Raw genomic sequence first — 72,089 nt, forward strand, 5'->3', positions numbered from 1 at the left:
ATTTGACCTATTGGCAAATTATAATGTATAAACATCAATAAAACGGAACTGTCACATGTATATTTTAAATTTGAAATGTGCCTTAAACGATGTAAGTTTTAGCTTTAATCTAACTTACTTTTGGCGATTTAATGTAGAAATTAACATAAAATTTATCGTTACTATGATAATGAATTAGTGAAAGTATAAGAATTTGAAATTTTTATTGTTGATTTTCTATCACAAATAGAAGTGTAGTGCAATGCAAGATTTTTGAGTATGAAAATGAAATATGAATAAAAATTTTCAGGAATATGAAGAACTGTAGGGATTTGAATTCTATTGCTGATAGATGCTTTAGTTTCAGATTTGTTTTTGTTTCATTGGATCCGATAATCAAATTTTAATTTTTTCTTAAAAGTTTGTAAAATAAATACTGACGAAGACATGGAACAGCGATAAAATCAAAGTTAAATGTAAAAAATAAAAGAAATGAAGCAAGGCATAAGCAGTTGCTTGAGCTAAACAGGAAATATTACATACTTGCAGTGTCTTAAATTGATATTTCTTTTTGGAAATTTAATTGGCAGTGTTCGTTTTAGAATAAGGATAAATTAAATATTCTTGATCAGATTTACTCCAAATTACTATAAGGCTTTATCGAATAGCTTGAAAATTTCACTCACTAAGTTACAAGTTTACTACTACGAATCAAATATTAATAGCTATGGTTTCTCTTCTTTGTTTGCTACTGTACTTTCTCACAAAATAACGAAGTTACGGTATTGTAGGTTTGTAACGATTGTACTCATCACAACCACTTCTTTTCTTGCACGATAGTGTTAACTACTGATAGCATCTGTAATGAAAAGATAATCGAAGTGTGCGCGAGTTACCGTAATCGATTAATGTCCATAAATTTTGCATAATTTTTGATGGAAAATTCTTTTAGTGGACTTGCTAACTTGTGTCATACAATATTACATATTGACTTCAGTCATCAATTATTTATGTTAAACTGATATATATATTAAAGATAGGAAATATAGAATTTATTATTTGCTCTGAAATACGCAACTTTTTATTGAATAATTATTGACAGAGTAAATGAATCACTGTGACTTCTCAATATTATTAAATTAAATGGAAGGTGGGTGGAGGGAAAAAATTTTAAAAAAACTAGCCGTTTTAAAAGTGTCTTTTTATGCAATTTTTTCTTTTTTTTTTTTTTTTTTTTGCTCGATATGCATTTTCTTTATCATCAACTGTTTTCCTTATTGCTAAAAGAAAAATTTTCGTGTATCGTTTGGATCCGCCTTACGCAACAAATAAATATCAAACAAATATATAGAGCCTTTTTGGCATTAGAGTGACCGATTGGAATGAAACTGTCTGTTTGTGAATGTTTGTTAAAAATTATCCATTTCATCTTCTTTTTTCTGTCCTATTTATTATTTGATTTGTTATGCTTTTCTTTGTAGTTGAATGATTGATACATACACTGTTGCATAAAATATTCACGCTTTTAAGAGATTCAGAGACTAATTTTTCCATTTCAATTTATAATCATTCTATTCCACGATTTTTTTCAAAAATTATGTGCAGTTTATTTTGTTATTCTTTTTCGTTTTTTATCTCTTTCTCAACTGTGTGTTAGCAGTGCAGCTTAATAGTCGTCATCGTCACAAGAAGTTTTAATATAATTGAGTTTGGTTTTGCAAATTAATTTTGTAAAATTCTGCAGATTTTCATTAGCGGAATTCTTCAAATTATTTGACTTGTTTTAAAGATCATGTTCTTTCTAATGCATATAGTGATGCATTTTATTGGGTGAAGTCCAGGTCATTTTATTGTAACATGTTATAAACATTTAGGAAACATATCAAAACACTCAAAATTTTCACATGAGGTTTTAAAATATTCGTTTTGTTTTTTTGTGCGAAATAAATTTTTTTCTTAAAAAAAAAAGGAAAACATTTCAAAATTTGATAAAATTGTTGACTTTAGCATCAATTTCATTCATTCCGTTCTGAAAAGTTATCATATTATTAATAAAATCGAAAACTGGATATTTTTCCTTTTTTCTCTTGCCTACTTTCTTCTATCAAGACTTATGTGACAATTTTGTTTTCTCTTGGTGTTTTTTCTTTTTTATTTTTAATTTTCTTCCCATCCATGAATTTCAACAAGTTTTCCCAGAAAAAGGAGCGATGTTTTGAGATTAACACGGATACAACAATTATTTGGTGAAGAGAGGAGAAGACGAGAGTGTTTTTTCGAACAGTATTTCAAAGAAAAAATAACCGAAATGCACCCCGTAGGGCAAGGAAAAACCAAATTAAGGATTAACGGATGACGGGAGTAGGGCATAAGAAATAGAAAAATAGAAACGAATGAAATTTCAGTTAAGAAGACCCAATTAATCGGCAAATTCGAATTTCTTAAACGAAAAAAAAAAACAACACTTTTTTCCCGTATTGTTTTTATATAAATATATTTCTTTTTTCTTTTTCTTTCTTTTTTCTCTTTTTTATTTCCGTTTGCTGTCGGAAATGTCTTCTAATCTGAAAAAAGTTAAGGTTGAAATGAACTTTCACTTCTTTTCTACTTTTACAAAAAACGCTATAAATTAAAAGGGATATGAAATGAATTTTATGATTTGCAGAGCCTTTTCTTTTATTATTATAAATTAATTTTCATTCAGTAATACTCATATGTTTCTTCTGTCTAATCTTTTATATTGATGAAATACTTTATCGTTTAATGTTTTGTTAACCACATTTTTTTGATAAAAAGCAGTAATTTTAATTTTCGTATATATATTAATTTCGACTAAATTTTTATGAATTACTACTTAAAAAATTAAACTTCCTTTGATCATGAAGATAAATTCTTAAAATTGATCTCCTTGTAAAATTTTATCACTTGAAATCTATGAGGAATAAAAATTATGAGCTATCACCAGAAAAGAGAGTGAATTGCAAATTTGAATAAAGAGAAAGATAGGTTTTTTCTTAAAATTTCAAAAAAATAATATAAAATTATTAAAAGGTACGATAAGTATTTAGGTATTATTGAACTAAAAACGATTATTTTCTAAGTAATTGCATAACAATTAATGTATACTTTTTCGCGAATTTTTTCGATGTTGAGTTTTTTGAAAATGACAGTTCATAATTTCAACTCTGCAATCTTTTGCTTAAAATTTAAATCCTTGATCTGTAGTTTAAATTTTTAATTTTTCCAAAATACAATTCTTTTAGTTTACAATTTCAATTTTACATTTATTTTAAAAAATGATTTCTCGTTTTTTATGCATAAATTTTAGACATGAATTTTTGTCAAAAAAGGAAAAAGAAAATACTTTTTATTCTAGAAGATAATTTTTTAAGCGTATGTTTCAAATTTTCTAAATTTTTCCTTTTTATTCAAAAAAGTATACAAACGGAAAAAGATCATTTTTCATTCATGGTCATGACCACGAATATCATCACCGTTATATTACTATCGGTCATGTCAGTCAGCTTCAAACAATATGGGCGATTAACGGTTACTTTTCCCACTGGGTTTGGTAAAACTGGTTTACAGGATACATACAAAAAATTAAAAGCAGGATAAAGAGAAAAATGGATGTCTTCTACCTCTGTGTAATTTCATCGCAACAAATAAAATGACGAACAATAAATAGAAAAAACGAAAATAAAAAAAAGAAAACAAGACAAACCGATTTTCCCTTTTCATTTTTTTTTTGCATTTATTTTTTGCAAAAACCCTAATTTGGCATCGTCCATTTTATTATTCCTTTTTTCTTTCATTAAAAAATGAAAAAAAAAAAGTGTTATCAATCTATAGTTCTTGAAAAAAAGAAAAAGAAGTAACCTCTTCTTTCCACTTTTTCCACCTTCTATTATTATTTCTTTTCCGATATGAAAACTTGTTCCATTAAAATGTTCGAAATCTTTCTTTTTTTTTGTCACCACGTTGTATACTGCTGTTTTGTCGAAATGTTGTTTTGTTGAAAATACCTTTTTTCTAACCCATCTCAAACATGAAGGACAGTAGTTTTTTTGGTCTAATTCTGATGATTACTGTCCATCTAACATCGTCGATAATAAATAACAATAACAACGGCACTATATACTGTCATCCACCTACACCTGCCACTACCATCATCATTATCACTGTCGTCATGTAATTGTTACAATGTTTGCTATTGCCATCCATTTCCCGCTATTATTGGTAATAATAAAACAAACAAACAAGCGAATAAGCAAAAAATTGAAAACAAAATCTGCTTTTCATTATAGTTCCATAAAAATTACCAAAGCATACAATTTATTTTTTCATTTATTTATTTAATTTGATTAATTAATTTATTTATACATATCACAAAGTAGCTCAAACGAAGTTTAATTTTACATCATGTAATATTTCATTATAATTACCATTATATTATTATATTATATATTTTAATGTTGTATACTATAATTACTGTTGTATGTTATATATTATATCATATCACATTATATATTATATTAATATTATATTATACTATTATTATATTATCGTAGTTTTTATATTATATATATATATTGTATATGCGATATATATAATTAAACAATAAACGCCTTTTATTTCGATTTTTCCATTCGAAATAAGTAGAAAGAAAAAACATGAAATTTCAGTCATTTAATATATATCTATATATATATATATATATATATATATAGATATCTTTCAGATTCTTTTTTTGCATATATCCAATCTTTTCATCCATTTATTTAGTCATTCATTCACATTTATCTATCCGTGCATTCTTTCATTCAAATCCAATCTCATTCAGTCATTTATTTTTCCCATTAATGGAATTGCTGAAATTATTATTAATTATTGCAAAATTTTTCTATTCATTTTTTCCCATTTGTAATTCTTTTATTACAAATATATTATCACCACTATCGGTGTTATTGCACATATTAAATACATTTGCAGTTTTAAACCAGAAATATTTTAAGTTTAATTCATTTTTTCTAATTCAGTTCAGTTTGGTCTTATTCAATTTGTTCAAATCTGTCCATTTTTGGAAAAAGGAATAAAGATATTTATTTCATTTTCATTGATAAACGTGATGTTTTTTGTTTGGAAAAAGGGGTTGCACCAACAAGTTAAGTTTCTCATCCTTTTCCTTTCTTTTTTTTTCTGTGTCGCTGAGCAAGTGGACATAACAGTGAAATCAGTGGCCACGACGACGACAACAACAGTAACAACAAACCAATAATAATTTTCATTTCTTATCTTCCTGTCTCTTTTTTGCCATTCCGTACTCATCAACTCTTCATCCTTTTAATCGTGTCACTGTCATCTGAAAATCTTCTCACTTTCATCTTTACTTTTCCCCCACCCTCAAAATACATTTTTACCCTTCTCAACTACATACGCCCATCTATCCGTCCATCCCTTCTCCGTTCATCATCAGCCCATCATCCATATTCATCCTTCCGTTCATTTACTTCAAACCTGTACTCTTTTTTAACTTTCCCCTTGATTACACCCTTATCACCACTTATTTCTACAGCCTCTATTGCAACTTCGCTAATATTCACTGCTAATTATCACTGTCATTAATATTGTCATTACAACCAATTTCAAAAATTTCATCGAAACCACAGTCTGTTACAAATTCTTTCGTTTTAAAAAATTTTCAATTTAAAGTTTCATTTCAATTCTATTGATTCTCACGCAAATGGTAATTTCTACCTTGGAACCTTTCACTATTTTTGTCTATTACGTTAACAAAACTGTTTCCCTTTGAGGTTATACAATAAATCATTTTCGGTTGGATGCGAAACGAGGCAACTTATAATTTCTATACGATTGGAACAACGCAAGTTATTACTTCATTTACCAATTCCCATGTTACAAAATGCAAAAAGTAGTAATAGCGTCAGGAACAGCGGCAGTAATAAAATCAGTGAGGGTGAAGATGATGGTACTGATGATAGTAATACTGATACTGGTAGTGGTAGCGGGGCTTTTCAACCAGTTAAACCTCGATCTATGGGAAATTTATCACCTGTGGCATCAACGACAAAAATGGATGAATCGTTGGTTGTGGCAGGACTTCATACTGACGAAATGGCCGTAGATTCGTCCACTCCAACTACTACCACAATTGAAAGACGCAAAAAGAAACCATACAAAGAATTAACTCTAGAAGAAAAAGTTCAGTTGATTCGATTAGCGGAAGAAAATGCTGGAATGAGTCAAGCTAATATTGCGGAACGTTATTCAATTGCTAAAAGTAATGTTTGCCGAATTTTGCAACGGAAACACGAATATCTTCGAGCATATGAATGGGCCGGTTTTGCTGGATCTCGAAAGCGTAAACTTCGTGGTGATCCACAGCAGCATCATCATCATCATCATCATCATCAACAACATCAACAATCACGTGGAAGTGCCAAAAATTTTAATAATTTTCAAACTTTAAAAATGACAAATGCGACAAATTGTACTGTATCCCGTAATCATCCAACAAATTATGTGGAATTGACAACATCAAATGGTAAGGAACGGGCAACTAACGATAATCGTCTTGTTGTACCACAACGTCCTGCAACGATTATACAACGGGGTAATATCATTTGTATTTACTTCGATATTTTCCTTAGATAAATTTTTGCAATTAAATGCGGACTAAATTATAGGATTCCAAATATTTCGCTCTTTCATCGTCTTCTTTCTCTCTTTTTAAACAATTAAAAGAATCCAACAGTTCTTTCCTGTAAATATACTAATAAATAAAACTATCAGTTACTTTTCAATGTCCATTATTGGTCATTTTTCTAACTCTTTTATTGATACCGTTATTTTTTTATGGAATCCGTTATTTTTTAAATTTAACTGTGGGGCATCTTATAGGCTGCTATATCGATTTATTATAATCACATTTTCTTCCATTTTGAAATTTGTATTTTCACTTTAAATAATTCAACTTATAATTTAATTGAATTCACGCCTACTTTACTATTTATTAATTATCACTTTTAATTCAGAAACAAATGAAGGTATAGACTTCAGATTAATTGATGAATTTACTTTAGAGTTATCACTGCTAATTTAATTAATGTACTTTCAAAAAACTATAGCTTTCTTAATTTCTTTTACCAACTTTTATTCTCGAAACTAATTGTTTTTATTAAAGATGAAAAGTTTTAATTACAGTCATTTGAAAGCCATTTCTTTTTGAAAACTATTTCCATTTTTTTCTTTTTGAAAACTATTTCCATTTTTTTTTCACTTAAATTTTGATTATTTAAGAATATTCTTTTTATATACTTTTTTGAAAATAAGCTGATTGGATCTTTTTTTTTATATTACTTCTTTGGATTATATTGAATCTTTATTTTTCTCTTAAAAATTCTTTATTTTGAGATCTTTCTATTTAAAGAAGCATGATTTATTTTAAGCTTTTTTTACTCTCTTAGCTTTCTTAGATAACACTTTTGCTTAGCTATATAGCAGTTTTCATCCAAAATATCATCCATTTTTTTTAGGAATAGATAGGGTCTTAGTAATTAAAATTCTTTCCCTTTCTTACACTAATTATTTTAATATCGATGAATAATTCAACTGATATGATGAAATAATAGAATACAAAAAATGAAGTTAAAATCAAGTTTGAGTATGAAGTTTCGGTGCTGTATTTCAGTTATTTATTAGTTTCTATAAAGTAAGTTGTTATTCTAGTTCATTTTTTTTTCTTGGAAAATTTGACTTTTTTTAGTATTGAGTTCTCATAAGTTATAAAATCCGCACAAAGCATTTTATAATCGTCTATTATATTGCAGCACACAACAATAACACCCTTTCATTATAGCACTAAGTGGTGAGATACCCCAATTCACTGTTCTTTAAATCAGCTTTGTATCAATTGGTATACAACCTGATCTTGTAGTAGGAGATTTAGATAGCATAAATCTGAAAACACGGTATATCTGTCTGGTCAAAATTATTGTGACTTTTCTAAAGCTCACTTAAAACTCACTCAAAAAAAAACTTTTTAATTTCAAAATAATTCTGAAGTATTACACAGCAATCCATCATTTATACTAATTGGTTTAAGGACATTTTCTTTTGCTTCATAAATGTGATAGCTTTAGGGATATGAGTTAATTACCATTTTTCTCAAATATTAACTTCTTTGCGAAATTGAAACATTTTTTTTTTAAATTTTAGGGTACATTTTTTAATATTGTTTTGAATGAATAATTTCTGTAATGCGTTATGAGAAGCAATAATTAAACTTGACTGATTAATTGATTAATTCTTATCTGATCGAAATGTAGCAGCAGCAATTGTCATCATCATCCAGCTGCATAATAATTGTTCACTATTAAAAGAATAGAAGAATGAGCAACAAAGAACCAAAAATTAAAAAATAGAAAAAAAAGGAGATGAATAATGAATTTTAGACTAGACGTACTTTTATATGAATTATAGTATTTAATTTGAAATGACAGAAATACGGGAACTGTCCGTGCTGCTTCATTCCCCACTCTTCCTTGAATAACCGAATAATCCTGAGAACAAGAATAAGTACAAATAAATTGATGGATGGATGAATTCGGTTTTCTTTGTCTTCTTGAAGAAAAAGTAAAATACAGATTCAAAAAACGAAGAGAAAGAGAATTGGAATCTATTAATGATGTGCTACTTTTCATAAAGAAGATAAGTTATGATGAATAGTTTCCAATTCAGTTTTCTTTTTGATAAAGTAGAATTATCTTTCTTTTCAGATTTTATTCTCTTATTTTTTCTACTTTTTTCTATATTTTCATTATGATTGTTAACAAACAAAAAAAAAAAAGCATATGCAGTCAAACTCCAAAATAATAAACCAAGTGCAAGACCAGATCGAAATTAACAAATTGTTGCTACTCATTAATTATAAAGGAAATTGTAAGATTTATATTATTTAGCTTCAAAATAATAAGCGTCGAAAAATGCTTTAATGTTTCTCTATCACCGAAAGAATTAATTACTTTGTTGTCATCCTATTAGGAGAAAATATTGTTCTAAACATATCATATTCATCTTTACTGAGAGAAAAAAGGAAGAGGAAGAAAAGAAAAATGTATCGAAGAGTTTGGCACTTCCATCAAATAGCTTTTTTTTTGAGTTTCTAATTTATTTAAAATTCTTGAAAATATATATGTGTGTGTCATTATCACAACAATAACTGATAATTGACATTCATTCACTGCTTTAATATTTTCATTAATCAATTTGATAAATAGTATCGAATGGAAAGAGAAAAGGAATGGAAGGTATGTATGTAAGATAAGTTTTTTTTAATTATAGTTGAAATTGTACCTACTTTTCTCTTTTTCATAAAAAAACTTCCTTTAAATTCTTTCGATTTTTTTAATATTCAAAAATAATTATTCAATGAAATTTAAATGCTCTTATTATATTTGTGGATAATTTATAGGCAATGAAACACTTCGAGCGCATATGTACAAACAGCATCAAATTTCACGTATGTTTATGTGCCGTTGCTGTAATTGGGCTTTCCCGGATAAAACAAGTTTACATATGCATATGCAGGTACTTTTCTTATTTGTTCATTTTCAAAACTTTTTGCAGAATTGAAACGAAAAAAAAAAATCAAAACGTTTATATAAGTATAATCAAAGCGCTTGTAAATATTTGAAAAAAAAAAAAAAAAATAGAGTTTAATTTTGTTATGATGTGGTAAGTATTACGACAAAAGCAGAAAGAACTGTTACTAATAAAGTTGATGTAATGTATAATTCATTAATATGATAAAGAAAGATGCAATAATAAAATGAAAGGAATTTAAGTAAAAATTGGAAGTAAACAACGACTATGTTAGATTTGATAACTCATATTTAACAAGCTTTAGATGTTTTTAAGATTAAATGGACATTTTTAAACATTCCAATTTTGAGGCAAAAGAAGAAGGTAAAACGATTTCGGTTCCGGTGATCGGTAAAGGTAATCCACCTACTACGCATCAGCATCAACAGGAACAACAACAACAACAACAGCAAAATGAAAATCTAACTGGTCAGACTGGATTGACGGAAAAAGGTCGTCGTTCACCGCAGCTGTCAACGCTTCATGTTCCACAGCCACGAGTTCCTGCAACAAATCCGTTTGCTCCATTGCAGCTCCATTCATTAGTTGGCCTTGCACCACAACAAGCAGTCAGTCTTACCGAACAAAGCTGTAAGTCTTAGAAAGCCAACGGAATCAAAACTTAATATCAATATTTCTTCAATACTTAACAATTATTCTTGCAGCATTGCAAGCAGCAGCAGCAACATTATTCTCGCCAATGGCTCTTCTTCGAGATACATCCGGAAGTGGAACACATGTGGATGATTTAATGTCAAAATTACGTGAACGTCTGATGCTGAATAATTTGGTTGCTCAATCCAGCTTTGGCCTTGCCGCATGGCTTTCAGCTTATCCAAAAATGGATCAGTCAAGTAAAAAACTTTTCTTCTTAATTATTCATGTGCTTATGAAAGCAGAGCGAATATTTCAGACGTTTAAGGATTTAATAGTTTTATTTCCATATATTTTTTCTTTTTTCTTAATTATTGTATGGAAAATTGATTAAATTTATCGTTTTATCATAGATGCAAATGGTGGAAATCCTTTGGATATGTGTTCATCAAAAGATTCTGATGTCAATTTAGCTGCTGAAGAGGACGAGATTAATGTTGACAAAGAATATGACGATGATATGATAACAGACAGGAACAGTACAGAACAACATCAGTCACATATTGTATCATCTTATTTACACTTCTTTTTTGCTTTATTAAAGGAATTAAATATCACTATGACATCAGAATGAAAAGGAGGTTTGCTAGTATCAGTTAGGTATTATATCGAATTGATTGTCCTGCGAAGTTTTAATAATCATTATTAAGATATGAGTGATGAAATTATAATTATAACGATAGAATGAGTATGAGAAGGGAAATATTATACATGAAAGTATCGTCCTTATAGCAGAGAGTGGTAATTTCATTTTTTTTTTTTTTTTCTTATTAGACGAGAAAAAAAAAGTTACGTTTTATGCAGTTATTAAAGTTAATATTTTTAGCAGCCCATTTTAGCATCATGTCCATCATTAATAACTTTTTTGAGATGGAATTAAACGGAAAGACAAAAGTCGAAACATCAGTGAATCTTGAAGAGAACAACAACAATAATACTAACAGTAATATCGAACGACCTAAAAGCGCGAATGTGGTTGCAGATGATAAAAAGTGTGGCTTAAATTCTATTCTAAATTCTTGTAGGAATTTCTTTATCTTGTTTGTCACAAATATTTATAAATCTTTGTTTATATATATGCATATGTGTTAATAAAAAATGCTTTTAGAATACTACACGAATCTTTGTTGAGACCAGCTTCTAATGCTGCTATTGGAAATGTTTCATCTAAAACGATGCCAAATTTACGTTCAGCAATAAATAGCTCCCCAAAGAATGGTAACCTAATATTGAAAAACAATGAATGTAAAGTCCTTTTGAATGGTGTTTCGGTAAGTGTGATAATAATTCATTGTTATTAACAGTACATAGAATGAATTTTAAATAGTTCCAATATTTCACGACATAATTAGGATTTGGATTGTATTAGGATGATGCTCTAGAATGTACTACCTTTCAAAAGCTGGAGAAAATAATTCTTATTCGGAAGTAGCAACACTTAGTGGAGTTTTTAAAAATTCAGTATATTATTGTTTTAGTTTATTTGTAACCTTCCTAACAGAATGTTTCTCTTTCTTTAAAAAAAAAAAAAACTAAAGTCATTCTTATTTCTCATAAGTAACTAAAACAGATATATTTTAAAGAACTGGTATATTTCTCTTGTTTTATGATCTATTTGCAGAATAGTAGCATTGAAAGTATTATTACCAACAACAATAATAATAATACCAATAAAGGAAAGCATACAATAAGTGAATCATCTGATCCTATTGAAAGTCATATATCACCATCTGAAACACACAGTAGTACAAGTAATGGCACGTCACCGCCTGCATCTCGAGAATGCTATGAATGTGCTATCTACAGAGGAAAGTTAGCAATGGCTGAAAATAGGTGTCGTTATTTGGAAGGAAAAACTGCAACTCTTCAAGTAAAATTTGTTGATACAAACTATTTCTAAATGATTTTCGAGATCTGTAAAATTTCTAACATTTTAAAACTTATCTTCAGTTTTTTTTTCGCACTCGGTGTAATTTTGTACTCTTGGTGTAAAAGTTTGGAAACATACACATTTGCTAGGAATAATTTCAAATATTTGCTTCATTAATTAATTAATTAATTCTTATCCGTTTTTTTATTTCGATGTCATTATATTGTTTATTAGTAATTATTCATATAGAATTATATTTTAGTCAGATGCGATTCGCTTTAGTACTCGTGTGACAGCATCCGAAAATTCAGCTCGACAATATGAGCAAGAAGGCCGCTTTCTAAGAGAACAAAACGAAATTTTGCAACGAAAAATATTGGAATGTCAGGAGAAAACATTGGCATTTATGCAAGCTGATCAAGCAACTAATGCGCAAGCTGTAGCCCTTTATTTAAACGATATCTTAAAGACGACTTTTCTCCGATAATTCAATTTTTTGCGTCCTGCCCTACTTTTTATTTATTTTGTTCCAACTCTGCTCATCATTGCCTTTTTCTTGCATTTTCAAAAAGTTTATATCCTCTTTTTTCACCTGAATTAAAAGTTGGTAACTTTTTTTTTTTTAATATTTTACTGCCTTAGCTTTTACCTGTTCATTTCACTTCACTTATTTTGGTTCATTTGCTAATTTGTTTACCTCGCAATACGAGGCATCATGCTTCACTTTCACTTTTCATTAGAATGGAAATATGCTAGCGCCCACTTCATTTCAGTGTTAAACATTTCAGAAGCTAGTAAAAAAATTCCAGGAGGAAGAAATGAGTTAACGATTTAAGATAGTATTTGAAATGGATTTGAGTTGTATGTTAAATTATAAAATCTTCAAGAATATAAGCCAAAGCAGTGACACCTATAAAAAAAATATGAGAACAGATAAAACGAATAAGGAATTAAATTTTTCTCATTTTTAATGCAAAGATATAAATATGAATTCTTTACCTCAATTTGAAAGAAGTTGTGAAGAATGACAAAATATAAAAAAAAGATATGCATTGTAAAACAAGAAATATCTACACGCGCTTCAAGAATGTAATCCTTAAATGAAATTTTCAAATTATATTTTAAGCCAAGGGTTCCTTTAGAACACATGCATTTCATTTTAGTAACTGATTTTTTGTACACCCAAGGATGCATATTTCTGTTTTTTGATTTAATAATTTGATTTGTAGTATACGTCGATGCTTGTTTTCATTCATTTTCTTTACTAAAACTTTCCTTCGTATTGTTCTTTCTTCTTTTCTAGTGCAATATATATTTGTGCAGTAATAATTTTGATTTTTATTAGTAGTAGTAAAATTGCCTTTACTAATATGAAAGGCTTAGTGGTGCACTTTAAAACTGCTTTTAGTTGCTTATGTATTTCATTCAATATTTTTGTTAACAATTATTGATTTTGTTTTTGTTATAATAAAATAAAATCAGGAATTCAAATTTATTTAATAAAAAATTAAATTAATGGAAATGATTTTTAACGAAATGATATACATTATTAGCTCAACGCTATAGGTATTTTAAGAATGGTAATGATGATAAAATGATATTTCTCTATTTTTGAAGCGCTTAATTTATAGCTCCAAATTTATCCATCTATTTAACATGGGAAATTTAATTTTTGCCTTTCAATTTGAATTTCACTTATCCTTCACTTACCCCAATGTGCATTACTTGATATGTTTCATAAGTTTGCAGTCTGTGATTCTCTTTGATATCCAATTGTCTTTCGGTTTTTTTATGTGAAATTTTTTTCTAAAAGTTCCAAATTCAAATAGATTGATGTCATATATATTCTCTTTGAAAAGTGTTAAGCGCAATTATGCAAGCATACTGTCTTATAGTTATGATAGCAAAAGTTCTTTTTTCGAAATTATTATTTTAATTTAACAGTGAAGATGTTCGAATTTTTCATACTTCACTATTTGTATTATTATTACTGTTATTATTATTATTATTATTATTATTATTATTATTATTACTACTATGATAATAATTACAAATACTTTTTCACTATTATTATCATTATTATTACTATCATTGTTACTATTATTATTTTATTAATTATTGTTATTTTATTATATGATTTCATTATTATATTATTGACACTACTATTACTAATTATTATTATTAATATTATATTATTATCAGTGACATTATTATTGATATTATTATTTTTATTTTTATTCGAACACCTAATTCTGTTGGAATAAACAGTGGAGATTTTTAAAATAAATGTTTATGCAATGAAATTCGAATACGTTGAATATTCTAAAACTTTTGGTGAAGATCTAATGGGTGGAACAAATACGTGTTAAAACATATATGTAAATTGTGTTTTTGAACAGACTATAATTTAAATTTAACAATGAAAGGTTATTCGACTTTTTCATATTGTATTTAAAGGTACATATTTAAAAAAAAAAAAAAAAAAAAAAAAAAAAAAAAAAAAAACAGAAAGGGAAAATATTTGCGTCAAAGTAATCTTTTTTCCTTTTATTTAAAATGTGGTATTCTTATGCATAATTATCAAACTTTTGTGGCATTTTTCAAAATTTCTTTTAGATACAAATTAGCAATTTACAAAAATATTAAAAAAGATATAACGTTTTATTGTATTTGTTAAAAATAATTTTAGCTGTATCAAATGTTATTATGAAGTGATAAGAAGAAATCAAAAATTTTCTATTAAAAATCTTAAGGCAGTAGTGTTTTTTTAGAAACAAAAAAAAAAGAAGAAAATGAAGTTAAATTTTTAAATTTCATTTCCTTATTGCTACCAATAAATAACACAACATTTGCTGCTTGCTATTATTTTTCTACGAAATTTGAAAAAAAAAAAGAAACGAATTTAAAAGATATATGAATTAACTAATTAACTGATAGTTACAGTTGACATAAACTTTTCATCGTTACATCAAATATTTTAGAATAATTCAATTTTACTCTCATTCATTTCAAAATTAAAACATTTTTATGATGGTTATTTGCTAGATCATGTCTGTTTAATTTTCTTTCTTTTCTTCATTAATTATTCCATCAAAAATTGTTCTTTCTATAAATTTTACGATGATTGTGGCAAATTCACTCAAAAAAAAAAAAGAGAAGAAAATGAAAAAAAAAAAAAAATTGGTGGAACAATTTTCCTTTCCATTTCATTTCTATTCTTCGGCTATGAACTAATTTTAACATTTTAATAAATCATACAGTGTTTTAAAAGTAATTGAAGAAGACAGCCAATTTGTTAAACTAATAAGCATTCTCTACCTACACAATCTATTCTTAGACCCACTCCTCAACCCACCCTTCCACCCACTCCTCAACCCGACCTTTAACCCATTCCTCAACCCACTCTTCAACCTACTCCTCAATCTGATCTTTAACCCACTCTTGAACCCGCCTTCCACCCACTTCTCAACCCGCCCTCTAACGCACTCTTCAACCCGCTCTCCAATCCACTCCTTAACCTGATCTTCAACTCACCCCTGAACCCGCCCTTCAATCCACTTCTCAGCCCGCCCTTCTACCCACTTCTCAACCCGCCCTTCCGCTCACTTCCTAACCCGTTATTCCACCCATCCTTACCCGCACTTCCCCAACCACTTGCAATCACTCATTCTACCAGCCACCTTTTCCTTATACCATTTTGCTTAATAATTATTCATATTTTTAATTTCTTTAATTTAGTTTTCCTTGCTCCTTCTTCTTATTCCTTTTACTCTTCCTAAGCCTAAACCTCCGATTCTTTTCCCCGTATTTAATATTGTTATAAACGAGTAAATAAGTATTTCGATTCAATGAATATAATTTATATATCAAAAAGTTCATTATTGTTTCAGTTATAAACGTCATTTGACGAACTGTTTTTGTTCCACTTAATAACAATGAAATAGAAATACTTTCGTGTCATTCATATGGTGAATAATTGACTTCAATTTTGTTTCAATTATTTCATTTTATAATTTTAAATCGATTAATAAAATGATTTATTATATGTGAAACATACATTTAATTGTTAAATAGAAAAGGAAAAAAAGATATGCTTTTATTATTTCTTTAAGCATGATCATAAACATTTTAAAATTTTAAGTGCATAACTTTTCTTTTTAATTTGAACTATGACTAAACATTAGTAATACTTGATATTACTACATAAAATATTATATATAAAAAAAAAGTATATATATAAAAGATGATTTTGCAAGCATTTAATATTGTCATAAACGAATAATTAAGTAAAACTGTTATGATTGATCTTCAATTGGACGATTATCAATTAATGTAATATAAATATTTAAAATTTTTCAAGTTTTTAACTGTTCATATGATTTGTTTACTGTTTATTTGCAATTATGTAACAAAGAAACAATTCAATACTTCAATAATAGATCAGCTAATTAAGTAATCAAGCATATAGTATAATTAATATAGCAATGTGCAAGTATTTGTAAATATTTAATATTTTCATAAATAAGTAAATTAAATAAAATTGTTATCAATGACCTATCAATTATTTCTTACGAAAAGAGTGGATTTTAAGCTTTGATCAAATATTTTTTAAATTATATATAATAAATAACTAACTAATGTTAATTGCAATTTTATCTTTATTTTGATTTATTTTTGCATAAAATACTTTTTTTTTTCTGTTCTAAATTGGATCGATTATTTTAAACGATTGTTTTCATTCCTTTTTTTTTTCGTTTCTTTTCAATTTCATTTCCTAATTTTCAGGAATTACGCTTATTTATTCCATTTCCTTCATCATTTTCATTTCCTATTTTATCTTTTCTTTTCATTTCTTAATAATAACAGTAATTTTTGCAAAAGAAAAAATAATTTGTACAATTTTTTTTTTGTTTATAAAAAAGTGCTTTCTTCTTATTATTTAATTCTATCTGAATTTGAGTATTATACAGTTTTTTATCAAAGAAGTAAACAAAAAAGCTGCTGTTATAAATAATTATATTAACACTTATATGCTAAGATATACTCAAATACTCATTACTAATTAATAATAAATATGTTGCAAAAGTTAATCAAGCAATGATCACTTCTAATATTTTAAAATTTTTTTAAAATGTCATTTATTTCATATACCTTAAGTTAATTATAGTAAGTTCTTGAAATAATATTATTAGAAATGACTATAAAAAACTACATTTTCTTAATGTTAAATTTAATTTAGTAGTTAGTGAATTTTTTTTTGCTATCTAAACACTTATTTTATTTGAAATTTTATTTTTAAAGCTAACAATTTTTAATTCAAAATAAGAAAATATATAAATGCAACATTACAATTAAATGATAAATTGCAATTTTGAGGCTTTTTTTTTTCTTTTTTGGCAAAATATTTCCATTTTTATGAATCATTTTTTTTTGCTTTTAAACAAACAAAAAAAAAAAAGTATTCGGTTTCCTTCCTTTTAAATTAATCATTTATATCATAATGCAACTTTCAATCATTTTTTCTTAATTTGCCATTTCTTTTACCTCTTATTTCCTTTTTGCTTTAAATAATTTTTTTTTTTTTTTTTAAACTCAAATTTTCATTTGACTTTATTTTTCTACAAAAGTTCCACTTTAATAATAAATTTGCAATAAAAAGTATTGCATTAATTGCATCTGACAGCATTTATTAGTTTTTATAATTTTCTTTTTTTTTATCAGTTGGTTTGAGTACTTCTAAAAATGCAAGTTGTTAGTTAAAACTATAAAACCAAAAAAAAATCTCAGCTTTTCAGCTTCTACTTGTTTCCAACAAAAATTTTGATAATTTTATTATTTTTTTTTTTTTTTTGAATACATTATTAAAAAAAAAAAATATTTTAGTAAAAAGTATAAAAATAAAATAAACATACAAATGTAAAAAAAAAAAAAAAAACAAACAAACTTGTTTTATTATCAATTTTCTTTTTATCAGCTTTTTATTAATTATTAGATTATTAATTTCTCAAGTTTTTCTCAACTTCAAATTTTTTGCCATAACAAAATATTAGCATTTTTTAAATTTTAAAGATAGCATCATTTTATTACTTAATTTTTTGCTATCGATTTATCATTTTCAATTTCACTAATAATTTTTTTCTTCTTTTTCCATTTCTATATTACTTACCGGTTTACATTTTTTTTTTTTTTTTTGATTTAAGAAAATAAAAATATCCTAAAAGTACACTACCAGATTGGTTCCAGAAAAACGGAACTAAAACCGGTTCATTTTGGTACTTCGTCCATGAATAATAGCAATTTTGACAGTACACCAGTAGCATCCGTCTGTTCCATTAAAGTAAACATTTCATTTTCGGCACAATCTTTCATCAGCAATACAACTAAAGACAAAATCTTAAATTTTAGCAAATTTTCGGTTGCATATTTATTTTTATTTAATTCATATTAAAAAATTAATACTAACATTCAGTACTTAATATTTCGATCATAATTTATTAGTTACGCTCAAATTTAATAATTTCAGTAAATAACAGTATAATTATACGTTACTTTTTTTTTTTTTTTAAATTATTATTTGATTAATTCAAATTTTCAACTTTCCAATTATATTTAATTGCACAACTAATGATTAAATTATTTCTCATATGTTTATATCACTGATCAGTTAGTCGATTAATGTTCAAGAATTAATGATTACAATTTTTTGTAAAATTGTTATTTCTTTTGCTTTTTTTTTTTTTTTTTTGATTTGATATTATTTGCTTTTTTACGTTTAACTCTTCTTATCAATTCTATTTGTTAATAAAAATTTTTTTTTAATAATTTTTGACAATATTTTTTTTTTTTTTAAATTAATGATCATTTTTGTTTCTTCGAATTTTTTATCTTTCTAGTAAATGCAATTAATTAAAATGAACAATTAATATTGTCATATTCCTAATATGTTGTAAAATGTAAGAAAAAAAAAATGAAAAAAATGAGAAATGAAATTAAGGAATGATTTTCATGCATTTCCAAGTTATTATTTTAGTCATGGAGAAAGGATGTAACCATAAACGATTAACTAATCCTTTAGGAAAAATAATGAAATTAAAATGGCAGTAAAAGATGAAAAAAAAATATTTTAAAAGTAAAACAATTATTGTTATTCATGAAAAGAGGAAAATGACCATTTTTTTAACTTTAAATGATTATGTATAATGCATTTAGAGAAAAAATGTTAATATGAAGATGAATAATTTTCGAAATGAATTTCATTTCTTGCTGAACTATTGTTGTTATTCATGGTGAAAAAAAAAAAGATCAAAGATAGTTGATCAACTGATAAAATTATTTGACACGAAAAAAGTAATTATGTATAATAAATACTTTTTAAAAAATAATAAATATTATAGGAAATGAATATTACAGTGCTTTTGTAACATTCTTAGCAAATATACTTAAAAATTACAATTTTAAAAGTTTTGTTGCTACTAAAACAACAACTATTTCTCTAATATTTTATAAGAATTAATTAGTAAAAATACTGTAATCTAACTTATATTCAAAAAATTTTGCCAATCAAAATTTTTTCTCTCTCTCTTTCTCTTTCTTCCTCTCTCTCTCTCCATCTCGAACAAGAAAAAAGATAAATACCAATTAATCATTTCCTTTATTTTCTCTCTTTCTTCTTCCTCTTGTTATTAACAAAAAATTAAATAGAGTGTTTTTTTTTTTTTTTAAATTCATTTATCACAATTTTTTATTCATTCTTTCTATTTCAAATTATTATTTCAGGTATATGAAGTAATTAATTCATTCAATTAGCAAAATGATTTAATAATAATATTAGTTTCAGTCAATAATTATCTCTTCTACATCGCTATTTTCTTTACTATACATTATTTTTTTTTTCCTTTTTGGTTTTGATTTCTTAAAAAGATAAGAATTTACTCTTATTTAATATTTTTACTTTTTTTTATAGGATGAAAAAGATGGGAGAATAATGTATGCTAAATATATTGGATAGAAGAAGATTATCGATAATTTAGTTAATCAATCATATTTGGCTGCGATAAATGTTTGATCAATTATTGATCACTTCATTAGCTAATTGTAATTAATACTTTTTGAATTGTTGTTTACCCAGTAATAACCAATCAATATGGGTAAAACAAAAAAAAAGAAATGTTGTTTAACCAAAGGGATAGTACCAAACTTGAGCAAATGATATAATAATAACATCTTAACAGTGATAATAATACCAATAAGTGAGATTTATATTTTTGATAATATTTGAAATATTATATCCAACAATGATTGTTTTATGAATAACTACCATATGTCAACAATAAATTAATTAATTATCAAACATTTCGTTTTTTTTAAATGAATATAACAGAGAGAAAGCGAATTAGTTTTGTTATATCTGATAATAGCATTTAATCAAATTAATGACTTTTACTTATATTATTTTTACTTCACACAATCACGTTGTAAACATTAACATTTCTCGTATTACGCTTACTTATAATCGACAAGTATTAACGTCACGTCAAATGATTATTTGCGATTATTTTTTTGCTAAGTTTTGATCATATGCAATTCATATTGATATTTGGTTAGTTAAATTAGCTAGAGTAATGAAATTATCAGATGTTATTGAAGTGAAAAATGCTATCAAATTTTTTTCTATATTATCATAAGTTATAAAAAAGAAAAAAAAAAGAAATAAAACCTAAGTCAAGTTAATAATAAATAATTGCACTGATTTGTTTAATAAAAACTAATAATTACTCAAATATTACTGATAAAAAGAGCATTAATCACTATCATCACTATTATTAGCATTTGAATCATCAATGCATACATAGAAAATTCAAATATAATTCGAAAATGTCTAAATATGGTATCACTTTTTTAAATTATATTTTAATTAAGATATTTATTTTTCCATTTCATTTCAATCTTGTTTTCTTTTTTTTTAAAACAGGTTGGAAATTAAATTTTTTATTTTTTTTTCAAGACATCAGAAATTAAAAATAAATAGTTATGGTAAAAATTAGCAAATAATGTAATTATATGATTTAATTTCCCAAATTAACCAATTTTTATTTCATTCCGATCAAGTTAATAATTGATAAAATGCAAAAACTTGCACTGCATTTTAATACTATTTATCATTTAAGCAAAAATTCTACTTGCAAAATAAAAAAAAAAAAACACTTGAAAATATGAAAAAGGAAAGAAAAATTGAAAATTAAAATTGATTTAAAGAATGAGAAAAGTTTACTGAAAATAAGATGACATAATTTACAGATTGCTGAGAGAGAGAGAGAACAAAGATTTATTTATATTAGCAAGGAGAAAAATAAATTAATAACAATGAAGTAAAATGATTGAAGTGCAAGATGACAGCTATTTTGAATTCATCCAGCTTACCGTATTGTATTGCTATATATATCAAATCTCTGCTAATAGTCAACTACTGTAATACCGTACTGCCATGACTATACGATAGTCAAACAAGCAATTACGGTATCGCATTTTTGTGACTGAAAGCAATTTAAATTAACAGAATGAATGTTTTATGAGGGTAATGTAAACAATTGCATTTACTGAAATATTAAAAGATAAATATAAATAACAGTTTGATTATTAGCATCTTCAAATCAAATATCAAAATACAACAATAAAAAAAAAATACTAATTTATGAATAACAGACTGATAATACAGTCATAAAAATTAGTGATTTCAAGCATTTTAAAAAATAGTGAAAAAAAAATTTGCATATAATGACTGAGTAATAATATAAAAGCAATTTAAATTGACAGAAACAAATTTTAAGTATATATGTAAGAATTTTATGTTTCTTTTTGCTGATAAATTAGTCACTAATTATCATATATATTCATTTGCTTTTTGTTTGAAAAATTTTAATTAATTTTGATTATTATTTTTAGTGAGACAGAAAAAAAAAAAGAAATAGACTAAAAGAAATTGCTTTATTAAATAAACCGAAACGAACTACTGTTTCCCCATTTATTTTATCAAATAATTCATACATTATCATGTTATTCTAAATTTTATTTCCACTACAAAATTTTAAATTCATTGCAATGAAATAAATGAATATTTTTTATTTTTTACTTCATTATTCTATTTTAAAATACAAAATTTAAAAAGAAATTAAAGAATGAATGTGAAAATGAGATGGAAAAATAGAGAAATGAAAAATATATGCATGTCAACAATTAGATTAAAAGAATATTAATTAGATTTTATCGTTTCATAGCATACACTTATGCTTGCCAACATTTCACTACTAATTCTTTAAATTTTTCATTAAATTTTGCATAATTTCTTTAAATATTGCTAAATATTTATATTTTTTTGATTTATTTCTACTACAAATTTGACCTAGATTATCGTTTTATTTCGTTTATTAGATTTATTCAAATTAATTCACATATTACAATATTATTCAACCGTTTTTTTTTCTTTTTTTTTCTTTGCCATCTTTAAAAATTACATTTTACATTCAGTCATCCATCAATAATGAGTGGAAAAAAATAAGGATAGATAATGCCAAAAATTATTGAAATTGTCAATTGTCGCAATGAAATAACGTTGAGAGAGCAATTAAATTTTGTTCCTTTTTCTCAAATCATTTTTTGATTTTGTCAACAAAAAATAATTTTTTAAATAATAGTACTTAAATGCTGACATAAAATCATCAATTTTCATATGAACTCAGTCAATTTATGTTTGATTATTTTCTAAAATTAAATTTTAGTTTAAAATTTTGTCGAATATCTACGAGTCATACATTATTAATAATTTCTAATTTTTTATTTCCTTTTACTAATAGTTTAATAAATAATACCAATAATAAGTAAACAATAGTAATAATAACAATAAAATCATAATAAAATAATAATGACAATAATAACAGCAATAGTAATAATAAAATCTGACCTATTTTATTAAGAATGAAATAACTGAATTTTAAATTCGTTTATAAACATATTTGAGCGAATAAAATATTTCAAATATCAAGTTATTTTTTTTTTTATATTAAGTGATTTGTGAATGTTTTAATTCATTTATTCCAGTATGTATAATTTCTTTTTTTTTTAAAAAAAAAAAACAATTATATAAGGAAGTCAATCTTTACTAAATTATCTTTTCATCATTTTAGAGATTAAACAAATTGAACTCATTCATTTTTTGTATGCCATTTATTTTAACTTTTTTTCTGTTTGAATTAAAGTGACAGTATTTGAAATTAAAAACTGTTATGCATATATCATTAAAAAGGCAATTCTTCTAACCTATTTAATCATTTCACATTTCATTAATAATATTTAATTAATTAAGTATTACTATTAATCATAACAAAAAATGAGACGAGTGGGAGAAAAAAAAAGTAAAATGAACTGAAATGAACACAAAAAATGAACAAAAATGTAAAATTTTATTCACTCTTATCATATTGTTTACTTTATGAACTTTTCTCTTCCTTTAGTTCATATTATTCCCCTTATCATTTATCATTTCTTGTCAATTTTTTCTTCATCATCTTCGGGTTCTTTCTTTTACTCATTCCCGGAATTTAACAATGATGCTTTTCTTCTTTCATTTTCAAATCAAGTTTTGCTTTCTCTCTTTTACTTTTTTTTTTTCCATTTTTTTCATTCTGTTTGTTAATAAAACCAGAAATCAGAAGTTTAAAAATTTTGTTAATGTGGTTTTAAAGGATAAAATTTTTCAAAAATTCATTGTTTTCTCGAAATGATGACGAATGAATCGTTCATAATTGCATGCTACATGCGCAAATCGAATTATTATTACTGCTATTACTCATCAATATTCAATAATGAATAATTAAACTTTTTTGCATAAAATTTTTTTTTTTTTACATTTTCCAATTAAAAAATTTCTAATTAGCTTATCAATAAGATAAAGTAGTGCAGTGATAATATTTCGAACTTATCATTCACTTCATGGATATCATTTCATTCTAATATTTATGATTATTATAACAAATTAGTGATTATATACACATATTCTCACACAACGATATAAAAATAAAGTATAAATATGATTAACTTATACAAATAAGAATTAAATACTTAAAATGATAGTATTTTATCGTTTCATTGATGATTCTTAATAAACAAATGCTAGCAAATTTTTAAAGTATTCATTTGATAAAGTATTCAACAAAGTTAAGATTCCTCTTCAACTAGTGGAATGCGCTTTATTCGACCCTTCTAATGCTGATACATACTCTAGTGATAACACATTGATATGATTATCATTTGTTGTATTATGTTATCACTATTTCAGATATGTTAAAATTCTTGAAATTAACAAAAAGATTCATTCACATACAATGACCACAGCAGAAATGATGAATGTTGTGTTACTATCTTGCGGTCACAATAAACGATGGAAACGACATAGTATCGCGGTATTTAATCGTGGTAATAACTTAATAAATATAAATGATGGTTAGTTTATATTTTTATTCTTTTAACTAATTAATAAATTGACACTTAAATTTATAATTAAATTTTAATTATATCAAAAATACAAAATTTAATTATAAAAAACAAGTTTTAAATTTTTTTATAAATTACTAAAGACAATTATAATCATTTAAATGGTAATATTCATTTGTGGTATTTAAATATTACATTTGCATTTCCGTATTTTGGAGCATTGTAAAATTTATCCCTTACTCAAGTACTTAATAATTTGATAAATTTTTTATCAGTGATTAGCAATAGAAAGAAAGCAATTAAATATGCTAAAAAATTTGTAAGCTTCTCAAAAAATAAACTTGTCATCTTTCTAAACCTTATTGTTAGTTACATTTTAAACAAAAAAAAACCCCCCAAGGGAATACTTTTTTCTTTTTTTTCCTTCTTTCTTCTCAATTCCACTTCTCTTCTTCGGCATTTTTAATGTTTTAACTTTTATTGAAAAAGTAAGAAAAAGTAAAAAAAAAAAAAAGATTGACACTTGCTAAATTTCATCAATATGTTGCAAAGTAAAATATGAAATTTTACAAATTTCACGTGGCTTAGCTTAGTTTTTTTTTTTTTTTTTTTTTTTTTTTTTTACTGGTAGTTATAATTATCAGTAATATTTTCATTATTAACATGATAAATATATGTTAGTAACATATAATTCATTGCTTTAAAATATAATTAATTGTCTTTAAAAAAAAAAGAAAAAATCATTTAACATACACACATTAAGAAGAAAATAAACTGACTCATTTTCTAAAAAATTTATTAAAATAAAACTAAGAAAATGGTAATTGCCCGCTGATTTCATTTTCATCCGTCAAAACTAACAAACAAACAGTAAAAGTTGTTGTTTTTTTTCGAAAGAGTTCATTAAATATATTTTTAAACGCATACACAGATTCTTTCTTTCATTTTTGTTTTATCACTTTGACTATGGTCTCTATTCCTCTATTTTGTTATAATTAATTTGTCTATAAATATAACTTTTAAGAAAAGAATTATTGAATCATATAATGGAAAATTCTGCATTTAAATTTTCACAAATGAATTTTAGACGTAATTTTTTTTTAAAAAAAAAAAGTAACTTTACCATTATTTTGCATTTTTTCCATTGTATTCATAGTGCTCTTTCCGTAACTTTCTAACCCATCAATCAATCAGTCAATCAATAAATCGATCAATCAGTCAATCCAATCAGTCAGTCATAATATTTTTTTTTTAATGAGAAAATATATCACTTTACAAAATTTTTATAAGCACATTTTAATCCATTTTGCCACAGAAAATATTAAATCTTTTAAATCTTTTTCGCTACTTTTTCCATTTCTCTTTTCCTAAATTTAATGATTTTTCAATAATAATTAAATGAAATTTTATTTTACTATTGTAAGTAACAAAAAAATAAAAATTTGTTAAAATAAGAAATTTTTCTCGTTTTTTTTTTTTTTGTATTTGTTCAAAGATCATTTCAATTCATGTTATTTACATTTATTTTATACTATACAGCAAATTAACTTTTGATGTATGTATGTAATGCATGAAATTTTTCATCTACAAACTTGTTCGTTTTTTTTTTTTCTTTTTTCTTTTTTAAATCGATTTTCTTTGCTCTAAATATTTAGATCATTTATATCGATTCGATGGATCAAAGTAGTACTGAAGAATTACGGATGAATTATTTCCCTTGTTTCTCTTTTTTTTTTTTTTTTGATTCAAAAACAAATCTCTCATTTATCAAATATTTTTTCATTTTTGAATATTGAAATTTTCCTTTTTTTTATCGAAATTTTCCTCTCGGTGATTGTCATTTTTAACTTTTGACATTATTTTAGATATGAAATTTTTTTCAATTAATTTTGTTATTTTTCATTCGAAGCTTTCTTTTTTTTTTCCTATTTTTAAAATTAGTCGTTACAATATCAATGATAGAATTAGAAATGAATAAAAAGTCGTCGAGAAAAATTTTTATAAAAATGAAATGAAAAATGGAAATAATGATAATATGACATTCATTTATTCTTTGTTGTGATTTTATTTTCAATTTATGATTCATTATAGTTTCAAAAAAGGAAATATTCAACAATGCTTCATAGCATATAAATTATGATCTTAGTTTTAATTTTTTTATTTAACAAAGTTTTATCATAGAAATTAAATGAAAATATCATCTGATATGTTAAAATTAATAAATCTAATATTCTCATTCATGCTTTAGTCAGTGTTCATCTTTGAATAATCAAATTTAATAATTAATTCTAAATCACATTTTTACTCTAAATCAATTATTTTTACTTTTAAATAAATTTTTTGATTATATTTTAATTTTTAAATTTTATATAAAATAAAAATTTATCTGTTTTAATTTGTTTTTTTTTTTCTTTTTGCTAAAAAGCATATTTTATATTAATAACACATATGTATGATAATTTCAGTCTTATAAGCTTCCATTGTACTTTTATTTATTTAATTTTTCTCATTTCACATTGTCTGATTTTAAATTATTTCTAGAAATTAGAAGCAACTGTCATATGAAAAGTTAATATTATTAGTTCTGTTTTTGCTTCTTTTTTTTGAATCTTTTTTATTTAGCTTAGTTCAATTTTTAATTTATTATTTCACTAACTTTGTTTGCAAAAAAAAAAAAAATTAATTGGCATTTAAATCCTATCATATCACATAATTGTAGAAATTTAATTTTTTAAATTCATATCTAATATATCTGCAAAGAAAAAAAAAAGGAAGCATATTTCTTATTTAAATACTTTGTAACTAATAGCAAAATAATTTAAAACTAAAAGAAATCAATAAATAATATGAATATGAATTGAATTTTTTTTAAAAAAAAATATTTTTTAAATTAAAATTTAGGAAAAATAAAAAGAAATAAATTATTTTGCAGTTGAAGGAAATAATTCATCGCATTCATTAATGCTACAATCATTGCATCAAAAAGATGTCAACGAACGACGATTACCAGAGAATTGCCGTGATCGTTATGTGATTAGACGATTGGCCAAATCATCCGATGGGTATTTTAATTAATTAATTAATTAAATTATTCAGTGATAGATTCTTTCTTTTTTTTCTTTTAAATATTTAATCAAAATATATTCTTTCTTAGAAAACTTTTTTTTTTTCTTCGCATATTTTAATTAAATCATTTTAATTGTCAAATTTTCTTTCTTTTTCATTTATCTAATCAAATCATTCAATCTTCTAATCAATTAATCATTTGCTCAAACAATATTTTATTGTTTTAGCATAACAATAACAGATTTGGAATTATTACGAAAAACATTTATGGAACGATTCAATAATTGTAAGAAGCATTCAGAAAGAATTTATGAATTAAAAAGTGCAATTTGTGCTACAAATGAAATTCAAATTTGTTCGTTCTTTTTTTTTTTTTTTTTCTTTATTTTCTCCCATAATGTGTTTTTTTTTTTTTAAATGTTTTATTGATTTGTTCACACATAAATGGAACAACAACAATTAGCATTGTTAACTATCATTTAAATTATCTAAATATTATTTGTGAAATATTTATGTTTGGGTAATTTTTTTTAGAAATTAATTTTAAAAAATTTTCTCTTTTCAATGCATACATAAAATGTGTAAAATAAGTACTTTATTTCAAATACATATATATTTCATAAATTCACAATAAAATTTTTATATCTTCACTGGTATATTTATTGTTTGTTGTTTATATGAAGAATGAATTTTTCGAAATGATCAAATTTCAAAATTTTAGGCTCACGTAATCCTCAGTGGTTAACTCAATATCAATATATTTTAAATTGGTGTTATTGTCAAATGAGATTTATTAGCAATCCTGCAGAAAGACTTCGATTATTTCTTGAAGTTAAGGTATTCAAAAATAATATTTCTCTTTTAAAAATTTTTTTTTTTTTTACATCACTGTTTACTAACTTGTTTTTGTTTGTTTGTTTGTTTATTTTGTATTAATCTCTTGTCTGCTTGTTTTTTTGTTTACTTTTTTGTTCATACAATTTTTTGCTGTTAACTTAAATCATATGAAACCATAACATTCAGCTTGATCAATCAATCAATCAGTCAATCAATCAATCAATGAAACGATGAAATAGTCGATTTTACAATAAACTGTGTAAATTTAAGGAAAAATACCGGAAGATGTTCGAGATTCTAAGAGATGTTGATGATGCTAATAAATTATCATCTTATCTTCATTGGTCACAACTATGCTATCAGTACGCTGAACTTGTTGATCGAGAATCCTTATCATGGTGTATCGAAGCAGTTATCAATGCAAAAAATGCATTATTTAGTAATTTCTTGTTACTCCTTTTATCTTTTATTATATGCTATAAATCTGTAGAATGCTAATTATTTCAGTATCATCATCATCACGATCGTCAACGATATCCGGAAAAACGGATTGTAGTAGATCAAATCGATCATCAACCAGTAATAGTATAAGTAGTAATGAACAAATGGAAAGTATAGGATCAGAGAATCAACGACGAGTTAAAATAGCTACTATTGGATTAATTCAAAGTAATGTATTAAAAGCTGAAAATGTTTATGCGTGTTGTTTAAAAAATCGATTAAAGATAGTTTTGTAATGCGTATCAAACATTTTACGTTTCCACGTTTCACGTTTTGAACGTTTCAAGTTTATATCACTTCGTTCATTTACAAATGTTTATCGTACATTGAAAAAAATAAAGTTTAATTAAATAAAACAAAATTAATTATTAAGTATATTTGACAGTTTTTTTTTCTTTTTTATCATAATAATTATTATTATTATTATTCAAAGAGATAATAGTTTTTTCACTTTTTTTGAAAAAAATCAAATTAATTTGAAGTTTTATTTGTAAAGAGAAAAATTTTAAATTTAAACAAACATTTTGTTTTTCATTATCACACTATCTCTACCTCCACCTCCATCTCTCCTTTTTTTTTTTTTTTTTTTTGAAATGTTCATTTTAAAAAAAGTAGCAACACATGGCATAAATATTATGCGATATTTTTAATCAAAAAACAAAAATGAAATAATACATTAATTGTGGGAATCATTTTTTTTTTTTTTGATCTAAATTTCCGGCATAAAATTTATTTCATTTGCAAGATTGTTTGTTGAATAAATGAGGAAAAAGAATACAAGCTGAATTGATTAATAATTAATTAATGCCTATTTTAACAAAAAAAAACTGATAAAAAAGTGAATTGTAAATTATTAAATAAAGACCAAAATGAGAAAAAAAAATTTTACTATATTAAATTTTTAAAATTAATTTTCTTTGATAACAATCATTTAATAAATGTTGAAATTTCAAAAATACTATAAGATTTGAAGTGCTCAAAATGATTCGAATCAAAAATTAAATAACAATTTGTATAATAATGAATAAACGAATATGTAAATTATATAAATTACTTCAAAATTATTCTATAAAATCATCCAATGATGCAAATATAAGTCAAAATAGAACAGTTGTTAAGAATTTATTGAAATGAAATTTCAGCCTCTTGTCTGTCTGTCTGTCAGTATGTGTGTGTGTAGGTGTATGTATGTGTGAGTATATGTATATATATATATGTGTGTGTGTATGTGTGTATGTGGTGTGTACCAGAGTGTGCACATCCATTCCTATGCAAGATATATTATAGTGATATTTGATGAGTTTGCAATCATTTTACCCGCACATTTATCTAATTTACCCTTCCCTCTCATTTATTTGTAAATTTTGTTTAATTTCATCTAAACAACAATTACTAATATATTTTTCATATTATTTATTTGATAATTATATTTTATTACATTATAATAAATTTAAATTTGTTAAATTAAATTATAGCTAATAATTACTATTTTTTTCTTCTTTTATTTGCATTTGTCTTATCAAAAATTCGAAATAAAAATTTTACTACCATTAATATAAGTTATTTTGGGAATAGAAAAAATTTGTAAATTATTGAAATCTTTTTTTTATCGAAAATTAAATTATTATAGTTTTTTGTAACTTATTTATTTTTTTTTGAGTTACACATATTAATAAGTTTGTTTACTTAAAATATATAAAGGAATTATTATTTGAATAATTCTTATTCATTTCAAATTATTCGTTATATCAAAATGTGAAATTCCAATTACGTTGAATTATTCCCATTGTCATATTTGAAATGATTAATTCTTATTCATTTCAAATTATTCGTTATATCAAAATGTGAAATTCCAATTACGTTGAATTATTCCCATTGTCATATTTGAAAAGCCTTATTATAGCTCTTTTTAAAGACTCTTTTCATGATAATTGACATTTGATTGCATTGTTTTGCTCTCTGTACTCTGAACTTTCATCAAATATATGTCACATAAATAATGCTAATTTAAATCCAATACTAAAATATAAAAAATAAAAATTTGATTTTTATCCTCAAATGTCTCATTTATTCTTATATAATTTTCATATGCATCAAAAGTAATAATTAATTTTAAATTTCCCATTTACTATTTTAACTTTTATTATACTTCAATAAACTAAATTAATTTTTTGACAAAATTATACAAATTGATGCACTGTCGTTGCATAATACATTTAATAATAAAAGTGCGTACATTTATAATATATTTAATTTTTAAAAAAAAAATTTTTTTTCACTATCATATTTTGTTCTATTTTAATTAATTTAATTGATTTTGCTCTATTTTAATTAATTAATTAATTAATCCTATCATACATTCCCTTATATTATAATTTAAATATGTATTTCAATCATTTTTCTTTTCTAATTTGCATATTAACGAAACATTCATTCAATGTTTTCAGTGAAACGTTTGCATCTTAAATCAAATTTTCAATTTTTAAGAATTGACTTTAGGCATAGTTTTATAAACATAACTTGTTTATGACTACTAACATAAGCCGAAATAGTGATGGATGAAAGATAAGTTAGATTATAATAGATGAGTCCTATCCATCCAACTCTCGAATCATTTATTCATTGATTTGCTTTTTTTCCTATGAAAAACTTTTCTCCAAGTGCGCCATTTTGGTCATTGATATATTTATCTATTATATCGTTTATTTTTACTAAATTTTATTGTTTAAAATAAATTAATAAAAAATTTTTTCTGTCTTTTTTGTTTTCTTTTATTTAATTTAGCTGATATTTAATTATAAACGAAAAATTTTACTGTTCAAAGAAAGCAATGTTAAGAGAATAAAAAATTTTCTTTTTTTTTTTTTTTTTCTAATGAATAAAAATAAAATAATTGATCTGATTTTATGCTATCATTGATAATATTCTTTTTTTATTTTGAAAAAAATTTTTTTTTTTTTTTTTTTTATTTTGAGTGATTAATTGTTTAATAGGTGGTAATTAACGCCGAGCAATTCATTAATGTTCTCTGACAGAAAATAATCTTTGCAATATTATTATTAATTTTTTGATCGATTAAAAAAAAGTAAACAAATAGTTTTAATTTTAATTCAATGGCAATTGTGTTATTCTATTCAAAATAGCAAATATAAGTGATTAATGATGTTAAATAAAGCTAATTTACTTTATTCCATTGCAAAATATTTCAACTAACTGACAGATAATTTAATTTGATTTTAGGCTTATAGCCTGAACAATATCAGTAATTATTATTAGCCTAAAGTATGTTTGTCTGCTTTTTATGCCCTAGCAATTTGTTACTTTTTGCATAGCAAATAAACAATAGTTGCTTGCTTACATTGAAAATGATTTGAAAAATGATTTGAAAAAATGAACTTTTATAAGTTACCATAATTTTAACTAAATTTAATATATATTATTTTCCATAATTAATATTAGCTACTTCCATTCATAATTTTGTTAATTTATAATTCAAATTATTTATTAGTTATACTTCTATGATCTTTCCTTGTTGTCAATGATAATGATAATAATAATAATTTACTTTGTTAAATTTTCGAAAAAGCTATACCAAAATAAAGTGATTTAAGAAGATGGAAAAAAAGAATGTTTGTCATAATATTGATGAATAAGAGAGAAATAGAAATTTTGAGTTCCAAAAAAATAAAAAAAAGCATTCAAATTTATTCAAAAAAAAAAAAGGAAACCACAGAGGATTTACTTTCAAAAAGACAATTTTGTTTTACAAAGAAATGTTAGAATTGAAATGAGCGATAAGATTTTTGAAGAAATTAAAAGAGAAACTTTATCCTTCTCTAGTCTTTTTTTTTTTCTTGGCTCATTTTTTCAAGTGTATATGTACTCTTTTAAAATCTTTTGAAGATTTTAAAAACACTGATTAAAATGATTGACATTGGATATAAATGATTAAATTGCATAGCTTTCTTTTCTTTTACCAATTTAAAAATTTATTTATGCAAAAAAAAAAAAAGTAAAACTTAGCCAGTTGAAATTTCAATTTTGACAATAACATGATCATACATTATTAAAAAAAAATGAAAAATTTGAAGAGAAAATTTTTTGTGAATAAAAATTTTCAAATTATTGTTATTTAGTAGCTTAATGTTTCGAAATTGATAAAATTTCCAAAAATATTGCAAATTATGCTTGCAAAAAATAAAGCAGTTTTCGTCGCTTGGCATCATTATTATTTTAAATCAAAAAATAATTTATGGACAATTTTTCAGATTTTCAAAATATCTAAATGATAATTTTTGGATTGATAAAAATAAAATTGGAGCTAAATGTTAAACATTTAATTATTCCATTTAATATTTTTAAAATGCTTTCTTAAAAAATCAATATTTTCAAATAAATTATAAACAAATATTAAATAACTTCTAGCTCGTCACATTTTTTTTTTCTTTTTCAATCAATAATTGCAATGAAAATCTCAACAATTAATTGAATTAAAAGTAATATAAATCAACGAAATAAGCAATTCATGTTAGTGATTAATAATTTTTAACTCGTTTACTTAATTTATTTATTACTAACTCATCAAATGCTAATAAACAATATGATGTAAGAGAAATGAATTATTGCTATTTGTTATTGAACCTTTATAATAAAAAATTTCCTCTTTCTTTTTCTTCATATTTTGTATCACTCAAAAGTTATTCAAAAGTTTTTTCAGCATTTTGAAAATTTATAGCAAATGCCTAAAATTGAACCATTTATATTTGAAATTTACTATGACAAAAATTGATTTTAAAAATTTGCGGGAAAAATTTGCAAACTATTGAATTAATTTATTTTTAACTTGTTTACTAAATTAACTAAGCTGTTTTATTTATCAAAAAAAAAAAAAATACATCGCTCTTTTTTATGTTATTAGTATTAGCAAATGATGAATGATTAGTTAAATGATAATTGATAATTAATTAGAAATATAAGTTAATAAATATGATTGATTGATTGTTGCTTAGTGAATTTGAAGCATATGTTTTAGAAGATGGACATACTCCCACTACACTTGACGAATTATCATTTGTTTCAATTCATTCCATCACATTCTCAACATTCAAAAGTCATTTCAATCACCTTTAATTTAAAAATTCATTACTTAAATTCCAATTCTAAAATTATTAGTCAAATTCTATTTTTAAAGTCTATTACTTGAATTTTAACTCTTTAAAATTAAGATATATTAGAATTAAAATTCTTGATTCAATATTATTACATAAATTTTAATCCTAAAATTGTTACCTGAACTATAATTCTGAGGTCATTATTCGAATTTTACTCCTAAAATTATGCTCCTTAAAAGGTAAACCAGTTATAAATTAACTTAGATGAATTTAACTACAATTTCATTGCACTTTTTCTTTCTTTATAACCTAAGAGATTATAATATTTCTTTATTTAATTGACAAATTTCATTTTTAAATCAGTTATTATTTTTAAATAACTATTGGTTATTCTTCAACAAACGCTTTTTATTTCTAAAAGAATAGGCACTATTTTTAAATTTTTAAGTTGTAAAATGTATTCTGTGTTCTATAAAATTTATTTGCTTTAAATTTTTTAAACATTTGTTTTTTTTTTTTTTTATTTTTATGCAATTTCTTCATTAATGATGAAATAAAATGAAAAAGAATGAACAGAACTGATTTTAGAAAGAAACTATGAAATTAAAAAAAATAGAATAATAAAAATTGATTTAATATCGTTTTCTTTTATTTTTTGCAATGCAAATCAACTTTGTCCGTAAATAATTAATTCCTAAGTAATATTTTCGTTTTTTTTTTTCCTTTTCATTTTTGTTAAGTTCAAATGATTTATACTGTTTGTTAAAATTTTTATTGAATATTTGATACTTTTCATTCAAAAGTTACTTTCACTAATTGCAAAACTTTCATAGATTAATTTCTGGAATCGCCTTGAAACTAACAAATTTCGTTAAAGTGTAGATTGAAATTTCAAAAATATTGAATGCATCTGAATCAATCACATGTTGTTTGAATTAAAATAAATGGGGTTTAATTGCAAATGATATTAAAAAATTTTTATTAGCAAAAAATGATTTTTTCTAAAAATTGTTTTTTTTTCTCTTTTTCTTTCTCTGTCTTCGATAAAAATTTTACATAAATAAATCTTACATAAATAAAATTACATTAATAAATCGGAAAATAATTACATATAATTGTATATATGATTGTACATCAAATGAATACATTGATAGCAGCAATTTTTCTTTATAAAATTAATTAATTAATCTTCTAATAAATCAACAATTAAGTAAGTCCTAGTTAAAAGACGACATTTTAAAAACATTTCTATTAATATGCAAATAAGATAGTTCTAACTGCTTTATTAGCAATTCATTTCTTGCTAATCTGATAAACTACATATTTTTGAATCTGTCAAAGGATTACTCTAAATTCATATTACTTGTTACAAACTTGATTGTATTCGAATAAAATAAAAGTAGATAGGAAAAAATGCAAATTTCATTAGCTAAGTATACTATTTAGAAAGGAACATACCTAATAATGTATTTAATAAATATTTGTAAACTCTTTTCTTTACTGAGATATATTTTAGTCTTAGTCTTATATATATTGTTATGCTAAGTAAAACAAGTGAGTGGTAATTATCAAATCAATATTGAAATTATTTGTTAATTTTTAAATTATCTATTAGCTTATCATTGTCAAGCATACAACATTAATTTATTTCACGGAGTTTGAAGTAGACAAGCTAATACTTTGTTTCATAAAATTGTGATTATACAAGTTATAAAATGGATAATATGAAAAAGAGAAGCTAACTAGCATTTCATAAAAGGATTTTTATCTGAATTAAATATACAACCGTACTATTTGAGATACGATATTTATAACTACGGTACTTAAGGACAGCATTAATAAGTATGATGTTTAAGTGACTGTAGTTATAAATAGAATATTCAGGGTTGGTATTCATAGTCGTAACATTTAAAGTAGTATTTCAGAAATAGTAATAAATACATAATAGTTAAAAGATTGGACATAAATAGAGTATTTAAAGACAATATTCAAAAAATAACATTTAAGTTATTCTTTTGAAAAAAAAAAATCATTTATGCAAATTGTAATTAATATGTCACAGTTCTAAATTCTGATCAAAGTTTTGAATAGAAACATTTTCGATCAAAATTATTAACAAATAGTCATTAAATAATTAGAAATGCAGTATTTGAAGGCCGTATTCATAAATATAACATTTAAAAGTCTGTATTAGAAATACAGTAGCTAAGGACAGTATCCACAAGCATTTAAAAACTGTGTTATAAATACGCTTACTGTAAATACAGTACTAGCAAAATACAGTACTTTATAAACATAGCAATTTCAATATTCATAAATGTTGCATTTGTGGGTCTGTAAGGATAATATTCAAAAAATAAAGCGTTTAGGAATCTGTTAATATATACTTTATTTATAAGTAGTACTTATAAACAATATTTAAACGGTAAAACATTTAAGAGATTACATTTATAAACATAGTATTACGATATTCATAATGATGACATTTAAGGAATTGTATTTAATAAGGAGAAAATTAAAGAATGAATTGAATCGAAGGCATAGTATAAAATTATTTGTCAAATTCAAAGTCATACAATAAATGATGATGCATGGATGAGGAACAACTGTTGTATTTGTTGAAATCATTTATTTTATCATCGCTCATCATTGCAAAAAAAGTTGGAAAAAGCAATAAATGTATTATTTGTTACTTCATTTGCTGTTATTATTCGCTTACTTTAGTTTAAATAAATATCTCGAAAAATTTTTTCCAATTTTTATGACTATTTTCGTTTTTTTTCTCTTCTTTTTTCAAAAAAAAAAAAAAGAATTCGAAACATTACAATGGACAAAAATTTGTGTTATGTGAAAATAGTGAATGGATAAAAGTAAGCTCAAAAGAAAAAATCGATTAGTTTAGAGTGATGATTTTTGCTTTAAACGATAACAATATCATCGTTTCAAATTAAATGTATGCCTGATGTATTGAAATTATATATTTTCATATTGTTTATTCGAGAATTTTTTCAAATTTTCATTTCTTGACAATTGACAAATTTATTTTATTAAATTCAAGCCAATATGTGATATTGAAATAATATTTTGCTATTCAAAAAAAGGTATTATCAAACAATGAGGAAATTCAGTAAGTTTTATCATTTTCTTTCTTTTTTTTTTTTTTAATAGAAATAATTTTTGTCATATTTTTATCATTCTCTTCTTTTTTTTTTCGTAAAGATAATTTTATTTATTTGTTTACAAAATGAAAGAAAAAAAAAATAATCTGTTGCTTTCCGTTACGTCAAATGTGTTAAAACTAAAGTATCATAAGTTTGTTACACTATGATACTATTATTTGTGACAAACATTCAAACATTTAATTGATATTGTATAAATCAGTACTTTATGCTACTGTTATCATTAGTTGATAATTTTCTATGCTTTAATTGATATCTTTAGTTTCATAAACTTTTAAATTTGGTTAAAATTTTGTTTTGGTTTTCAATTTCTAATTTAATTTCTTCACTTTCTCATTAAATTTCAGTTTGAAAATAAAATTGTATGATATTTTAGCACAAGATGCTGGTTTATATGAGAAACAATTTCTATTGTCAGCTGAACGAGGTGATCTTGAAAGTGTTCGGAAGTTACTAGAAATTTATAAATCCACCAGAGCATTTAATATTAATTGTTTAGATCCGCTAAGAAGGTTGCTTTAAAAAAATTTCTTGAAAAAAAAAAAAAAAAAAACAAAAAGCAAATCAATAAGAAATTTCGTTTTTTTTTTACCGGAATTAAATTTATTAAATATACTCCTTTAGTAGTAAAATTATTTTGTAAAATAATTGTAATTTAATTTTTTTTTTTTTTTTTGATATGATTGTAGTAAATATTTTGCAAAGAATGACAAATAATTCTAGGAAAAAAAAAAGAAAACGACAAGTCAATAAGAATTTTTTTACCAAAATTAAATTAATTTATAGTGAAATTTATTTTGTCTGAAAATTAAAACAATGATTTAAATTTTTTGCTATGAATTTGAATTTTATTTTCATAATTTGATTATTTATAGATCAGCACTTCATATAGCTATCGAAAATGGCAATATTGAATTGATCGAATTGCTATTAGATTATAATATTAATACTGGCGATACTATCCTACATGCTATCATAAATGAAAATATTGAAGCAGTTGAAATACTCTTGGAGCATTTAGAAAAAATTGGAAAATTCACGCCTGAAGTTAGTAGCTAATAAATTTGTTAGCTTAAATTTATTGCATTTATTGCACTGTAAGCTAATTAATGCTTTCATTTAATTTAGCAAATTTCATTTAATTTAATTGCTTAATTAAATAAAAGTTTTATTTGATGCTCCATTATTATTATTTGTAGTAAAATGAAATTCAAATTTTTGTTTATTTCAGAAAAAGAAAAAAAAAAAAAGAACTTCAAGTTATACTTTAATTTTATCAATTATTTTAGACTCAAGGTGTTGAAATTACTGCACATTCAGTATTTACATCTGATATGACACCAATTATTCTTGCTGCACATAAGAATAATTATGAATGTATAAAATTACTACTCGATAAGAAAGCTACCATACTTCATCCACATGATATACGATGTTTATGCAAAGAATGTGTGCAAGTAAACAAAACTTTTCTATTTATTGTTTTTTTTTTTTTTTTTTTTTATAAAATAGTAAAATGTGTTTTAAAATGAAAAAAGCTTTTTTGAAAATATTTTCTTACAATTAATGCAATCAATTTATAAATTTTGAATTTCCCAAAAATATTTGATAAGTTTTTTAAGAAAATTATTTTGAAAGAAGTTAATTTTAACAGAATGAGTTTTTTTTTTTTTAAATTTTAATTTTAATATTTACAGGCTAAAGCAGAAGATTCATTATGTTTCTCACGATCACGTATTAACACGTATCAAGCGTTAACAAGTCCATCACTTATTTGCTTATCATCAAAAGATCCAATATTGTATGCATTTGAGCTTAGCTATGAGCTTCGACGATTATCAAATGTTGAAAATGAATTTCGAAATGAGTATCAAGTGAGTTTATTCAACGAAATAGTTTTAAAAAAGTTTTTTTTTTTCTTCTTATTTCTTAATTGATCAAAAGCTAAATTAAACTAATGTAATGCTATAATTTCTAAAGTTTAATTAAAGATGAAATTTGTTCAAAAAATTGAAACATTCAAAAAAAAAAAAAAAAAAATTGGGAATGAAAATTGTGAATTCATAGAAAAAATATTTACTAATTTTGCTTGACAATACAACTTTTACAAATTCAAGTATTTCGTTTAGTTTTAAAAAATTTTTTTTGGTGAACATTTTGCACTTTTTCTTTCCATTTTTTTTTTTTTTGAAATATTAAATTAATTAAAACGTTTGATTTATTTCTGCCAATAATTAAGTTTGTTTTTTTTTTTTGAAAAGAGGCGGAAAAAAATTTATAAATTATTCATATTGTTTGAGTTTGTTTTTATAAATTAGTCATATGTGTTTTTAAATACTTTAACTATAAAATGTTCAACAAATGGTTTGAATGATCAATATTTGAATATTGCTAATATTAAATGAAAAAATTTATTTTAATAATGAAAGGTTATCAAATCAGACAAATGATAACAATCGCTATTTTTAGTTGTTCAAATGATATCTGAGATATTTACAGGAACTAAGTCGAAAATGTCAATCATTTAGTGTAAATATGTTAGAACAAGTACGTGGATCTAAGGAATTAGAAATTGTCCTCAATCATACGACAAATGCATGGGAAGAAGTAACCGAAAGAAAGAGTGCTAATTTTTATCAGAATTTAGCAAGGCTAAAGCTTGCTATTAAACTTAGACAAAAAATTGTAAGTTATTTATCAAAAATTTTGAATTGGAAGTAATTCAAAAGAAAAAGAAAGATTGAAAGTTGAGGAAAAAAAATGATAATAACTGAAATAAGCAATCATTTCATATGCAAATGCTAATTCTAATCATTATTCCAATTTTTGATTATTCAAAAAAAAAACTGAATTTAAACAATGAAATTAATTCTAACATTAATATTTATTAATTAGTTGCATTGATGAATTCTTTCAATTAATTATGTTTATTGAAATAACTGATGATAATGTTTTTGATTAAATTATTGATAATATCTGATAACTATTAGTGGTGATATTTCAGTTCGTTGCACATCCAAATTGTCAACAATTATTATCAGCAATATTTTATGATGGACTTCCCGGTTTTCGTGATCGTCGAATTATCACAAAAGTTGTCATTTGTTGATTGCACTTGGAATGATCGCTTAGTAATATGAAAATATTTTCAAATCTCTAAAATATCTCACAATTTTTCTTTAAAATTATAAACAAAACATACATAATCGAAAAAATTCAAAATTTTTCAAATGTTTGTTATTTGATTGCGACATTTCATTCTCATTCTGTCATATTTCTACATTATACTCTTTATATCATTAATTTGAACTTAACTATGCTTATTAAATAGAAATTCATTAAGCATTATGGAATAATTAACGAAAAAGAGATTTTTAATAATTGAATTAATAATTGAAATTAATAATTGTATAATTGAATTAATAATGATTGTAAATAAATAATTAAATTAATAATTGTATCTTATTAATAAATGAATTAGAAAGAAAATTTGCTGACATTTGAAAAGAAGATTCACTTTTTTTTTCTATTTTACTAGGAAAATATATTTTTTTTTTTTTTTTTAAAGTAAAGTCTAACTTTTAAAGGTTGAAATTTTCTATTAGTTTAAAAAAAAAAAAAAAATTTCAGATGTTAATCATTTTGGGTGTATCAATAGCTTCGCCATTATTAGCTATAATTTATCTTATTGCGCCCAAATCATCGTTTGGTGAATTTGCCCGACGACCGTTTATCAAATTTTTATGCCATTCAGCTTCATATTGTTTTTTTCTTTGTTAGCTATACTTTTCCTTTTTTTTTCTTCAAACTCAAAATATTTACCAAAAAAAAAAAGGAAAAAGGAAAAAGGAAAATTATTTGTTAATATAAGAAAAAAATTGAAATAAACTTTCAAAAAAAAAAAAAATTGTTGTTAAATTTTTAAAATTTGTTAATATAATATAGCAAAGAAATTAATTAATTGCCATTTAATAAATTAAATATTTTTAGTTTTACTTATTCTTGCTAATCAACGAATCAATTATGATTTAATTTTTGGTACAAAATCAGTATCAACCATCCATAAAAATGATTATGATGATGATATAGATCGTAAAGAAGTACGTGGACCACCACCAACACTCGTTGAATTAGCTATTCTAACATGGGTTTTTGGTTAGTTATAATTAATTTTCATTTTCGCTTTTTTTTTTTTAATTTATAGCTCAATCAATTTTATCTATTTGATATGAGTAATAACTTAGTAACAAATTAATTTTTTGTTATTTAAATAAATTGAATAATTATCATTAATTTTGTGCATGTTTTCAATGATAAAAAAATAAAAAATAATTAGCAATAATTTATTGAAAATAAAAATTTACGCACAAAAATTATTTTTTAGGTTTGGTATGGGTTGAAATTAAGCAATTATGGAATGAAGGCCTTTGTGATTATTGTTCAGATTTGTGGAATATTCTTGACTTCATAACTAATGCATTGTATTTATGTACCGTTGCACTTCGAATTGTTGCTTATTTGCAGGTTTTAAATTATTTTTTTTTTTTTTTAAATTTTATCATAAAATTTATTGCATTTTAATTTTCTTTTAATTTATTTCTTATAGCAATTAAAAAAAAAAGAATGTAAGAAGAATTTAAAAAGTTTCAAAAAAAAAAAAAAAGTTTTTTTTTTTAGGTTGAAGCTGAAATTCGCAATCCACAAATGCGACATTTGGGACGTCGCATTTTACGACGCGATTGGGATGAATGGGAACCAACGCTTATCTCAGAATGCGCTTTTGCAACGGCTAACATTTTCTCATCTTTAAAAATGATTCATATCTTTACTGTTAATCCACATCTTGGGCCACTTAGGATATCACTTGGTTATTGCTAGGCTTTTTTTTTTTTGACAGTTGATAAATTCAGATATTATAATTGATCATTTATTGTAATAAAAAAAAAGAAAAAAGGAAAAAAAAAATTTACAAACAAAATAAAAATTATGGCTTTTAATTTTTTTTTTTTTAAATTTGTAAAATTTATATTTTTTGATAAATTTCAGGTCGTATGGTTTTGGACATTGTCAAATTTCTTCTCATTTATTTTCTTGTTTTATTTTCGTTTGCATGTGGCTTAAATCAATTGTTGTGGTACTATGCAGCAATGCGTCAGCAGGTATTTTCACTTCAATCATTATAAACAATCATAGATCATATCATATCATATCATATCACAATGTTAGCTGTTCGATGAGTTAAAGAGAGCGTCAAGGATTTATATATTTGTAAAGTTCTACTAGTCAATTTTTAGTTCAGATTAATTAATTTTTCAATAAATTATGTTTAAATTTGTATACTTTTAATCAAAACAAATAACATATATAAAACTTCTAATTTTCTAAAATTTTTCCATTATTTAAAAACATTTCACATGTAAAATTTACACTTTTATAAACAAAAATCTTCAAACTTTGTAAAATTTAAATATTTTTTGTGCATTTACAAATTTTGCAAAAATTTTGAATACTATTATTATTACCAAATTTTTGACAATATTTGATAGATGGTAAAAAATAATTTCATTTTTTTTTTTTTTTTTTAAAGGAATGTGAAAAGTATCAATCAATGATTAATAGCTCAACGCAGAATATTCCAATAAAAGAACTAATTCGAATGGAGGAATCATGTGATCCAAAATATCGCTCTTGCGAAAGGTTTAGTAATTAAAACAATTCCCATTTCAATTAATTTTATTCATTTGTAAAAATATCTATAATGAAATCTTTTCCTTTTCTATTCGTTTTGTTTTATATATTAAACATTGAAAGAAAAAAAAAAAAAAACGAAACAAAAATATGAAAAATAATGAAGTGAATTCTCTCATTTATAATACTTTAAAGCTAAATGATTTAATATTAAGATAATAATATATAATATTATACATAATATTAATAATACTAAAATAATAATAATAATAAAATATACTCCACAAAATAATTAATTATAAGATAATTTTATAATCTCTAAGAGTAATTAACAACGAACAATGGGAAAACGAAAGAAAGTGAAATTGAAATATGAATGAAATTCATGTTCATAATTTAATGGAAATAATTAATAATTTAATAACAATAGTAGTGATAATGGTAATAATAATAATAATAATAATAATAATAATAATAATAATAATAATAATAATAAATGAACAAATATAGCAATAATAGTAGATAAATCAATAGTAAATAACAATAATAAATAATGACAATAATGATAATAATAATAAATAGTAATGACAACATTATTATTGTTCCAATATTATTAGTTATTATTAGTACATTACTATATGATAATATATTATAATAGTAATACATTAATAATGTTGTAACAATATTTACTAATATTATTATTTTAATAATTATTAATATTTAATAATAATTACTATAATAGCAGTAATATTATTATAACATTGCTAATATAATACTTATTATAATTACATTTAGCTTATACAATTCGATGGAAACCTTGTTCTGGTCATCATTTGGAATAATCATTCTGGAACAGTTGGATATCGTCGAGTCACACGGACCTACCAAGTGGACAGGTCGAACTATCCTTGGCTGTTATTGTTGTTGTTCAGTGATTGTTCTCCTCAATATGCTTATCGCTATGATGAGCAATTCATATCAGGATATCTTTGTAAACAAATAAATTCTTTATTTGTTCCTTTCTTTAATGTAAAGAAATTGACTACAAAATTTTTACGTTTTTATTGAAGTAATCATTATTTGCCTTATTAATTCTCCTTTTTTTTTTCTGTTTATAATTATTTAAATTCTTTTTTTTTTTTTTTTTGATATATCCTTTTTTTCATGTTGAAAAAGTTAAATTTCATCAAAGATTTCTTTTATCTTTCATGTAGATTGTTTTGTTTTTGTTTTTGTTTTTTGTTTTCTTTAGAATCAAGCAGATGTTGAATGGAAATTTGCTCGAAGTAAACTTTGGATTGAATATTTTGATGATACAGCAACACTTCCACCACCATTCAATATGATTCCAAGTCCAAAAAGTTTATTTTATTGTGTTCAGTGGTGTTTAGAAAGTATTTATCAATCGAATCGAACTATTGGTTTTAATTTTCGTAGTACACGGGTTAGTTGACGGAAATATTTCTCTCTTCCTTTTTGTCTTTTAATTTATTTTATTTTTCCATTTTCTTTTTGAATGCAAAAAAAAAAAAAAAATGAGAATACGATTTATCTTGAATTATAAATAAAATGTTATAATTATTGAACTATAAAAAAAAAAAACGTTAACATTAGTGTTTTAAACAGCAAAAATTTCGGTTTAATTAAAATTCTGATAATTTCAAATTTTTTAAATAAATGCTTCTTTAACAATAAATATTGCATGATATTAGTGCTTGATAATTCATTTGTTAATTTATAAAGTAAGAATTATTTTTCAGAATCAAAAAATTCTCAAAACAATCAATAAACGAGAAAACAATTATCGAGTAAGTTATTAAATGATTATATAATGCTAGCACAGATATCATAATGAAATAAAAATATGAAACAATTAATAATTGATATTAAATTACTCTTAAAAAGTCTTAAATTCTTATTCAAAGTTTTTTTTTTTTTTTTTTTTTTTACTGAAATTTTAGTTTGTAATGCGAAATTTGGTAAAACGATACATTTCTCATTTGCAACGTAGTAAACAACAAACTGAAGGTATTACTGAAGATGATATAGCAGAAATTAAACAGGTACTTTTATTTTGGATTATTTATTTTGAATTTAGTTTGAGTATTTCAACTGTTTATTTAATATTTGATTCAAATGTTTTAATTTTTTTCTAAGCAATTGTATACATTAAGAATTTTCAATTTATTTGGATTAAATAAAAAGATTATTATCAAAATTTATAAAACATGTAGTAAGAGTTGGATCAATTATCAAATCTAATTGCTTTATTAGTTTTATTATTTCCCTTATTAATTTAATTTTAATATGAAAAAAAAAAATAGTGGCATAAATTAATATAAAAAAAAAAAAAATGGTTAAAATATTATAATGAAATAAGTTCAATTTTTTCTTAGATACAATACAACTGTAATGATTTTAGGATATTAGTGCTTTTCGATATGAGCTACTTGGTATACTTCGAAATGCTGGTTTCGATACTGGTCATGCTGATCTCAGACAAGAAACAATTTGTTTGTTTACAAAGAATATTATCTTTTCGTTTTGTTTTGTCTTTTAAAATTTTCTTTGAAAAAATTTAAATTTGCTTATTTCTTGTCAGTTTATAATATCTATTTGCTATTTTATAACAAAAACCAACGAACATCCAATCAATATCTCCAAAATAAAATATTAAAAAAAAAAAAAAATGAATTTTATCATGTATGAATTTGCTTTTCTTTCTTTCCTTGTTTATTTATTTATTTATTTATCTCTTTATTTATTCATTTATTTATTTCATTTATTCATGAAAGTAAGTATTTTCACACCATATTATAAATTCGAAAATTTATATTTTGCAACTTTTCATACATAATCACTCATAGTGATTTGCAGCTCGAAGTAAGAAACGGAGTTTAATGGCGGAACGTCGATTACTAAGCGGTGTAACGGAATCGATGAGTATTCCGATGCCGGAACGGTTACTAAATGGTACCAGCGATGATGATGAAACAGATGAACCATACGAGGTTGATCGAAAAGAACGCAGGTTTCTTTAATCAATTTCTTTGTTTATTAATATTAATTAATTGTTTATGACTAATAAATTCCTTAATCTTTTGCATTTAATAATTTCTTTCTTTTCATTTTTATTTTTTGAAAAGCATTGTCAATTTTTGATTTACCAAAATTTTATAAAATTTTTAATGTTAACTAACCAGGTACACGTGAAACTTGTCATTGATTATAATATTTATTAACTTATTATTTATTATATATATTTTCATATGTATTCATGTTTGTGTCTACTAATATAATTATTATAATTGTAATACTAATAACGATAATAATAATAATAATAGTAATGAACAATAATAACAATAATAATAATAGTAATCACTATTACTATAAAATCATATTTTTTGTTTTCATGTATATCGATATAAGTATATATTATCATAAAACTTATTTTTATAATGTATACAAATATAATTTGTGCTAATTCATTGTTTAGATAGCTTTTGCCAATATCACTTATAGTAATTGTGCTGAAATAAATGTTTTGCTGAATGAAGGACTAATAATTGCTTACTATAAAATTTTTAAAGGAAAAAAGTTAAACTTTAAGTAATTTAATTATATTAATAGATATGTGTGTGACTAATATTTCGTTCATTCCTATCAATTCTTTTTTACACACTTAGTTCTCTTTTATCAAACACATATTAATTTCATGATAAGACAAAATAGAAGTTTTCAGAGAAGAATCATCTAATTAAAAAAGAAAGAAACTTTAAAATTTTAATGAAAGAAGAAAATGAAAAAATGGGAAGAGTAATGTTTTGTTGCTATATGTTGTCACTAATTTTTCTTCTTGAGAAAAAAAGGAGAAAAAAAAAAGAGAAAACAAAAAGCATCATCTATATTTTTAATTACATTTCACTTATATCAAAATTTCCAGAGGTTTACCCGTTCCGATGCCAGCAGTGAAATTTGCAAGCAGACTTAAGAAGGTATATTTAGGTCATCAGTCATTCATCTCTTTTATTATGTACTTCTTTCTACACTTTATTTAAGTACCATTTGCAACGTAAATAATAGGTAATAAAAAATGAAAAAAATATATGTATGTATATAAATGGTACACATTGTTAGGTATTACCATATGCAAAAACGAGAGATGCTGTAATTAAGCCACGTTTTGTGAGGAATGCACCAACTTCATGGCCGTTTATTTCGCGTGGTTTGGAAAGAAATCTTAACGCTTTGATTGATGTTTACTCTCTACCTGCTGATATGAAGCCATCAAAGTAATTTTTCATTCAATATTTTCCTTCAAATATGCTAAAAATTGCATTTCCCTTCCAATTTTTTTAAAATATTAAAAATGACGGCGAGATTACGTTTTTCACTCCAACCGCACTTGGAGTAGCGTAACGAGTCGACGGACTAACAATCCAAAACATGGCCTGATTGGCGAATCAATAATCCGCGACACGGCCTTAGCTAAATTTGTTCAGTAACATTGATTGCAGTGAATTCAATGGTTTATTAGGTGATGTTACGATGATTTGGTCATTGTGAACGTTTGCATCCCATTTTCATTTGAAATAAAATGACACCATTGCATGGAGCAGTATTGATTTCAGCAATTATTTTTTAAATTAGTTTTTGTAATTTAGTACTTCCCTACCTAAATGATAAGAATGATACTTGTTTATTTTCATATTATCTATTTTTTTAATTGTATATTTCTTGTTTTATTATATTTTTTGTTTTGAGAGTGGCACGATCAACGGTTAATTCTCATGCTATTCAAAGCACGGGTGAAGATGATGACGATCTGGAGCTAGTTGTTGATAGTGATGAGGGTGATAGCGTTGATAATGATAGAAAAGATGATGTCATGAGTCAGAGCAGGTTTGGTTTAAATACTTATAATAATATTGAGATTCTTTTTTTTTTTGCTTAAAATTTAACCTTTCATTTTTGCAGTGATAAAGTGAATCAAAGACTGGGTGGCATTTCGAAGAAAAAACATCATTATAATACACAGAGTATTTCTTTGGAAATGGATTATCAAGAAGATCCACCATTTAAGTTATAATACAAAGAAAGTGATTTCTTTTTTTTTTTGCTCTTTTTTCCATTTTTTTTTCTTTTTTTGTTAAGAAAATATAAAAATTTTTGTTATTGCATGAATACATATATTGAAATAATGAAAGATTGAAAAGATAACATGAAAATGAAAAATGAAATATGAATGTTGGAGGAATTGTTGTGTTAAGAATTTGTTAGAAAATATACAAGAAAAAAGGGAAAGAAGCTGAATAAATTATTCATAAAATGTGATAAATAATTGCTGGATTTATTCACATAAAAATTATGATTATAAATTATATACAGTTCATATTATATCTTCTGAAACATTCAATTCCATTGTCATAGTATAATTATTAATTAAGAGAAAAAAATTAAAAGTTAACAAAGCAAAGTGAAGAAAAGAAAGATGCGTGATGAATTTTTCAAATTGTTCACTAATCCATCAAGTAATAGAATGGTTCAGGTGAATTAGTTTCTGGAATTATATACTGTGATTATAATAATAAATGAATAGGTTAGTGAATGGATCAAAGATTATTATATTTAGTTGATTTTATTTATTGATAATTTGCTTATTTATATTTATCACTTTTTTATTTTTATTCCTTTTGATCTTCATATTTAGTAACTTTATTATGTAATTAAACATCGAAATTTTGGCCTAAAAAATTTCTTAAAAAAAGCACGGCTTAGAATTAACCAATTGGAGTAATTCAATTATTTTGATGCAATAAAAATGAAACTATGAAACTTACACTTAAAATTTGAGACAAGAAAAAGCGCTCCGAGGAGAAGCATTTTATCTCTTGCAGTGATATTTCGTGGGACTGAAATTTTTTTTTTTTTTTTTTCATATTATAATTTTGATATGCAATATATGCAGAATTCGTCATACACAGGTAGCTCATTTTTGTGCTTTTCGTCAAGAACTTCAAATAAATTAAGAGAAATAATTGAACTCAGCTAACATGAAATATTGAAATTGTCAACAGTTGTAATTTTATCACTTGTTTTCGCCCATTCCTTTGTGATAATACCAATAAGAATGTTTTTATTTGCTGATATCACCTAATATTAGCATAATAATCGTAAAATTTACAATACAATATCAAAAACAATATTTACTTTTTATCATTTTTTTGTTATAATTTTACTTACAGTTAAACTGCAAATCAAATTAAATTCCTTGTTTATTAAATCTTTCATTAGTATTTCTTCCTATAAAACTATTCCCTAGATTACCAAATATATTATATCATATCATACTATATCAATAATCAATAGTCAGTTCTGTTATCAGTAATGAAAAGAATGAAAAAAATATACTTCATACTGTATGTCACAGCAACGACAAGCAAAACAACTAAAGCTACTAGTTGAACCAATAATGAAATATTTCGGATTCCCTCTTGCATCCTTCACTTGATAATATGGTCTGATAAGACTAATTTGCTGGACAACTGCGCCTATAACTTCTCCAATAATCGTCAGTCATGTACCCAATTCATAATAAAGTTAATTAACTACAGTAATTTTAGATTTTATTCAACAAATAATGACATAGTAACAAGTATTGTTAATTGATAATTTAGCTGGTTTTCTTGGTTGAAAAAATCATTATGTATTCAAAATTATCTTATATGTTTAATTTCAATGTATGCAATTTAAAATTTCATTTCACCAATAGGATGCCCTGGTGGTGATTCAATTGTTATCTGAAATGATTTATTGGTTGAAAATATGCAACATGTTGGATAGATACCACATTGTCCACCAAAAAAATTTGAACATGTTAGCAATTTTTCCATCTTTATCACTTCCTGCATTATTTAATTGCTGCTAAGGAATATTATGAAAATGTCACATTATATAAAATTTTTCTAAATTGTCATATGAAATTGAGAAATTATTGGAAAGTTAATAATCGAAATCATGTATATTTAAATTAGAATAATATGAACAATAAGTTTGGAAAGGAAAAACTCTACTCGAGATTAAAACATTAACTCATTTTCTTGAAATACATTGATGATTGAATATTATCTAAAGTTTTTTTTTAGAGTAAATAATAAGCTTTACTTGTCCCACAGAAGTGGTAAAATGTAATTGTAAATATCTTGTTGTCTTGCAATCACATTGACATGTATTGTTTGATGTTTCAAATACATGATAAATCTAAAATTGATATCAGTCTTTTCAGTAGCTTCGTTAGCATTTTTAGCTTCAGTCTTACTATTGTAAACAAAAAAAAAAAAAAGATACTTCAACTAATAGCATAAAATTAAATTGAAATAAAAACGCAAAATTATTTCCTTTATCTCAAGAAAAAAATTGTAACTAATCAAAAACAAAATTGAAAAAAACCGAAAAATTCACTTTCAAGAGATTAATCAATATTGTTGTATTAATAAAATTAAAATTACAGCACTAATGAAATGAAAAAACTTTTCTTTATAATATTTATTATTTCTAATATTTAAAAAAAAAATGTTCCAATAGCGAAAATATTTTAAGATTTGGCATGAATTATTTACATATTAATTGCAATGCTTCACATCATTTACAATTTCTTTTCATAATAAATTTTTTGTAATTTAATACGAAAAAAATTACAAAATTTTAAATTTAAAATTTTGCATTTTTACAATTTTAAGAAATAGAAGTGTTAATTGATGAATGAAGTAATGATAATATTACCAGTTCTCCTTCTATATCTTGAACAACATATCGATTCTCTTGAAGAAAATCAAGAAATGTATCGATTGTATTAGAGTGCTATAATTTAAGCTTTAACTCAATTTAATAATTTAATCTCTATTTACTATAAAATATTCATTGTTTTTTTTTAAGTATTTCAAAAATTATGTCCATTTTAAAGTATTTACTTCATTTAAATGTTGAATGTAATCAAAAAATTTTCTTTTAGTTTCGAAAAAAAAAATTTTTGGTTTCGTTTTCTTATTCAGTATGAAATTTAAAACATAATGGAAATATTTACCCGTCGAATATAAAATTGTTTGAGTGGTTTAAGTCTTAACAACATTTTATAATCATTCATTGATAAACGATCCACTGATAATTTATTATCAATATTCTTTCGTTTTTTTTCCTCCTCTAAATATATTAACTCTGTTATACGAAAATAGATTAGATAATTTGACGAATAAGTAAAATATATTAAAATATTGATGTGATAATTGTACCATTTTTAATATTAGTAATAGTTTGATTATTGATTGAATTTGAGATTTTAGTATTTTTTGAAAAATTCATTTGTGGATAAGGTTGTTTGGTGATAGTAGTAGGTGAAATTGCTGCAAAATATTCCGATTTCGAGTTTGATTCATCATTTTCCAAGATATCAGTATCATTTCCGGAATTATTTCCAATTTTATGATTTCCTTTCTTATCTTGTCTTTCTATAATTAAAAATACTTGCCTTATATGATGATAAAAAATGAAATTAAATGAAATTGAATTGACTTTAGTCGAAATTAGATAAGTTATATATATTAAATAAACTATGGTAAACTAATTAGATAAACTATGATAACTAACTGCATGATCTATGCAAATTTTTTTTACATTAATTAAATTTATCTTTTATACCACTATTAGCAAACTAAATGTTTATTTAAGTAAATGATGAATAAAGGAGGATATCTATGTAGATATATCCGTTCCAATACAAATAGATTATAAGGATAAACAAATGCTTATTATAAGATTGATGAAAGATTAAATATTGGATGATGTCACTTAGCGCCATAAAATTGAATTAACAAAAAGCACAGCTGCTATTAAATTTGAGTGAGAGCACATTATTAGAGGAATTATTGTTTATTAAAAAATAATAAAGCAAATCATAAGCAATAAGAAAAAAAAAATAGATTAGAAGAAGAAATTAATTGGCAAAAGTTAATGACAAAATTAATGGCGAATAGAGGAAAATATTTCATAGCAACTGTTTATATTAGTTTTTAAATTCCTAAATGCATCGTTTTTTTGATATTATATTATAGATTGGAGTAAATTAAAAGCCATTTTAGCATATTTGATCTAATTAGATAGCATAAATTGTTAGGAATATAAAGTTGAAAGATTATGGAGAGAGAGAGAGAGAGAGAGAGTTTTAATTAGTTTACAAGAATTAGAATTTTAAGGTTTATAAATATTAAATATCTCAGAAAAGATGAAACAATATAGACAAGTAAATAAATCATTGACCATTGTCTCGCACTACTGTCATTTTTGACATTATTATGCTTTAGTGATACCGCTGAAAATTCAACAACAACAACAATAACCGTATGTAAACAATCGCTGCTAATAAATAAAAATCTTTTGAAATTATTAAATTTGCATTTTATTTTTCTTTCGAAATTTTTATATCACTTACAAAAGGATGTTGGAAACACGTACGGCTTATTAAAAGACGTACGTGTGTTCATGCACACTTACATTTATGATTGCATGTAATAAGGGTACACGTTGCATGTGACAGAGATACACGTTGGATAAAAGTTTTTTACGGATAAATTTATTTTTCCAATTTTAACACAAATACACGTAAGTCTATGTATGCACGTATATATTTATATGCTTGAATATAACGGAAATAGACGTTAAGTATAAAAGTTTAATGAAAATTTAACTTTGCAATTTTTCATTGTTGCTTATAATTTCTGTTAATAAGCAAGAAAAAAAAAATTTTCTTTTCTTTGAAATTATTAATTTCACATTTTCAAATTCATTCTAACCGTACCATCAAATATTACCCTCTTGACCTTTAACCTTCGCCCTCTGAAGCATTACAAAAAACAGTTAATGAATCATCCATTATGGTAAATACCGTATCCTTCCTTAAATATTACCCAACAAAATTCGAGCATACGCTGTGCGAATAATTTCATAATTTTCAATGATGTCACTTATCATTTGTGATGGTGACTCGTTGGATGTGTGACACGTTTGATTCTTTTTTTTTTCTTTCGAGAATTTTCTGGAAAGGTTCTAGAGCGATAGTAGAGTGATAATACTATATATGAATGTATTGTTATCATCTTTTTTTTGTTGAAATTTGAAAAAAAAATTTTTTTCTCATTGTGATATTATTCGTTTAGTTATCTCATTAGTGACAAACATGTTTCAGGAACGCATTTACGTGAGATCATTTTAAGATTACGTATTGCTATTTACATGAATCATTTTTTCCTTTTCAGATAAAAATATCAAATGACAGAATTTCCTGGTTTTGGCCGTCATTGTAATTTTGATAGCTGTAATTTGTTAGGTAATTTCCTCATTATTATTCAAAATTTTCAAGTGTTATATTTGAACTTGAAGTCAACTGCTCCAATAGCATTTCATTTCATTTGACGTTATTAATAAGCATATCACGTAACAAATTGGTTTATTACACTCTTAATAGGTACATCAGTTTGAGTTTCACTTTCTTGTACGTAAACTCTTCACTTTTCTCTTTTCTTTAATTTTCACATTATTTATTTTTATTGTTGTGATTTATACAGAATGATTGTTTAATAAATACCATATTATTTGATGAATTATATCAAATTAACTTAAAGGAAAAGTATCTTAGTCTGATAGCATGTTAAATGTTTTCTTCATTGCATTTATAGTACTGTGCAGATTGCTATCTTTATCAAGTAGTAATAATCGAATAGTTTAGTTTGAAACTTTCGAAAGCAAAACACTACAATGACATTTTTAACCAGGAGTGCTATGTGAATGAGTTTGATTTGTTCTGAAATTTTGGTTTGAATTAGTAAAATGTCGTTTAGTGATTGCATTTGTGATGTGTTATTTTTAGTCGTTTTTATATGATTTCTTATTTTATATATATATATATAATTTTCAGATTTTCTTCCCATTCGGTGTGATGCATGTAAGAAAGATTTTTGTGCTTCACACTATTCGTATGATGCACACGGGTGTCAATCTTTATATGAAAAGGTGTTATTTCATCTTTATTGTTATTGAAATTAGATTTAAAAAAAAAAAAATTGTAATGAATTTTTCTAATTTCATTATGTATTTATTTCATGCATAGGAAGAGATTTTTTCACAATTAACAATCAATTTTTTGTCGAATTTTTAGGATGTGCAAGTACCAGTATGTCCATTGTGTAATAAGCCAATTCCAGTAGCACGAGGAGAGCGACCAGATAAACAAGTAAGCGATCACATCGATTCGAATTGTGAATCAAATCCCGCGATTGCACTAAAAGGAAAAATTTATACATATCATTGCTCACAACGAAATTGCAAGAAAAGAGAGGTATTTTTCAGTTTTTTTAACAGCACCGTCTTGTGGTATCTTATTCTCAGCTGGAAAATTTTTGTTTGAGAATTAAATACATTTGTGTCTTTTTTGTATTGAGATGCTAAGTAAAGTAAAGACAGATGTTATTTTCTTTCTTTTTTTTTTTTTTTTTTATTTCTGTAGTTGATCATTTTGCTTCGCATTATACGGTTGTCGGGTTTTATTCTTGTAATAATCAACAAATCATTCAGCAACTAGAAATAAAACATTTAGATGTTTTGAGAAATGCAAAAAATCGGATTTTCAGAAGTTTTCGTAGTACTTCTAAGCAATGTTAGCAATCGAGTAAAGTAAACTTAAGTCACGTTTCAGCTTGTTTCTGTTAAGTGTAATCAATGCGGACGAAATTTTTGCCTGAAACATCGATTTCCAGAGGATCATGATTGTATAGAAGTGAAAAGCAAAAAATCACTCTCAAATGCAGCGTATGTTTCATAATCATCTTTTTATTTTCTCTTGACAATTTTTTTATTTGATTCTAATGATTTTTTGATCAAGCACTCATGAATTTAACAAAGGACACATTTATTTTTGCTTTTTTTAATTTATTAGTGCGCTACATCGATTATAGATTAGCTGCTATGCGTCGTAATGAAAGATGTTGCCGGAATGAATCAGCCAAGAAAGAATCAGGCAACAATTCTTCCTTACAAGTTAATTCAGTGGTATGTTTTTTTCTTTTTTTTTGTTCAAATGAAAATTTATATTGCTTTATCCGTCTAGTATGATGTGTGAAATTAAAAATATAACAATTCTATTGTTGGAGCTATTACATCATACTTTTAGTCGGATGATGAAGCACTAGCACGAGCACTGCAAGAACTATTAAATAATTCTGATGAAGGCATGACTCTAGAAGAACGTGACAGAGCTATTGCAGAAGAAATGTAAGTTAAAATATCAATAAGTTCTTAGTTTGAAGGAAAGACTGGATCTATATTGAATATTTCAGATGCTATGTTGAATATTTAGGTGAATGTTTCCTTAATGTCGAATATTTAACATGAAAATTTGAATAGCTAGTATCATTTTGATTGCATGGAAGTTTTCAGGCAACGATTGCAAGGACAGAAAATTCCAGCAAATTCTAATCATGAAAGATGTACTATTTCATAGTAAATTGAATATATTTGGAATTCCGAGTGTTTTTTAAAGTCATTCTTTTTTTTTTTTTTACTTGATTAACTCTAAAATCTTCTTTTTCTTGTTCAAAGGAAGGACGTTTTATCTGCTGAAGAATAGCAAAATGGTAATTTGCGTTTTTTTTTTTCTTTTTGAAATAATTTTATGCCATTGATTCCTTTTTTCACATTTCACTTCTCTATTTTACCAATTTATAATTGATTTCATCTTTTTCTACTTCATTACTTCGGGCCTTCGCTGCATATGCGATTGCGTCTACTGCGATATCACACTTGGATTGTATCAGAAATAATACTGTACATCTCAGGTTGTGTTGTGTTCTTTATTCTTTCATCATTCACATTTCTTGCTCATCTACTTGCAGCATTTCCTATTTGTCATAAATTCTTTCTTTCCATATTGTCAGTGTGATTAATTCGATTTTAATGTCATTTGAAAATATGCTTTTGGTATATTAAGACATTGAGGTGTAGTGGAAACAGGGCATTAAATGCGCATATATAACAAAAAAAATTTCTCCGGAAAGAAATCTCAGATCATGTTGAAAAATTCAAATAAACAATTGTGGAATAATTTTTTTTTTTTAAAACGAAAAAAAAAAAACCCTGTAGTATGAATATAGTTACATTTTTTCGAAAATTTGGTCCTTTTATTCTCCCTTTAAGATTTCCCATTCATGAAAACTTCTCTTTCAATAGTTAATGAGAGTAATTTTTGAAAGAATGCGTTTACGAAGCATGAAACACGGAAGGCATATTCAATTTTTCTGCTTTCATTTTCTGATGTAATAGTAATAATTACTTTGCTCTGTTTTTTAACGGTTAACATCTTTAATTTCGGATAGAATAACAATTTTAAGCAGTTAGATGAATTAAATCAATTATAATGAATTAGACTATTTATTAGATCATTAATATAAATATTAATGATAAATAATTAGATCATCGTTATGATTCTGATCAAAAAAAAAAGACTCGAAATGAAATGAGGAATTCAAGATGATATATTACTACTACTGTTAGCATATATTTAAAACTTATATTTGTTAAATAGATTCACTGAATTTATTCTCACTTATTGTTTACCATCAATAAATGTTATTCTGTCTATATATTTCATAGAAGAATTTTGTTTACTTTTGAATATGAATGAATGAATAAAAGGTAATGTTCATTTACCTACTCAACAAAGCACGACATTTTACTTTATACTGTGTCAATAATAATAATAATAAGATGACAATTTCACTGTCTATTATGTTTCAAGTTATAATAGCCATTTTTATTAATCAGTTAGTTAGCTAGTTATACGATAAGCATAGATATTTTCGGATGCAAAAAAGTTATTAATAAGGATTGGAAGAGATTTAATGGTATTTTTGAAGTATTATCTAAAATTTTTAATTTATTAGCAATTATCATTAGCTGCATTATTGGAAATTATCATTGAATATTTAATATTACGAAAAATTCTTACTAGTACCTTTCACCTTAATTTCACTTTAATTTTTAAACTTTCACTTTAACTCTTTTAAAAAAAAAATGATACAAATTTAATTTTATGAAAAATAGTAAAGCATAAATTGATTAATGGAAAAATTGTTAGATCTCTGATGATAAATAATTAAAATGTTGTAAATTTATTTTTGAAAAATAAATGAATTAATTTCCGAATGCAATGCTTTTGGCATTACTATACAACAATATTACTACTAATTAAAGTATTAATTACTAAAAGTATTGCATCAATGATTTGTCCTAATGGTTATGCAAATAACGAATTTTATAGTTTACTTTATGGCTTAGGCTATGGTACATTGGCTCAAATGTAAGTAATACTTTCAATTATTTACACTTTTGAACTTTTACATTTTATACTTTGCAATTAAATGTATTTAACAATAATATTTTGAAAAAGTATTTCAGTTTAATTATTTTTTCCTTTTATCTTCTAAAATATTAAAAAAAAAAAGAAAAAAGAGTTTCATATTTTTAGTTTTTTTTTTTTTTTTTTTAAAGGAAATAAAGTGGTATAAATTGAATTTTATGAAAAAATAAGAAAATGTTATGATTGATAAATGGAGAAAATTATTTGTGATAAATTTAACAAACTGGAATATATGAATTTGAGTAAATAATCTAATTCAGCTGTCCACCTGATAATTTCTTTTTCTCATATATATGTTGTGATCAAGGATACTTTGAATGTTGTATAAGATTCGAATTATGGTTTATGTAAGTTTTTCTTTTTTTTTTCCCGCATTAAATCAAAATTTTAATTTAAATTTTTGTTTTTTTTTTATTTGATTTTAATCAGATAATTTATTATATTCATTTCGTTTTTATTTAATTGTTTTTTTTTTCAATGAATGATTGTTTAATTATTTTAAAAAGTTTTAATTTTATTGAAATTATTTCAGAATATTGATGATAATAATATTAATTTCGATTTCGTTTTGCTCTTTTTGCTTCCTGTTTGCTGGCATTCTATACGTAAGACAAAAAATGAAAATGTAATTAAATAAATTTAATTAATGAAAAAAAAGTTTACAACTCGTCTTATTAATTGATCTTTTATAAATTTTGTGACTTTTTATATAAATAATACATTGAATTGTTTAATTTCATTTATTAATTTCCATATTAGTTATTGTAATGATAAAATAATTAAACATGAAATGAGCAATGAAATTAATCATATTGGAAAATAATTTTACTTATAATATAAATATTATAAATATAATATTAGGGAAAAAAAAGTCCTTTCCTCTTTTTTATTTTCCTACTTATTTTTAATTTCGAAAAATGTTTTTTTTTTTTTTAATGTTCAAAACTATATTAAATTTAAATTTTGATTTTGTTTAGTTCCAATTAAATGATTAATTATGTTATTTCTCTTTTTTTTTTTTAAATTTTTTAATGATCTATTGATTATTTAAAAAGTTTCAGATAAATTTAAATGGTTATGCAATATTGATGGAACAATGAAATGATACAATTAATTAATGAAATGAAATAAATGATAAGATGTTACTTTGCTCATTTTCAATTCTTTTATTTTTCTGAAAACTAAGAATTAATTAAAAATAAATTCAATCATTTGCAACATTTTTCTGCTTTTCTAAATTTTCAGTTTAAATTTTTTTTTTTTCATTTTTGTTTTCTTCTTTATTTTTCATTAATTCAAATGTAATATATATACTGTGAGTAATATTAATGATTATTATTCACAATTCAATGCAATAAGGTGATAAAATTTCCCGTCATGTGTTGATAGCATTATCATCTCTCTCTCTCTCCCTCTCCCTCTCTCTCTTTCTTTCTAATTCATTCTCTGTCTCTGTCTCTCTCCCTCTCTCTCTTTGCTTCTTATTTTTACATTCGTTATTTTAACATTTATTCATTTACTTAAAATATTTTATAAAAATTTTTGCATAGAAAGATAAATTCTACTTCAATTTAATTAATTTTTCTCTTTTTCAAATATTTCAAAAAATATAATTTTTTTTTTTTTTAATTTAACAATATTTCAGCAATCATTTTAGAAGCTTCAAATATGTTTTTTTTTTTTTTTTTTTTTTTTGTGAAATATTATTATGTAAATTAATCAGTTAAGCTAATTGCTTAGTTAAGCTAATTAAGCTAATTCATAATCATTTTAATTTAACCAATTATAAATATTAATTTATTACAATTTAATTTATCATTTATATATCATACATAAAGTCAATTCATTTTAATCTAACTAATTCTAATACATTAATCATTTTGATTAGTTTATACATAAATAAATTAAATAATAAAATTCGTTTGCATATTATCATCTTTGCCTTTTTTTCTCTCTCTATTTCAAATTGTTCATTCCTATTAGTATTTAAGCAGGAATTTGAATCATTTGTTAGAAATATTTTAACAAATCACATTTATCTCTTTTTTTTCTCTCTCTCTCTCCCTCTCTCTCTCTCTCTCTCTTTCTCTCTCTTTTTTTTCATCCATTTTTCAGCTGTTTATTTTGTTTGAAAAAGTTTTTTTCCATCAGTTTACTTTATCATTTTGCTATTTAACCAATGATAATTCACTGAACACATTTCTCTTCTATTTTGTGTACTTTTTGCATTTTAAGTGAAAATTGAATGTTTTGTTTTAACATTCTTTGGCTTTTTTCCCTCTCTCCCTCTCTCCCTCTCTCTCTCTCTCTCCCTCTCTCTTTTTTAATTTTTTTTTTTTTATTAAAATTATTTTCATTTATATTTTATTTCTGTTTTTTTTTTCTTTCATTATTAATTATTAGAATTAATAATAAATTTTTGAATATTATTTTCAAGGATATAATATTTATTCCATATTCTTTCCTTTTTTTTTTTTTTTTTTTTTTTGTATTAATAATTAATTTTTATTGTTTTTTATTTATTTGCTTATTTTGAAAAACAAAAAAAAATTTTTCTTTTTTTTTTCGAAAATTTTTCGAATTTATCTGTGAAGAAATTGGCTCAACAAAAAGGTGGAAAATTATGCCGAATTCAATATTAGTGCCAAATAGTTCATTCACCTCATCCACTTCTTCCGGATCCGAAATTGATTATATGCAAAATATCAAAGCAATGCTGGAGAAATCATCATCACAGGTTTATTAAATAGTTCGTTAATTAGTTAATCAACTTAATTCATTATTTTATTAATAAAAATTAAATTTAAATCACTCTAATAAAATATTTATTAATTTTTTTTTTTTTTAATATTAATTTAACGGCAATAACAACAAATGCAAAAAAAAAAAAAATTGTGAAATTTTTTAATTAATTTAAATTTTTAATAAGTTTAAAAAAAATGATATCTCTTTGTTCTTTTTTTCCTTTTTTTTTTGGATTTGAGTTCGAGAAATTGAAATGCAAATTGAAATATTTATATTTATTGATCTTTTTACTTCCATAATAAATTTTTAAATATTTGAAAATGAAAAAAGGAAAAAAAAAAAGAAAACACAAGCTAAATGATTTAAAAGTAATATTTGCATTTGATTTACAAATACAAATTTGATTTTGTATTTAATAATTGAATTTATTATTTATTTAAAAAGAATGAAATTAATGAAATTATTTCAATGATTATTATTTTTTTTAAACGTATAAATAATCCATTTTATAGATATCACGTAATGGTAATTCACAATTACAACGTCTGATAAATAATATTGACAATCCGGAAAAGACAAAACCGATGAAAGCGGTATCGCTGGGTGAATTAAATACCGTTGATTTACATTTTATTATTGTTGCTATCTTAGAAAGGCGAATAATTACCTGTGAGGAACAAAATGATGCATTAAAGAAATCATTAAAAAAAGCATTACGAAAAATTGCTAAACTGGAAGATTTAATCGGAAATACGGAAGAGCCAAAAGAAAATCTGAAAATGTTGGCACATTCAAAATCAACCACATCTTAAAAAAAAAAAAAAAAACTTTTTCCTTTTTTTAAACTTAATTTAATTTAAATTGAAATTATATAGCATCATCCTCTAATACACTCCAACTCCAATTAATTAGTTTCTTTTCCTCTTTTATTGTTTTTTTTTTCTTTTTCTTTTTGTTGTTTTGCAAAAATTTTAAATGATAAAATTGCAAAAATACAAATATTTACTTTGTTCCTTACATTATTATTAATATTTTGCTATTTCTTTTTCTCTTTTTTCTTTTTTCTTTTTTTTTTTTTTGCAAATATAAATTTGAAATTTTGTGAAAATCAAAATTAGATATTTAAAATAATAAATTTTCTTAACTTTTTTTTAATTTTTTTTAAATGCACAAATTGAAATCTTTATTATCACAAATATTTTATTTATTATCGTTGCTGTTTTATGGAATTTTGTGTTTTCTTTTTTTGCCTTTTGAAATTTGATAAAAAATTTTTCTCATTCATTGATATTAAAAGTTCATCTTTTTATTCAAGAATTGCATCTTTCCTTCTTTTTTTTTTTGGTGACAGAAATAAATTAATGTGTCATTTTGTTAGCTAAACATGAATATACTCTTAATTTCATATGGTTAGTTAATAAATAAATGATAAAACTATTATAGTAAATAAAAAGTAAATGCTACTACTACCATAATATCAAATCAAATATATTTTAATACTAGTAGCATTTACAGCAATTTAAAAATTAATTGTATAATTTAAATTTTAATCAAACGCTTTTTATTATTCTTAGCATATTTACTAAATATACTTTTTATTATGTTTATGTTAAATATTTGCAATATTAGTGATCATTAAGTGAGAAATAAATTTATTCCAAAATTGTTCTCCAACATATCACTGACAGTAATGAAATCAGTTTTATCCTTTTAATTGGTTAAAATTTTAAAAGCTGAGAAAACAGTTGCGCTAATATTGCGCTAAAATATAGTAGTTGAAAATGATCAAAATGAATAATTAATGGCTAATGATAAAATGGTTGTTTATTATTATTATTATTGTCATTATTAATATTATTATCATTATTATTATTATTACTATATATAACAACTTTTAAAAATATTAAATTTGAAGTAGAAAAAAATTTTCTTTCGCACTTTCACAGAAATTTGTATTTATATGCGATAATAAAAGAAAAAAAAAATTTTTTCTCTTAGTCATTAATTGAAATTAAATTGTGGGAAAAGATAACATAATTTTCTATTTTTAATCAAAATTGCTAAATGATATAATAAATATTATGCATAAATAATAATTATTATCAGTTTTAATAAATAAAGCAAATTTTTATTAATATTAAATAATTTATTTCAATAATATTAATTTTTTCTACTTGGAATATATATATTTTCCTCTCTTTTTTTTTTTTTAATTTGAAACTGTAAGTAATTTTACAATTTAACTTTCACCAAAAAGAATGTCAATTTGAGCTAATCTTTTTTTTTTTTCCTTCTAGACTTTAAAAAAAGAAAAAAACTAAACTTGTCATTTGAGTGGAAAGAAAGCTGAGAAAACAGTTGCGCTAACAAAGCAGTTGTTTTCACATTTTAGTAGTGTCAAAGTTCATATTGTCATTTTTCAAATTGAAATTTAAAAAAAAAAAAAAAAAAGAAAAAATTTAAAACGATGCATATTCTTGTTTATATCATTAGAATGCTATTGTAAGTGATTAATAATCTCTCTAAATTATCATTAAAATTCTTCCTGTAATTAATCTTTTTCCTTTCCAATATTTTAAAATGTATTCAAAAGTATATTTTTTTTTTCCTAATCTTTTGAAATTTTTAAATTTTTCAAAAGTACTAGAAGAAGAAAGAATGGAATTTTCATGCTTCTTTTATCTTAAAAAAAAAAGAAATACTATTAGGACTAATTTTAATAGCTGTATGACAGGTAAAGTTGCTAATTATCAATGATTATTGATAATTGTTATCATAACATTAGCAAAAGAATTAAAATAATTGAATGGTAATAGTTATGAGAAAATTTTGTTGTTTACTGATAGTTTCACTGATATTATTTATCTTTTTTGCATATCATATTGCATTCATTACCAACAAAATTATATTAAAATATTTTTTGCAAAAATATTTTATAAAATTATTAGTGAAATTAAATTTATTTCAGTCTGTTATTTATTATATATTATTTTTTCATTTCTTTTTAAAAACAATAATGATGCATTTAAAATCATTTCTAAGTATAATCAATTAAAAATAAATTGATAAATTAGAGTATATTAAAGTGATAAGGAAATATTGAAGCAATGAATCGAACAGTGAACTTTTTTTTAGGATGAATTTAAAAAAGGTCATTGCATATGAAAAAGGTCATTATCATTGTTATTTCATTTTTTTTTTTTTTTATGTAACAAATGTTGTGGAATAAATTTATCACTGTTATCATTCTTGAAGTGTCAAGGAAATTATTTAATAGATGAATTATCAGTAATATTGTATCGTTAATTATTTCATATTTAATTTAGAAATTAAATATTTTTGTATTTTTCTTTTCATTTCAAATCAAAATTAAAATAGTTAAAAAAATGTTTGGCTCACAACGCAAAATTTTTGGAAAAAAACAGCAATGAATTATAAAAAAGGAAAAATTTTGGTGAAATATAAAAATTAATAAATATTTATTGTTATTTTATTCCTTTTTTATTTATTTTGTATATTAAATAAATATTTATCATTTTACTGCTTTTTTTTCTTTCAAAAATTAGAAAAATTGTATGAAAAGTTGAGCAAATTATGGGAGAAGGAAATGAATAATAAAATAATTGAAATAAGAAATCTGAAATGAATTAATATTAAAAATTTGAAGTGGTAAAATGAAAAAAAATCAATTCGTTTTTTTTCTTTCTTTTTATTGATATTACATGGCTAATGTGATTAAATAATTTAATTGAAAAAAAAAAAAATAAATAAATAAACAATGCATTTTAAAGGAAATGTTTATTTTGTATGCTTTATTAAGTAGAATACATTTCAAAAAGAAAACATTTCAAAAATTTATACTAAAATGAATAGAAATACAAAAAATAAAAAATAAAAAGAAACTGTAAATAAAACAAAAAAAAAAAAAAAAAAAAAATTGATAAAATTCTTTTATGATACAAAAATTACATCCAATTTCATTTTTTTTTTTCTACTTTTCATATTTACTTTTATTCTTATGTTACATTTAAATTATTTATATATAAAATTTGAAAGCAAAGCACTGTCAAAGCAATGATACTATACATATATCAAGGCTATTTTAATATATATAAATACCCTTAATTGATTAAATTAAATTATTTAATTGTCTTTTTATTTGTTATTAAAATTGACAACATTCAAAAAAAAAGGATGCTTCCTTTTTTTTTTTTTTTTGTAAAATAAAAATAAAAGAAAGAAAAGATAAAAATTAAAAATAATCTAATTTGATTTACAATTTTATACAATTTGTCAAAAATACTTTTTTTTTTTTTTTTGTATAGAATTATAAACAAACAACTTGGAAACAATTGATACTACAAAAAATGAAAAATAAATCAATCAAAGCAAAACAATATATACATGAATTTAATAAAGCAAACAATTATTTTGTTGCTTTTTTCAAAAAAAAAAAAAAAAAAAAATTTCATTTCTATTTGTTTGTTGTAATGAAAACATTTGTATAATGAATTGATAAAATAAACAATTAAAAGAAATTTGCACAAAATGAAAAATTTACTTTAGCATTTGCTTCTGATTAAATTATATGGGTTTTATTTATTTATTTATTTTTTTTAGTATAATTTGAATGTCTTTTAAAAGTGGAAAATGGAAATCTGAAGAAGGAAAGAATGAAAAAATGAAATGTAAAAGGAAAGAGCTATTATTGATCGATGCTAAAGTGTGCATAAATAAATTTCAAAAAATCTAACATCTAAAATTTGAATAAATGTTCATAGCTATGTTGAAAAATGTGAAGAACGAAAAAAAAAAAATGAAATAAAAAATTGAAAGTTATTATTCTTATACTAGAAAAAGATAAAAAAGAAAAAATTTCATTTTGAATACAATATATTAAATATTTTTGAAAAAAATAAAAAAAAAAAGTAAAATAAATTTGAAAATGAAAGAATATTCGGTCCTATAATAATAGAAAAAAAAGAGTTTTGACGAATTGATAATATCACATAAAAGCATTTAAATTTTAACTTTAGAATAAAAAAAAAAAAAAACAAATACAAACATTCCAAATTCGAGGAGAAAAATTTCAGTAAACAAAACCAATACAATATATAATTTTCATTAAATTTTAAATTTGTTTACTAAAAAAAAATCTTTTTCAGTCAAATTCTCTTAAAAGAATTATGCAAGATATTAGCTAGTAAAACAGACGAATGCCATGATAATATACATTAGCACTATCATTATCATTATTGTCATTATTGCCATTACTATTATTATCACTACCATCACTATCATCATTACCTTTACTACTATTATCATTACCATTATTATTACTACAATTATCATTACTATCATTATTACCATCGCTATTATTATCACTACCATTACCATCATTATCACCATTACTATTATTATTATTACCATTACTATCATTATTACCATCGCTATTATTATCACTACCATTACCATCATTATCACCATTACTATTATTATTATTACCATTACTATCATTATTACCATTGCTATTATTATCATTATCACTATTATCACCATTATTACTACTATTATTATCACTGTTTGTCATTACTTTATTATTAAACTATTGTTTATTAATTAGTGAAAATAATAATAATAATAATATTGTTGCCATAATAATTGATAATTGCAATAACTAATATGATAATAATAATAATAATAATAATAATAATAGCGATGATAAGCAATGATAATAATAACAATGAAGTGTTAAAATGGCTGTTATGAAGAAAATGTATTATGATAATTTTGGAGCTATAAAAAAAACATTCAAATATATTAATTGCATTAACCAACTATTGCAATATTTAAAGATCTTTTAAGGTCTTTTTAAGAGAGAAAAGGAGAGAGAGAGAGAGAGAGAGAGAGAAAAGAAGAAGTAAAAGAAAACATCGAAGTTACAAATAAAATAAACGAATTGCAAAAATTAATCAAACATTAACAAATAATAGATGGAAGGAGAAAGAAATTTTGTACTAAATTATTCCACTAAAATTGATAAAATCATAAAAATGAAAAAGAAAAAAAAAATGGAAGGAAATGCTTTTTTTTCAAAAAAAGAAAGAAAATGAAATAAAGCAAATCTGAAAGATTGTATAGTAAAAGTAATAATACATCAGTATATAATAATTTCTATCATTAACAATAGCATATCAGTGATAAGGTTTGAAATAAAGCAAATTTCGGCAGATGATAGAACAATCAATCGATCGATAATCATTCATATCACTACAGGAACTTTGATCAACAAAAACATTTAATTCATAGTTGTCGTAATATTGAAATAGTCCTAATGTGACAACAGCAATGACAGATAGTCATAAGATTGTACAACAGCGACAAATAGCTCGTCGGGTCGGTTGTGTTGAAGTGGGTGGTGTGGCAGGTGCAAAGTATGCGTGTACTTCCACGTCTGGTTTCAAATTCTGCAAAAAAAAAGGAGGGGGAGGAGGAGGAGGAAAAGAAGTGGAATGTAATTTAATAATAAATAAGTGATAAAAATTGATAAGCGTCAAATAAATGATCAAAGATTACTGAAAGATTAGTTATCAAACGATGAACAGTATATTCTGATTATGTTGTTGAAATTGTATGTAAATATAGTAAATTTAAATTGATAAAGAAAGTTGAGGAAAAAGAAAAGAAATGAATTATCAACAAAGTAAAATAATATTTCGAATATTTTAATAAAAACAATTAATCTGTTTATTGTTAAAACTTTAAAGTATTAAAAATTAATCAATTTAAAGAATTTTTTTTTTCTTTGAAAGTTGAAAAATAATACCTTAAAACGTTTAATAGCATCTTTAGTAATATTTTGACAATCGTATAGATCAACTCGTTGTAAAGTGCGCACTTGTTTCATGTAATCTAGACTAATATCTGTGATCTGAGGACAATTATCCAATTCTAACACTTGGATTCGATCTTTTAAGTGATAATTTAAACAAAGCTGTCGTAAACCCGCATCAGTGATAAGTTCACAGTGTGAAAGACTCTATAAAATATTGTTGTTATAAAATTATCTAAAAAAAAAAAATTAAAATTTACTACAGTTATAAAAAAAGTTGAAATTGCAAAAAAAAGTAATAGCATATTATTAATATTATTAAATTAATAACATATCATTATTATTTTTTAAATTATCACTAATAATAAACACTAAATTATCAATAATAATAAACAATTAAAACAATTTACCATTTTTTTTTTTTTTATATATATGAAATAATTATTTCTATTTCTGTCTTTTTAAATTATCATTTTGTTTGATACTATCAGAGAATTAAATTATTTCAAATACAATTATTCCACTAAAATGATGAATTAATAATTTTCAATAAAATAAAAAAGACAAATACTATTTCTATATTAAAATTCCTATAAGTATTTAAATAAAAAAAGAAAAAAATTCTTACCAAATTAAGAAGACATGGGCATCCTTTACTGAAATTATCTAATGTGATATCAGTTAACAACGAGCAATCTTCCAAATCCATCCTTTCAAGTTCGTGACAATTCTTTGCTAAAATACCAAAGCCATGATCGGTCAACAAGGAACATCCGGACAGTTCGAGATCTCTAAAATAATTCGTAAATTTATTATCAAAAACTTTAAAAAAAAAAAATGAAAAAGGTGAGAAATTTGTTTACAGAAAGTAAATTTTTATAATTTAAAAAAAAAAATGATATATGCATCATTAAGAATTCAATGAAAGTAAGTGTAAATTTGTAATAATAAAGATTAAATCTTCCTTATTCTGTAAATTTAAAATTAAAAAATTTATGAAAAAGTAAAAGTTTACATATTCAAAATTAATTAAATAATTTAATTTTTTATAAATGTCATTTGAACAAGATTATAACTGTTTAATAAATAATGAAAAAAGAAAAAGAAAGCTATTTACTCCTTTTTGTGATAGTATAACTTAAAGCTATTTACTCCTTTTTGTGATAGTATAACTTACTTTAACCTATGACATCCATTTGCAAGTGAGATAAGAGCTCTGTCAGTAACTTGGGTACAAGAAGACAAACATAAATATTCCAATTGTGAGCAACTAGATGCAATATCAGCAACCGTATCATCAGTGATAAAACAACCAAGTAAATTGACTGTTCGTAGCTCACAACAAAAATTACGCATTTCCGCAAAAACAATTTCTGTTAACTGAAAATTTAATTTTTATATTTAAAAATTAAAAAGAAAACCTGCATTGTATTATACTTAAATTTTATAGCTAATTATTCATTTTTCTTCTTTTATATATATATATATATATTTTTATAACTTTTATAAATTTGAGTACGTAAAAAAAAATTCATTAATTTTAATGTTTTAATTGAATATTTTAATAAAATTTTCGCATCATCACTTCTTGGATTATTATTAAATTCTTTCATAATTTCATTGCTAAAAAATTCATTAATAATTAATTATTCCTTTTCACATTCATAAAAGTGTGAATTTTAATTAGATCATTCCTTTCCTTTCATCACTCTCATCTTTACATGTGAAAAATAAATTTTAGTTTTTAAAAGTAAAAGTACATTCATTCTTATAGTATAAATCAATTAATCAAATTTATTTTAAACTAACTTATATTTACTTTTTCATTTCTTTTACAAATTATTTCAAATTTTATATATTTATATAAAATTTTCCTTTATAAAAATTCAATATCAAATAGTGAAAATTTAACCTTTAATGTTTGACCTTTTTTTTTTGCATAATCGAATTTAATTAATTGAAAAAGAGTTTTTCATATATTCATTTTTTTGCATTTTATCCAAAAAAAAAGAAAATTTTTTTTAATGACTACGACAATAATTTAGAATTTTTTAAGAATTTCAATTTAAAAAAAAAAAAAATTTATAAAATTAAATTTACTTACTCCTTCACATCCACGACAAATTAGAGTACTTAATTTTGGACAACCCTGTAGTACTGCTTGTACTCCTCGATTTTGCACATTTTCACACCAACTAATATTTAAATATTCCAAATTCTTACATCCTTCACTGTAATTATTAATTAATAAATGAAATGTTTCTTTTTTTCTTATCATTTAAATCATTTTTATTTTAAATTTACTTTATTTAATCATTTTTCACTAAATAATTGTTAAATTAGTTTATTTCAATTCAGATTAAAATCTTATTATTTTGCAAAAAAGAAAAAAAAAATTGTTGAAATTTCATTATTTTACAAAAATATTAGAAAAAAAAAAATTATTGGAAATGAAGAATTTTTGTTCAACTGATTATCATTTTATTGATAATTTTTGTTTTGATTAAAAATTCAATAAAGCAAAATCATACCTTACTGCCCTGAGAGATTTATCGGTTATTGCGGTGCAATTCTCGAGATCCAACCATACCAATCGATGACAATTCCTTCCCAAATATTCGCATGTACTGTAATTAATAGTTTCAAAAAAAAAAAAAAAAATTTTTTTTTTAGTTTTCTTGAATTTTTCTTATAATTTTTTTGGATCATAATTTAATCACATGTAAAATTAAAGTTTAAAAAAAAAATCATTAGATTTTCGAATTGTTTTTTAATATATTTAATAACTTTATGTGAAATTCCTCTTTTATATTTTCACATTCTTTGAATTAAAAAGAAATATTGCAATGTTACAGTTTTCTTATCAAATAAATATTTAATAATTCATTTTCAGCTTATCAATGCTATCTGATAGCTGAATGTGAGAAGTAGTAAAGAATGACATAAAGAGAAAATTAAATTGAAATTTTACTATAATAATGAAATTTCTCTTTCAAAAATTGATAAATAGTGTTGCTTTGTTGGTAATATCTTATTTTTTTTTTCTTTTTCAAAATTATCTAATGTTGGATTAAAATTTGCAATTTTTCTTCTTTTTAAATTCTAAAATAGGAATTTATGAATTAATATAATTTATAATTTGATATAATGCATAAATTAAATTATTTTTAATGATTGATTTAGATTAAAATTTATATTTAAAAATTAAAACGTTAGATTAAAACTTACGAATCAGTGACACGTTTACATTTGTATAATGAAAGATGTTCAATATTTGGACATTTTAACGTAAATGAACGTAAAGCATTTTCCTGTACATTTTCACATCCACGTAAACTTAACTTTTTCAAAAAACCACCACATCTTTTGGCTAAATTTTCCACTACTGGTGCCTGAAAATATGAAAAATTGTTAAAATTTAGAAAAAGAAAAAATTGTTAATTAACTTTTTTCTTTTTAATATAGTTTGTTGCTTTAAGTTTAGAATGCTTAATAGTTTAAGTTAATTAAATTTTAGTGTCAGACAGTTTTTTTTTTTTTTTTTTTTAAATGCTTTTCCATTTTGTTTGGTATTGCTCATTTATTTGAAAATAACTTAAACTTCATTTATCCATTTGCCATTTCGTTTCTAAACAAAAAAAAAAAAAAAAAATAAAATAAAAAACTTTTTAGGATGATAAAGAAACAAAAAAGAAAAGACTCATTAAATCTTTCATCAACAACTTTTGTTGATTGCACTTCCATAGATATTTAATTTAGTGGTTCTCTTTTTTTAACAAAAAAAAAAAAAAACAAAGTACTCCAATGATTTGAAAAGAAAAAAAAATCAGTTAATTAATGTTTGCTGCTGATTAATGTTAAAGGGAAACAAAAAATAAAAGTTGAAAAAGTAACAGAATGAATAATTAATTGTTTCATTTAAACAATTTATTTCAATTCTATTTACATTTTTTTTTTTTACTTTGTTTATTTATTTAACGATATAATGAAGTAAAATTTAGGTGAAAAGAGTAAAGAAGATATAAATTTTCGGAGCATAAATAAATAAATAAGTAAGTAAATATGAATGAATGAATAAATATATAGGACAATTGAAATAAAGTGAAGTAAATTTGAAGTATCTAAAATGACACTGTCACATGCTGTCGCAAACCATGTCTTCATTTTATTTAAAATTCATAAAATTGAATAATTACTATTGACAGTAACATTTTATATGTTTATTTAATGTATGAATAAAATTGAATTAATATAACCTTCAATAAATTGACGTGCAACTTAGTATAGCAAACATTAACTAAAGCAAATGCTATTATAGTAATTAACTACAACGACAACAATGATAATAACAACAACAACAAAAACAACAATCACAGCGACAACAACAACAGCAACAAGTCAACAATGGACAACAATAAAAGGGATAATAACAACGAACAACAAAAACAAGCAACAAATCATAACAATAAGTAATAACAAACGATAAACAATAATAGCACTGGTGAAAAAGGTAGATGATATTATTTTTGATTACTTTTAGTATCAAAAAGATTTGCAATAAAATTTAAAAACAGTGGTACCGAAAAGTTGATAACCTAAGACATCCACAAGATGGATGATAAGTATATAGTAGTAATAGTATTCATACGAATAATTTTTGTTTGTTTATCTTTTTTTTTAACTTTCTTTTCCTATCATTTTTAATTGAATTATCTAGCTCTTAAAATTCTTAAATTAAAAAAAAATAATAAAATTTGACAATTCGTTTGAAGTATTCAATAAATTTTGTAAACATATATATATATTTTGTAACAATAGCAATAATAACAGTAAACAATAATTGATGTAATTACAAATAGATAATAAATAAGTGAAAATGATAAGAATAATTGATAATAAAAGATTAGAATTGCTAACCTTGATATCTTTTTGAAATTGGAAGAGATCAACTTGTTGCCAATTGCTACCATCAAGCGCTAACAGATTCCAATGACGACATGTTTGAGCACATCGACAT

The 72,089-nt window shown here is 23.5% G+C and overlaps 9 protein-coding genes across 16 annotated transcripts in view; 7 read left to right on the top strand and 2 right to left on the bottom strand.

The window, feature by feature from the left end:
- Positions 1-5,892: 5,892 nt before the first annotated feature.
- Bm7952 (CENP-B N-terminal DNA-binding domain containing protein) lies at positions 5,893-6,654 on the top strand (the record flags this gene model as incomplete). Its single annotated transcript, XM_001892850.1, has 1 exon — positions 5,893-6,654. One exon carries the CDS (start codon positions 5,893-5,895, stop codon positions 6,652-6,654), a length of 762 nt encoding a protein of 253 aa, XP_001892885.1.
- A 2,647-nt stretch (positions 6,655-9,301) lies between these two features.
- On the top strand, positions 9,302-12,653 carry Bm2011 (Uncharacterized protein; the record flags this gene model as incomplete). Of its 3 annotated transcripts, XM_043077828.1 has the most annotated exons (9): positions 9,302-9,308; positions 9,473-9,588; positions 9,954-10,233; positions 10,308-10,496; positions 10,650-10,801; positions 11,167-11,288; positions 11,405-11,567; positions 11,918-12,166; positions 12,429-12,653. In XM_043077828.1, 9 exons carry the CDS (start codon positions 9,302-9,304, stop codon positions 12,651-12,653), a joined length of 1,503 nt encoding a protein of 500 aa, XP_042933762.1. The 3 variants fall into 3 exon arrangements, with proteins under 3 accessions (XP_042933762.1, XP_042933763.1, XP_042933764.1); XM_043077830.1 differs by lacking the exon at positions 9,302-9,308 and having other exon boundaries at positions 9,496-9,588; XM_043077829.1 differs by lacking the exons at positions 11,167-11,288; positions 11,405-11,567; positions 11,918-12,166; positions 12,429-12,653 and having other exon boundaries at positions 10,650-10,870.
- Positions 12,654-24,543: 11,890 nt separating this feature from the next.
- Bm11847 (Uncharacterized protein) lies at positions 24,544-29,292 on the top strand (the record flags this gene model as incomplete). Its single annotated transcript, XM_043077831.1, has 6 exons — positions 24,544-24,661; positions 27,585-27,714; positions 27,946-28,073; positions 28,440-28,555; positions 28,826-28,994; positions 29,063-29,292. 6 exons carry the CDS (start codon positions 24,544-24,546, stop codon positions 29,290-29,292), a joined length of 891 nt encoding a protein of 296 aa, XP_042933765.1.
- Positions 29,293-37,281: 7,989 nt separating this feature from the next.
- On the top strand, positions 37,282-48,123 carry Bma-trp-2 (Transient-receptor-potential like protein, putative; the record flags this gene model as incomplete). 3 transcript variants are annotated; one of them, XM_043077833.1, is made up of 23 exons in its annotated part: positions 37,282-37,294; positions 37,723-37,858; positions 38,222-38,393; positions 38,636-38,803; positions 39,044-39,220; positions 39,846-40,031; positions 40,351-40,440; positions 40,977-41,121; positions 41,337-41,501; positions 41,731-41,870; positions 42,024-42,213; positions 42,393-42,505; positions 42,934-43,043; positions 43,830-44,025; positions 44,287-44,478; positions 44,795-44,842; positions 44,996-45,097; positions 45,457-45,547; positions 45,912-46,065; positions 46,978-47,029; positions 47,172-47,326; positions 47,799-47,936; positions 48,012-48,123. In XM_043077833.1, 23 exons carry the CDS (start codon positions 37,282-37,284, stop codon positions 48,121-48,123), a joined length of 3,045 nt encoding a protein of 1,014 aa, XP_042933767.1. The 3 variants fall into 3 exon arrangements, with proteins under 3 accessions (XP_042933767.1, XP_042933766.1, XP_042933768.1); XM_043077832.1 differs by having other exon boundaries at positions 41,436-41,501; XM_043077834.1 differs by lacking the exons at positions 37,282-37,294; positions 37,723-37,858; positions 38,222-38,393; ... (6 more) ...; positions 41,731-41,870; positions 42,024-42,213 and having other exon boundaries at positions 42,398-42,505.
- A 469-nt stretch (positions 48,124-48,592) lies between these two features.
- Positions 48,593-52,377, bottom strand: Bm145 (Uncharacterized protein; the record flags this gene model as incomplete). 2 transcript variants are annotated; one of them, XM_043077835.1, is made up of 10 exons in its annotated part: positions 48,593-48,594; positions 48,875-48,946; positions 49,088-49,187; positions 49,446-49,585; positions 49,801-49,939; positions 50,199-50,294; positions 50,817-50,894; positions 51,118-51,233; positions 51,323-51,538; positions 52,347-52,377. In XM_043077835.1, coding segments are annotated over 10 exons (990 nt in total). The 2 variants fall into 2 exon arrangements, with proteins under 2 accessions (XP_042933769.1, XP_042933770.1); XM_043077836.1 differs by having other exon boundaries at positions 49,446-49,594.
- Positions 52,378-53,354: 977 nt separating this feature from the next.
- On the top strand, positions 53,355-55,581 carry Bma-aip-1 (Uncharacterized protein; the record flags this gene model as incomplete). Its single annotated transcript, XM_043077837.1, has 7 exons — positions 53,355-53,412; positions 54,001-54,095; positions 54,241-54,420; positions 54,778-54,890; positions 55,037-55,130; positions 55,252-55,352; positions 55,518-55,581. 7 exons carry the CDS (start codon positions 53,355-53,357, stop codon positions 55,579-55,581), a joined length of 705 nt encoding a protein of 234 aa, XP_042933771.1.
- A 1,699-nt stretch (positions 55,582-57,280) lies between these two features.
- Positions 57,281-58,124, top strand: Bm7454 (Uncharacterized protein; the record flags this gene model as incomplete). 2 transcript variants are annotated; one of them, XM_043077838.1, is made up of 3 exons in its annotated part: positions 57,281-57,435; positions 57,756-57,842; positions 58,028-58,124. In XM_043077838.1, the coding sequence occupies 3 exons, from the start codon at positions 57,281-57,283 to the stop codon at positions 58,122-58,124; spliced, it is 339 nt and encodes a 112-aa protein (XP_042933772.1). The 2 variants fall into 2 exon arrangements, with proteins under 2 accessions (XP_042933772.1, XP_042933773.1); XM_043077839.1 differs by lacking the exon at positions 58,028-58,124 and having other exon boundaries at positions 57,356-57,435; positions 57,756-57,846.
- Positions 58,125-60,118: 1,994 nt separating this feature from the next.
- Positions 60,119-61,052, top strand: Bm17433 (Uncharacterized protein; the record flags this gene model as incomplete). Its single annotated transcript, XM_043077840.1, has 2 exons — positions 60,119-60,232; positions 60,753-61,052. The coding sequence occupies 2 exons, from the start codon at positions 60,119-60,121 to the stop codon at positions 61,050-61,052; spliced, it is 414 nt and encodes a 137-aa protein (XP_042933774.1).
- Positions 61,053-66,599: 5,547 nt separating this feature from the next.
- Bm1921 overlaps positions 66,600-72,089 on the bottom strand; it is a gene marked incomplete at both ends in the record, with an annotated part of 13,569 nt that continues 8,079 nt past the window's right edge. For both annotated transcript variants that reach the window (XM_043077841.1, XM_043077842.1), the window contains 8 exons: positions 66,600-66,707; positions 67,067-67,279; positions 67,701-67,863; positions 68,250-68,452; positions 69,177-69,303; positions 69,604-69,699; positions 70,301-70,464; positions 71,990-72,089. The exon at positions 71,990-72,089 is cut by the window's right edge and continues 30 nt beyond it. In XM_043077841.1, the coding sequence (XP_042933775.1) occupies positions 66,600-66,707; positions 67,067-67,279; positions 67,701-67,863; positions 68,250-68,452; positions 69,177-69,303; positions 69,604-69,699; positions 70,301-70,464; positions 71,990-72,089 (1,174 nt within the window). The remainder of the gene's footprint in view (positions 66,708-67,066; positions 67,280-67,700; positions 67,864-68,249; positions 68,453-69,176; positions 69,304-69,603; positions 69,700-70,300; positions 70,465-71,989) is intronic.

This window comes from Brugia malayi (assembly GCF_000002995.4).
Source record: "Brugia malayi strain FR3 genome assembly, contig: Bm_v4_Chr1_scaffold_001, whole genome shotgun sequence".
NCBI lineage: Eukaryota > Metazoa > Nematoda > Chromadorea > Rhabditida > Onchocercidae > Brugia > Brugia malayi.